Source organism: Coregonus lavaretus, assembly GCF_964263955.1.
Source record: "Coregonus lavaretus genome assembly, chromosome: 14".
Lineage (NCBI taxonomy): Eukaryota > Metazoa > Chordata > Actinopteri > Salmoniformes > Salmonidae > Coregonus > Coregonus lavaretus.
The window spans coordinates 22,260,007-22,332,095 of NC_140001.1; the positions used below are offsets into that span (position 1 = coordinate 22,260,007).

Genomic DNA, 72,089 nt, shown 5'->3' on the forward strand with positions numbered 1-72,089 from the left:
TCGTTCTCCGCTAACATCAAGGCGGTGACCCGATCCTGTAGGTTCATGCTCTACAACATTCGGAGAGTACGACCCTGCCTTACACAGGAAGCGGCACAGGTCCTAATCCAGGCACTTGTCATCTCCCGTCTGGATTACTGCAACTCGCTGTTGGCTGGGCTCCCTGCCTGTGCCATTAAACCCCTACAACTCATCCAGAATGCCGCAGCCCGTCTGGTGTTCAACCTTCCCAAGTTCTCTCACGTCACCCCGCTCCTCCGCACACTCCACTGGCTTCCAGTTGAAGCTTGCATCTGCTACAAGAGTGCTTGCCTACAGAGCTGTGAGGGGAACGGCACCTCCGTACCTTCAGGCTCTGATCATTCCCTACACCCAAATGAGGGCATTGCGTTCATCCACCTCTGGCCTGCTGGCCCCCCTACCTCTGCGGAAGCACAGTTCCCGCTCAGCCCAGTCAAAACTGTTCGCTGCTCTGGCACCCCAATTGTGGAACAAGCTCCCTCACGACGCCAGGACAGCGGAGTCACTCACCACCTTCCGGAGACATTTGAAACCCCACCTCTTTAAGCAATACCTGGGATAGGATAAAGTAATCCTTCTACCCCCCCTTACCCCACCCCCAAAAAACAAAACAAAAAACATATTGTGAAGTGGTTATCCCACTGGCTATAAGGTGAATGCACCAATTTGTAAGTCGCTCTGGATAAGAGCGTCTGCTAAATGACGTAAATGTAAATGTAAATGTAGTGTATATTATGTACAGTGTATAGTGTGAATACTGTATAGTGTGTATAGTGTATAGTGTTTATAGTTTGTATAGTGTGTATAGTCTGTATAGTGTATATAGTGTATATAGTGTATAGTGTGTATAGTGTGCATAGTGTATAGTGTGTATATTGTATAGTATGTACTATGTATATTGTGTATAGTGTTTATAGTGTGTATAGTGTATACTGTATTGTGTATATAGTGTATATTGTATAGTGTGTATAGTGCATAGTGTGTATAGTGTGTATAGTGTGAATAGTGTATAATTTGTAGTGTATATAGTCTATATTGTATAGTGTGTATAGTGTATAGTGTGTACAGTGTATAGTGTGTATAGTGTATAGTGTGAATACTGTTTTAGTGTTTATAGTGTATAGTGTGTATAGTGTTTAGTGTTTATAGTTTGTATAGTGTATATAGTGTATATAGTGTATAGTGTGTATAGTGTGTATAGTGTGTACAGTGTGTATAGTGTATTGTGTGTATAGTGTATATAGTGTATAGTGTGTATAGTGTGTATAGTGTGTACAGTGTGTATAGTGTTTTGTGTGTATAGTGTGTATAGTGTATAGTGTGTATAGTGTAAATTGTATTGTGTGTATAGTGTGTATAGTGTATCGTGTGTATAATGTGTATAGTGTACAGTGTGTATAGTGTATAGTGTAAAATGCATATAATGTGTATAGCAGTGGTGTAAAGTACTTAAGTAAAAAGTACTGTACGGTACTGTATCTGTACTTTAGAGTGTGGAGTTTACAGTGTGTATAGTGTAGAGTGTATAGTGTGTATAGTGTACTATGTACAGTGTGTATAGTGTTTATAGTGTTTAGAGTGTATTTTGTATAGTGTTTATAGTGTATAGTGTATAGTGTTTATAGTTTGTATAGTGTGTATAGTGTTTAGTGTATAAAGTGTATATTGTATAGTGTGTATAATGTATATAGTGTGTATAGTGTATATAGCGTATAGTGTGTATAGTGTATAGTGTGTATAGATGATAGTGTGTATAGTGTGTATAGTGTATAGTGTATAGTGTGTATACTGTATAGTGTATATTGTGTATAGTGTTTATAGTGTGTATAGTGTGTATAGTGTGTATAGTCTGTATAGTGTATAGTGTGTATAGTGTATAGTGTGTATAGTGTATAGTGTGTATAGTGTGTATAGTGTATAGTGTGTATAGTTTATAGTGTGTATAATGTATCTTGTGTATAGTGTATAGTGTGTAGAGTGTATAGTGTGTATAGTGTAGAGTGTATAGTGTGTATAGTGTACAGTGTATAGTGTGTATAGTGTATGTTGTGTATAGTGTATAGTGTATAGTGTATATAGTGTATATAGTGTATATTATATACTATGTATAGTGTATGGTGTATAGTGTGTATAGTGTATTGTGTGAATACTGTATAGTGTGTATAGTGTATAGTGTTTATAGTGTGTATAGTTTGTATAGTGTGTATAGTCTGTATAGTGTGTATAGTGTATAGTGTGTATATTGTATAGTATGTACTGTGTATATCGTGTACATTGTTTATAGTGTGTATAGTGTATACTGTATTGTGTATATCGTGTATATTGTATAGTGTGTATAGTGCATAGTGTGTATAGTGTGAATATTGTATAATTTGTAGTGTATATAGGGTATATTGTATAGTGTGTATAGTGTATAGTGTGTACAGTGTATAGTGTGTATAGTGTGTATAATGTGTACAGTGTATAGTGTGTATAGTGTGTATAGTGTATAGTGTGTATAGTTTATAGTGTGTATAGTGTATCTTGTGTATAGTGTATAGTGTGTAGAGTGTATAATGTGTATAATGTATAGTGTGTATAGTGTTTATAGTTTGTATAGTGTATATAGTGTATAGTGTGTATAGTGTGTATGGTGTATAGTGTGTACAGTGTGTATAGTGTACTGTGTCTGTAGTGTGTATAGTGTATAGTGTGTATAGTGTAAATTGTATTGTGTGTATAGTGTGTATAGTGTATCATGTGTATAATGTGTATAGTGTACAGTGTGTATAGTGTATAGTGTAAAATGCATATAATGTGTATAGCAGTGGTGTAAAGTACTTAAGTAAAAATACTTTAAAGTACTGTACTGTATCTGTACATTAAAGTGTGGAGTTTATAGTGTGTATAGTGTAGAGTGTATAGTGTGTATAGTGTACTATGTACAGTGTTTATAGTGTTTATAGTGTTTAGAGTGTATATTGTATAGTGTTTATAGTGTATAGTGTATAGTGTTTATAGTTTGTATAGTGTGTATAGTGTTTAGTGTATATAGTGTATATTGTATAGTGTGTATAGTGTGTATAGTGTGTATAGTGTATAGTGTATATAGTGTGTATATGGTGTGTATAGTATATAGTGTGTATAGTGTATATAGTGTATAGTGTGTATAGTGTGTATCGTTTATAGTGTGTATAGTGTGTATAGTGTGTATAGTGTATAGTGTGTATAGTGTATAGTGTGTATAGTGTACCGTGTATAGTGTGTATAATGTATAGTGTGTAGAGTGATTAGTTTGTATAGTGTGGAGTGAATAGTGTCTATAGTGTATAGTGTATAGTGTGTATAGTGTATAGAATGTATATTGTATAGTGTGTATAGTGTATAGTTAGTTTATTGTGTATAGTGTGAATAGTGTATATAGTGTATATAGGCCCCGTGTAGCTCAGTTGGTAGAGCATGGCGCTTGCAACGCCAGGGTTGTGGGTTTGATTCCCTCGGGGGGCCATTATGAAAAAAAAAAATGTGTGCACTCACTAACTATGAAGTCTTTCTACATTACTAAAAAAAAAAAACGTTTTACTCCATACATTTTTTTCCTGACACCCAAAAGTTCTCGTTACATTTTCAATGCTTAGCAGGACAGGAAAAGGGTCCGATTCACATGCTTATCAAGACAACATCCCTGGTCATCCCTACTGCCTCTGATCTGGCGGACTCACTAAACACACATGCTTCGTTTGTAAATTATGAGTGTTGGAGTGTACCCCTTGCTTCCTGTAAATAAATCAAACAATAATATGGCACCATCTGGTTTGCTTAATATAATGATTTGTACTTTTACTTTTACTTTTGAAACTTAAGTATATTTTAACAATTACATTTACTATTTATACTTAGGTATATACTTTTAGACTTTAACTCAAGTAGTATTTTACTGGGTGACTTTCACTTTTACTTGAGTCATTTTCTATTAAGGTATCTTTACCAGTGGCGGCTCCTGAAAAAATTCTCAGGAGGGGCAATTTTTCTGATGATTTAGGTGACCTACACACATTTTAAAAAAGATATGTCCAGCAACAACATGAAGACAGGGGCAGCATATAAGTCAATACCAGAAGCATTTATTGACTGATCTGGGGAGATGGATTCCAGTTTCTGTGACAGATTATAAATAATCTCTGATGCCTTTGTTATATTAGCTTTTGGTTGAATGTACTGTCGTAGTAAACATATAATGTTATAGCTTGGTCTGACTAAAATCTTGTGCATGACCCATTTTGTGTTGGGCGTTTGTTTTCAATCAATGCTGTTCCTATCCTATAACAATGGACAAAATAGTCCTATCTTGTCAGCCTTGTCAGCAGGTGGCCAAGGACAACACCCACGCCATAGGTCTCTCAGTTCTTCCAACTCACGAGTTCTTGCTCTGAGGACACACACACACACACACACACACACACACACACACATCATCACTGATAACACACACACACACACACATCATCACTGTTAAACACACACACACACACACACAAAAATCCCCTCTCTTTAGGCTGAACATTTGAAGACAGAGAACCCGACTCAGAGCCAATGCAACAGTGGAGGGGACCTCGCCCAACTCATCAGGACCAATCAGAAGATCAGAACTACTAGATTCAACCTACATCATTTATTGTATAAAATGTCTGCACACAATGTTTTCGGGGCTCTCTTCAGATAGCTCCCTAAGAGTTTGACGAACGAGTCCGTGCACGCGATTCCAGATATCTTTACCTCTGAATAAACTGCCTTTATTATACCATATCCACCCTGTCCAAAGTCTCTACTTGGTCTCAGTTCTCCAGTAAACTTGTGATTATCAACAGTACACAACGGTAACAAACAATTGGGGGAACTCACGGGGCAGATAGTAAGGTCGCAGTGACACAGAAAGCAGTTCAATGTCGGGGGTACAGAGTCGCTCTCTTACCAGGATCGCGGTCCGCTCTGACCAGGGTGAAGCCGGCCGGCTCCACTTCTCTGTCCGGGACTCTGTCATCCAGCCAAGTCTCCCAGCTGTATTGGATTCCGCTGCCAGCAGCGTTTTCATTATTTAGTCCGTTCGTAGCGGGTATGTACACGATCAACAAGATCAGTCCAAAACCCACCACTGGAAATCCATGGTTGGCAGAATGTTTGTAAACTAAGTCTACAAATTAAAAACATAAAATAACGCCACTAAGTGTACAAATTGAAAACATAAGATAACGCCACACTGCAGGTCGCAACAGAGACGCTGCTAGCCGCTATTTTCTTAGTTACGTTCATGGTTACGTCACGTATGACGAAAGCGCGTAAGTGCAAGCCCACAGACACCCATAGAGAATGTATTGAAAGCTTTGAAATTTGAAAAAAATAGATTTTACATGACAGGCTATGAGAGACTTCTGGGCGATTTTCAACCTGACTGAAATCGCCCCAAAAACGGGCGGGGCCATTTGAAGCACGACTTTAGCCTGATTTGACATTTAGTGGCAGTCATATCAGATTACAACACTGATAACTACTGTTGCCGTGATATAATTGATTAGAAAAAAAATCCCTTCCTTTTCCCGTTTGGCAGTGCGTCGCCCATATCGCCCTATTGAACAGGCCGTCCCTGATCTTTACTTTTAATCAAGTATGACAACTGGGTACTTTTTCCACCACTGGTGTATAGTGTGTATAGTGTGTAGAGTGTATAGTGTATAGTGTGTGTAGTGTATAGTGTGTATAATGTATATAGTGTATATTGTATAGTTGCTATAGTGTATAGCGTGGTGTGTTAATGCATGGTCAAAACTGAGCTTTAAAACACTGTACTTGTGTGTGTCTGTGTAAAGGTAAAGGTACATGTATGAAAAGTAATTGGAGAAAATATGAAAGGAGGAGAGGGGTGGTGCTTAATATGTATGTACTGTATGTGCAGTCCATCATCTTTCAAGTAAGCCCCGGAGACACCCATGATTCTGCCAACATTTCAATATGAAGGGCAAATACATGTATATAATTTATAATATCAATATTAATTATATGAAATCTTATACAATTGTCACCTGGAGAGGAACTTTTACCCCCAATTTGTCCTTGGCTGGGGCTGCTCCACTCTATGTTCTATTGGATGGGTTCTCCTGTCAGGTTGGCCATACCAAGTGTTTTAGAGTTTTCCTCCATAGGGCCGTGAGCCAACAGAGAAGAATGGTGTTGGTTCACATCAGCAGTCGCCACCATTGTTTCCTGTTGGCTGGCGCTATAACTCCTTTAAAGTGTTCAGAATGTTGGAGTGCAGGATGCACATGTGGTATGCGCTGGCTGTGAGAGAGAGAGAGCTGAACTTGTTGGACAGGTGCAGGCTCCTGTACGGCCAGCTCCCATGGTCAGGGGAGGTTGTGAAGTCAAGAGAGTGCTGGCTTGGTGTGAGTGCAGGAGGGCACAGTGTCTCTCTGATGGTGACTGACTCCTGTCAGGGGGGGCCTTCTGGGGCCCCGGGGCCACGATGCCTCGCTCCCTCTCTGATAGTATAATTACAGTGCAGCAGCCGCAGCAATCAGGTACAGCTACAGGTTCAGCCAGGTTGAGGCACAGACATGCCCCATGACCTGAGAGAGAGGAGCTGCTCCCTTCTGCTCTCCTGGCTGCTCCTCCTCAGTTTAAATAGCACTGCTGCAATTTTCCCCTCAGCCTAATCTCCCTGACATTTGCTCTCGGAACATATTTGTATGACAATGAAATGCATACATAAATATGATTTATTTAATTTAACTGTCATAGGAACTCACAACATTCGAGTAATAAGTGTAAGCATGCAATAAGAATGTTTGTGCTGACATTCAATGGGCTGTTTGGCACAGGACATAATCAGCACAGATATAATATTCCCTCCTCAAGTAATATGAGGAATTTGATTGGCTGGTATACTGTATGTGTGCACTTCTTGGCACCCTATCACTTGTCTTCTCATGCAACCCGTGTTGTTGGAGACTACCACCTAGATATCTCACCCACACACATCCTGTCCCTCTCTCCTGAAATATATATGATGTGTTAGTTGGCGTTTCAGAGAAATGGTTTTGTGTTACTGGGTTATTTTGGTAGAGTGGGTAAACTAGGAACTCTATGGCTGTAATGAATACTCAGGGCGAAAAAGGTGTAGATTCACGCGCAGTGCACGGCAGGTGTTTATTTAGCCTTCGCAGAAGGCAGGAATCGTGGTCACAGGCAGGCAATGGTCATACACAGGTAGGCAAACTGAGGAGCGATGGGGTGAGGTTGTGTTCCTCTAAGCGGGGAGGTAAGCAGAGAGGTAAGCTTGGCTTCTTCTTTATATGTGTCGAGTAAAGCTTAAACCATGCATTTAGATTGTAGGTAGGTATTGTAGGTAGTTTATCCAGGTAGTTATTGTAGGTAGTTATTGTAGGTAGGTATTGTAGTGTATTCGGCTGAGCCCGGTGAAGCACGAGGCTAGCTAGCTAACCCACTACCTGGACCATTAAAGCTAGCTAGCTAGCGGGTAGCAACACCGCAGCCACTGCTAGCTGGCCAACTATACCAGCTAGCAGTACTGTAGCAACTAAATACATTTCAACGGAATGATTTGATTAGTGTAAAGTTAGCTAGCTACATAGTTGTCTTGGTATCAAAGACAAAGGTGTAGTATAGAGAAAATATCGAGGTCAACACCGCAGCCACTGCTAGCTAGCCAACATTACCAGCTAGCAGTACTGTATCATTTTAGTCAATGAGAATTTTGCAACGTAAGCTTCACTTTCTGAACATTAGAGATGTGTAGTCCACTTGTGTAGCTAGCATGACTGACTTTGTGCTATCTAGCCAACATTTAATTACTTCCGCGTTATGAAAGGAACTAGACACGGACATGAATGATCCATTGGTAGTTTGTTGTAACCAAGTACTGGTGCTAAACCGTGTGTTATTGGATGCTAGCATGCTAGTTAGCTATGGCGTCATAGGATACGGTGCCCTGGGCAGTTTTCACAGAAGAATACTGTACCAAGTTAGCTAGCTGAATAAACTAAGTTAGTCTATTCCTGGAAACATTGAACTACTGTAGATTACAGCAATTATAATTTCTAAAGTGGAAGTTGGAAGAGTTGAATTTGAGTGTTTCAGTGAAAGGTTAGTGAGGGAGGCCTCGCTTCCCCAGATGTTTAGTTAATTTCATTCCGATCTCCTTTGAATTAGTGTAGCATTTTCTGTAGCCTGTTAACTATAACTACGTGTCTGTCTATCCCTGTTCTCTCCTCTACGCACAGGCCATACAAACGCCTCACACCGCGTGGCTGCTGCCTCTCTAACCTGGTGGTCCCTGCACGCACGACCAACGTGGAGTTCCAGGTCTCCGGCAGCCTCTGGAACTGCCGTTCTGCGGCCAACAAGGCAGAGTTCATCTCAGCCTATACTACCCTCCAGTCCCTCGACTTCTTGGCGGTGACGGAAACATGGATTACCACAGAAAACACTGCTACTCCTACTGCTCTCTCCTCGTCTGACCATGTGTTCTCGCATACCCCGGGAGCATCTGGTCAGCGGGGCGGTGGCACAGGAATCCTCATCTCTCCCAAGTGGACATTCTCTCTTTCTCCCCTGACCTATCCGTCTATCTCCTCATTTGAATTCCATGCTGTCACAGTCACTAGCCCATTCAAGCTTAACATCCTTATCATTTATCGCCCTCCAGGTTCCCTTGGAGAGAGTTCCTTTCCTGAGGATGGCTCACCCCTCACAGTTCTGGGTGACTTTAACCTCCCTACGTCTACCTTTGACTAATTTCTCTCTGCCTCCTTCTTTCCACTCCTCTCCTCTTTTGACCTCACCCTCTCACCGTTTCCCCCTACTCACAAGGCAGGCAATACGCTTGACCTCATCTTTACTAGATGCTGTTCTTCTACTAATCTCACTGCAACTCCCCTCCATGTCTCCGACCACTACTTTGTATCCTTTTCTCTCTCGCTCTCCTCCAACACTACTCACTCTGCCCCTACTCAGATGGTAATGTGCCGTCGCGACCTTCACTCTCTCTCTCCCGCTACTCTCTCCTCTTCCATCCTATCATCTCTTCCCTCTGCTCAATCCTTCTCCCTCCAATCTCCTGATTCTGCCTCCTCAACCCTCCTCTCCTCCCTTTCTGCATCTTTTGACTCTCTATGTCCCATATCCTCCCGGCCGGCTCGGTCCTCCTCTCCTGCTCCGTGGCTTGACGACTCATTGCGAGCTCACAGAACAGGGCTCCGGGCAGCCAAGTGGAAATGGAGGAAAACTAGACTCCCTGCCGACCTGCATATTTTCACTCCCTCCTCTCTACATTTTCTTCCTCTGTTTCTGCTGCTAAGCCACTTTCCACCACTCAAAATTTCAAGCCTCTGCCTCTAACCCTAGGAAGCTCTTTGCCACATTCTCCTCCCTGCTGAATCCTCCTCCTCCTCCCCCTCTCTCCTCCCTCTCTGTGAATGACTTCGTCAACCATTTTGAAAAGAAGGTTGACGACATCCGATCCTCATTTATTAAGTCAAATGACACCGCTGGTTCTGCTCACACTGCCCTACCCTATGCTTTGACTTCTTTCTCCCCTCTCTCTCAGATGAAATCTTGCGACTTGTGACGGCCGGCCGCCCAACAACCTGCCCGCTTGACCCTATCCCCTCCTCTCTTCTCCAGACCATTTCCGGAGACCTTCTCCCTTACCTCACCTCGCTCATCAACTCATCCTTGACCGCTGGCTATGTCCCTTCCCTCTTCAAGAGCGCGAGAGTTGCACCCCTTCTCAAAAAACCTACACTCGATCCCTCCGATGTCAACAACTACAGACCAGTATCCCTTCTTTCTTTTCTCTCCAAAACTCTTGAGCGTGCCGTCTTTAGCCAACTCTCTTGCTATCTCTCTCAGAATGACCTCTCATCCTTCTAGACCTATCTGCTGCCTTTGATACTGTGAACCATCAGATCCTCCTCTCCACCCTCTCCGAGTTGGGCATCTCCGGCGCGGCTCACTCTTGGATTGCGTCCTACCTCACAGGTCGCTCCTACCAAGTGACGTGGCGAGAATCTGTCTCCGCACCACGTGCTCTCACCACTGGTGTCCCCCAGGGCTCAGTTCTAGGCCCTCTCCTGTCCAAGCTCTGTCATATCCTCACATGGTCTCTCCTATCATTGCTACGCAGACGACACACACTTAATCTTCTCCTTTCCCCCTTCTGATAACCAGGTGGCGAATCGCATCTCTGCATGTCTGGCAGACATATCAGTTTGGATGACAGATCACCACCTCAAGCTGAAGCTCGGCAAGATGGAGCTGCTCTTCCTCCCGGGGAAGGACTGCCCGCTCCATGATCTCGCCATCACGGTTGACAACTCCGTTGTGTCCTCCTCCCAGAGTGCAAAGAACCTTGGTGTGACCCTGGACAACACCCTGTCGTTCTCCGCTAACATCAAAGCGGTGACCCGATCCTGTAGGTTCATGCTCTACAACATTCGCAGAATACGACCCTACCTTACACAGGAAGCGGCACAGGTCCTAATCCAGGCACTTGTCATCTCCCGTCTGGATTACTGCAACTCGCTGTTGGCTGGGCTCCCTGCCTGTGCCATTAAACCCCTACAACGCTGCAGCCCGTCTGGTGTTCAACCTTCCCAAGTTCTCTCACGTCACCCTGCTCCTCCGCACACTCCACTGGCTTCCAGTTGAAGCCCGCATCTGCTACACGACCATGGTGCTTGCCTACGGAGCTGTGAGGGGAACGGCACCTCTGTACCTTCAGGCTCTGATCAGTCCCTACACCCAAACGAGGGCATTGCGTTCATCCACCTCTGGCCTGCTGGCCCCCCTACCTGCGGAAGCACAGTTCCCGCTCAGCCCAGTCAAAACTGTTCGCTGCTCTGGCACCCCAATGGTGGAACAAGCTCCCTCATGACGCCAGGACAGCGGAGTCACTCACCACCTTCCGGAGACACTTGAAACCCTAACTCTTTAAGGAATACCTGGGATAGGATCAAATTAATCATTCTACCCTCCCCCTACCCTACCCCTAAAAAAATATATATTTTTAGATATATTGTAAAGTGGTTGTCCCACTGGCTATCATAAGGTGAATGCACCAATTTGTAAGTCGCTCTGGATAAGAGCGTCTGCTAAATGACGAAAATGTAAATGAAAATGCAAACAGGCAGGAGAATCAAAAACTAGGACTGAAGGCTATAACTGGTTCTCACAAACGAGCTAGGCTTAGTAGAGTCAAAACGAACAATACCTCACAAGGCACAAACAGAAAGAACTGAACTAAATAAGGAGCTGATGAGACCAGGTGAGTAACTAACACAGGTGAAATCAATGAACAAAAATGAAAGACAGGGCTACGTTCAAGAACACAAAGAAACAGGGCTACGTACAAGAACACAAGGTTGACTAAGAAAATAAATACAGAACCTTACAACGGCCTGTGTGTCTGTATACATACGTGGATGTCTGTGACTCAGTAAGCATTGTCAGTGGACAGAAATCTCCCTTTTCCAGGGCCTTGGTGAGGCAGCAGGAAAGAATGACAGCGGGAAAAGGAAGAAAGAGAGGAAGAAAGGGAGAATGTACCGACGTGACTATGACAAAGACTTGGAGACCCCTCTGCTTTTTGGCATAGGCACAATAAGGAGAAGTAAGGCTGTCTTACCCTTAGTGACATCCCTGTTGTCACCGGGTCAAATCCTTGAATATCCTCAAAAGTGTCTGGCTCTCATGGGAGCCCTTCAATATCCTCCCTGACCTCTGCTGACTTGCTCCAGCCACTTAGTTAATTCAGCTCCAAGGCCTATATTCTTAAGTAAAACAACACTTAATGAGAGCTCATCCATCTCTGCTTCCATCATTTCAATCCCCACCTTCAGATGAACAATTGAGAGGAGTTTGATTTAATTTCTCTGCACACTATTCTATCCTTTGAATAACTAAATCAGAGGCTGTTTGTCATGTTGTTTTGTGTCTAGCCTTGATTGAAAATGTTGCCCATGCCCTGATATAACGATCAAATGCTGAGAGCTATGTTTAGCACATCACTTCAATGTCGCTTGTATTTGTGAACCCACAAACACTAATATGCAAATGAAATATGTTGTAAACAAGTAGACATTGAGATTAAAGTTGAGCGTGCTGCATGCTTTCATGGAGCGTTTACAGTACACTGGGGTTCTAGAATGCAGTGGGCATGCCTGTGGGCCTCTCTCACTTAAGACAGCTGTCGCCCAGACAGACTTTAAGTGGGCCTGGATTTTCCACTAGGGGCAGATAAGTGGCTTCTGACCTCCTCACTCTGTAGATTACCCACTTGTCATCACTCTCATTACCACTATCAGGACCATGCAATCAGGGTCAACCTCAGTGTTTGGGAAACTGAGATCCCCTTCCCAGGCTTTAACTTGATTATTCAAAGGAACACATGTTCCTTTGAATGTATCTGGTATCAGATACAGTAAGAAACAAAACAATAAAGCCATTTATCAACTCCTTGGTCATTGTTCTGTGTTTGGCATACATTTCTTCCAGTCCTGTCACTGCCTAGAGTAAACTACGGAACCACTGAGGGGTAACACATGTTATGTGTTGTACATGCCAGTTTAAATTAACTACTTTCCCCAGAAAAAAAGGAACACTCCAGGGATACAGGCAGGTTCTGATTGCACCACTTAATACAATCCTTGTGGACAGAAACACATATGTTGCATGTACCAGACCTGGAAGGTGAAAATGAGAACAGACCAATTACAGTAAACTATACATTTGTTGTCATGGAGTAAAAATATAGATACTTCACATAGCGGGAAACAGGATTTGGCACACTTATGGTTATATACAATGACAAGAACACATTTATTCCTATATGTGTTATATGCTGTACATAATGTTGTTTTGGAACTGATACAGAATCTAGTTTTGTAAAATGTTGTAGAATATCTGTATATGTTCTGGTAGTGAGGCCGAGATGTTTTCCCCAAGTTTATGTGACAGTTGATTGTGTAGTTTCCTTTCATATGCTCCCCCTCTGAGACATCTTTCTTTGTTAAGTTTGTTGAGAGTGTCTTTGAACCACAGGCATTCTCTCTCAGCAGTGTTCCTGAGCGCTGCCAGTTCCACCATCATCCCTCTCGCTCTGTTCTCTCCCTATATATCTTTCTCACACAAAAACACTCCCAAATGTACACACACATACAAACACAAACACACAAACACTCCCAAATGTACACAAACATACTGACAGTCTCCTGGTGTGCTTGCTCCCTCCACCCCTGCATCTTTTGCCATCAATCCTCTCACTGCCTTGCCAACATCACGCACGCACGCACGCGTGCACACACACACACACACACACACACACACACACACACACACACACACACACACACACACACACACACACACACACACACACACACACACACACACACACAGACATTCCTTGAAAGTTTGCATGGGGAAGGATTTGTTCAGTAATCACAATAGGCATCATACAGTGACTACATTCCAATGCACCAATGCACTAAAGACAAAGGGAAGAAAATAGCACTCCCATTACATTCAATATGACTGTATGTGCATATGTGTGTATTTGTGTGAGAGGGAATGCGTTCAGAGAGAGGGAACCCATCCCCTCCACCGGGCAATGCTGGAATTCTGATGGTTTTATTATCTGAGCACTTTGCTGTGAAGATTAGGAAGGTGGCAGATTAGAGCGTCACAATCTGGCGCTGCTAAATCACCATGGCAAACACCCTGCTTCCAGCTGACACCAGACTAGCAACCTGGTCTCAGAGAATTTCATATTATTCTGTAAGTAAATCTGAGATGCTCCATTTAGTATGATATGTTACGTTCCGTATTCATTTGTGGATCTCCATTACAAACAAATGAGATGATCGTGGACTTCAGGAAACAGCAGAGGGAGTACCCCCCTATCCACATCGACGGGACAGCAGTGGAGAAGGTGGAAAGTTTTAAGATCCTCGGCGTACATATCATTGACAAACTGAAATGGTCCACCCACACAGACAGTGTGGTGAAGAAGGAGCAACAGCGTCTCTGCAACCTCAGGAGGCTGGAAAATTTGGCCTGTCACCTAAAACCCTCACAAACTTTTACAGATGCACAATTGAGAGCATCCTGTCTGTCACGACTCCCTCCGAAGCTGCCACCTCTCCTTGTTCGGGCAGGCTTCGGCGTTCGTCGTCACCGGCCTTCTAGCCACTGCCGCTCCTTATTTCATCATTCCATTGGTTTTGTCTTGTTCATTACACACACCCCTCATCAGTACCTGTATAAGTGTTCCCTCTGCCCCCTTGTCTTTGTGTGTGATTGTTTATTGTGAGGATAGTGAAGCTCAGTGGAGCTCCTTTTATTTTGTATCACCAGGTTATTTTCCCCGTGTACCTTGTTGGTTCCAGTGCGCCTGTTTTGCGCACTGGACTGTTTTGACGCATTACTGCGTAACTCTGTTTTCCGGAATAAATCCTGTTATTCTGTGATTTACCCTCCTGTGCCTGACTCCTTCAACTCACCCATCACACTGTCGGGCTGTATCACCACCAGGTACGGCAACTGCACCGCCCACAACCGCAGGGCTCTCCAGAGGGTGGTGCGGTCTGCACAATGCATCACCGGGGGCAAACTACCTGCCCTCCAGGACACCTACAGCACCCGATGTCACAGGAAGGCCAAAAAGATAATCAAGGACAACTACCACCCGAGCCACTGCCTGTTCACCCCGCTATCATCCAGAAGGTGAGGTAAGTACAGGTGCATGAAAGCTGGAACAGAGAGACTGAAAAACAGCTTATATCTCAAGGCCTTCAGACTGTTAAACAGCCATCACTAGCAAAGAGAGGATGCTGCCTACATACAGACTTGAAAATCACTGGCCACTTTAATAAAAGGAACACCAGTCACTTGAAGAATGCCACTTTAATAATGTTTACATATCTTACATTCCCATCTCATATGTATATACTGTATTCTGTACTATCTATTGCATCTTATTCCTATTCCATTCCTTTCCTTAGATTTGTGTGTATTAGGTTTTGTTATGGTACTGTTAGATATTACTTGCTAGATATTGCTGCACTGTAGGAACTAGAAGCACAAGCATTTCGCTACACTCGCAATAACATCTGCTAACCATGTGTATGTGACCAATACATTTTATTTGATTAGATTTATTTTATTTTAATTTGTGAAAAATTTACTACATGTTATACATTTGCTAAACGTATGATATGTTACAAAATCGAGCTAGGTGGCTAATGTTAGCTAGCTGGCTAATGTTAGCTAGGCTAGGGGTTAGAGGTTAGGATTAAGGTTAAGTTTAGGATTTGAGTGTCACATATTTACATGTACTATATTACGTCTAGTCTATGAGACCAGGCTGTCAACAGAGGTCTGTCTAAATTAACACTAATCTGCCTGATCTCTACCTCATTCGCTCCTAAACATGCAAATAAACATATTCAGCTCACTTTCTAACCAAAGCTACTATCAAACACATGTAATTACCCTCACCTTCAATAGTCAGGGGGAACATTGCCTCTCCTGCAGCCCAAATGCAAACGGAGGTATGTGTGTGTGTTTGCTATGGATGTGGAGAATGATAATAGGACTTTTTGCAAAAATATCCTTATCCTACTACCAGCCATTGTAGATATGTCTAGACCTTTATTAAGGTATTTTTTTATATATTTTTTTAACAAGATCACTTTTATTCTGTACACTGTTCCTTTTCTTTCCCACCAAAGCCAATGGAAGGGCAGCTCTACAAGTGGCAAATTATGTATATTTGTTGCTGTTGTTAAATAAGTGGAAGAAGTGCCAGGGTTCACTCCTCAAAGATAAAACAAACCTTTACATTTGTTTTAGTGCATCAGGAGCTTACATGTTGGGAGACCTCCCCCCTAGCTAGAGACAAATTCCTTTGTGTGTGTGTGTGTAATGGGTGCAAGACAGAGATACAGAGATACAGAGAGACAGACAGAGAGAGAGAGAGAGAGAGAGAGAGAGAGAGAGAGAGAGAGAGAGAGAGAGAGAGAGAGAGAGAGAGAGAGAGAGAGAGAGAGAGAAGAGCTGAGTACTGCACTCCCACAGACAGGCCTGGACTGGTAAACAGGTGCTGCTTGGGCAGCTGAGGATGAGGACATGGGGCGTCCTCAGAAAGCCTGATAAAAGGGAAGCTGCCTCACCGCCAGTCAACCAATCAACCAGACAGCCTGATTTATGTCACCGTGCCAGAGCACTTTATGACTACTAGCAGCAGCAGCAGCCAATGCACAGGTAGAGAGGCAGAATTCTGGTTCCACCTCACCTTCATATACAATGGGAGAAAAGCTACACAATATGCGTGGGGGCAAGGGAATAGGAATTTGGTCATCGTTTTTATAGGTGTATGACTATATCTTGACTTGATGTGCTGGTGTTAAGGGATCAGCTGAAGTGATGATGTTACCCTGCTGGTTTTCCCCTCCCTGAATGTGAGTCATTGATCGTCAGAGACTTGCTTCCAGAAGGCCTGTTCTGTCACATTAACTGTATATTTACAGCACCCGGCCACACAAAGACGCTTAACATCATCTCAATTACACAATGTGAAAATACTACCATCTGCCATCCCAACTTGTGGAAAACCAGTCAGTTTCAATTAAATTAAGTTAGTATCAAAGGTTTGATACTTTCAAGTACCCACTGGGCACACCACGTCATTTCAATGTGGATAATTGGGTAATATTTGATTGAGATGTTGATCAATGAGATTACAACCTACCGTATATTCACCCACTCAAAAAGAAAGCCAAAAGTTAGTTGAATTTCCAATATGTTATCACTATGCTTTCAACCATCTAAAAGCAAAACCAAATTTCAATGGAAAAACAATGTCTGATTTTTTGTTTAGTTGTCACACAAATGTCTATCGCTGCGCTTTCAACAATTTACAACAAACAGGAAAGTTAAAATGGGAATACAATGTCAGATGTTTTGTTTATTTATACAACAGATTAATGTATCACTGTGCTTCATCTAATAACAGCACCAAATGACCTGGATTGCAGTGGAGTTTAAATTAAAAGTCATGGTGCAAGTGATCAATGCCGCTCAAGATTCTGTGCAAATTATAACGCAGGTTAGCGTTTTTCGTTATGAATCTTGTTCTAGAGGCAGCTAGAATGGAGACGTGAATCAAACATATCAATTATTAATTTGTAGATAAATTGGAATTAAAGCCAGACTAAGTCAGTGGCACAGATGGAACTATCCAAGCAGAAGATGTTCTTCAAATGTTGATATTTGCTTGCAATGACAACCAAACACAATTCAATATCACTAAACATCATTACATTTCAAATCAACCAGAGCTTGAAACCCTAGGCCTGTTGTATTGTCTATTTATGTTGATTTTAAGCAAAAGCTGTTGATGACTGACTAAAGTATGGTAATATTTCATTTGCTCTGTTAAACCTACCTTTGGAATGACTTCAATAGCAACAGTGAATCAATTTAGTTTTTAAGTGGAGATCTCTCAACAATCATTCTCATGATAGCACATTGGTAATAGCAGCGCTTGGCTTGGTTAAAACCCTGGATGGGAGACCAAATGGTAGATTATCCAGTAGGAGGTGCTCTTTGAAGAGTATTCTTAAAGGAAAACTACCCCCAAACTATCTTTTGGTATTAGTCCATTGTTGACATAGTCCCAAAATGTTTTGAATGGCAGCAATCAACTTTTCAAGACATATAACTTTCAAAATACAGAAATACAGCCAGTATGATACATTTTGCATCATATGATGTTGCGTTTTGCATCATATGATACTTGATACGATTGTGATGTGTTGTCTCACCTAGCTATCTTAAGATGAATGCACTAATTGTAAGTTGCTAAATGACTTAAATGTAAAATGAATAAAGTTGAATATCTGAGGTTGTTTGTGGTCCTCTGTAGCTCAGCTGGTAGAGCACGGCGCTTGTAACGCCAAGGTAGTGGGTTCGATCCCCGGGACCACCCATACACAAAAATGTATGCACGCATGACTGTAAGTCGCTTTGGATAAAAGTGTCTGCTAAATGGCATATTATATTATAAAGGTACAAATTCAACATATTTTATAGAAGGTTTGTCTATGTTGAAATTTGGTTACCATGATGACATAATCCTGTGGTTGAAATTTCAACCACAAAACGACATTGATTACTTTTTTCAAATCCAATGTATTTTCCTGTAGATTTCAAGTCACAATACGTTGACATATTACGTTGAAACAACGTTGATTCAAACAGTTTGTGCCCAGTGGGTAAGCTGATCACAAGCAGAAACTCCAGTCTCTTTTGTCAAACACTTTTACACTTCCCCCAAAAGACTGCTGCTGTAGAGAACTACAGTATGTGAGTGTCATATTAGCAGGAGAGTTGTTGAGATGAAAAGTTGCGAGGAAGCAAAGGGTGAGAGAATGAGAGAGTGAGTGTGAGAGGGGCTGTGGGGGGTGAGTGAGGCCTTTCAGATTGGGGCCATGGTCTGCCTTTGAGATATGGTGATCTGAAGACCCTCAGCCACAGTCACATGCCGGCTGCCAGATTCCCCACTGGGACAAACAAAACATGCTGTCTACCAAACCATCACTAGGGACAACAACTGGGCTATGAGAGGGCCATGTGACACACACATTATCTAATGAGCCACTTGGCTGATTAAATCATAGCTCCAGACCCATAAAGCCTTTGCACTGCTAGGGGAAAACAATGGCAGCAATGAGGAATAGCAGGTCTAATAATCTGTGATATAGTGTCTTGAAAACAAGAAATCTACCTCAGAGAAACATGGTCTTCCATTTTCCTTTATCAAAATTCAGAAGCATGTGTAGTCTATTCCAAAACATTTTGGGCTGACACTACTGTGCCCTTGCTCACATACTTCAGAGTGTTTCTCTTTGAAAAGAAAAGAGTAACTTAGAAGCATACGCTCCAGAGGAAGAGGGTGGTAACTGTCATATTTACAGCTTTTCCAGACACCTTGGGGGCTGTTATCCAGGTGGCCTCCGTTGAAGCCCTCGAAAACACTCACTTTTTCCGTAACACAGAGTATCAATAGACACTGCTTTAATTTTGGGTTGGGCTGATGCTGGAACTTGAATGCCTTCAGGGGAGAGCACATATTTACACTCAACCTGCAACATTATTATACCTGGGTCTGGGAGTTCTTCTCATGCATATTAAAGCCACATAACCTTAAAGTTAAAATGAAGGTGCACAATGATCCTTGTTTTTTGGTGTTTTCTGAAATTGTCTATTATGGTATGACCTAATGGAATTGGGTAATTCAGTGCTGGTAGTTGAGTATTCAAGGCTAATAGGCTAAAACGTACCCTCACATTAGAATGACATTCTACCCATTTGGTCTTGTGCTGTAACCTCTCTAAATCCTAAAGACAAAACCCAGAGGGTAGCTGAGCTCATATTAGTGTGGCTTCCGCTCCAGAATGGATTTGTAGTTTGAAGGGGATGTGCCCTGAATGTTATTTAACCTTTATTTACCCAGGCAAGTCATTTAAGAACAAATTCTTATTTACAATGATGGTCTGTTTACATAATCGTTTACAGTGTGAGAGCATTTAACCCCCACCCAAATTAGTACGCTAACGGATATATTGTTTCAGTCAATAGCCTACCATGCTATTGAAAACTGGTCTCAGTCAATACGATAGCCTGAAATCCAGGCCAGATGTTTCTTTAAAGAAATATCACTATGCCTGGGTGATAAGAGGAGGGTAGATGACAGACAGTTTATTTTGTTTACAGTTATCCTCTTCTCAAAGCCAGACCCTTCAAACTGCCTAATCCTGTCCTGAATGACTGTAGGATTATTGCATAACCCCCATCCCTAAAACACACATGCATGAAAACACGTGACTGAATCAGTGGCCTGACAAAAAAGCACAAAAACTAAATAATTGTCTTTGTGTTATCTCAACTTAACTGCATAGATGTTCATCTATAGGCCTACAGAAGTGTGAGCATAACTGTAATTAGAGAAATCCCATTAAAGCAGTGGACTGATCATCTCAATAACATAATCAAAGCCTGACTTGAGTGAGTTCTTTGAGTGAGAGGTTATTTGTGAGAGGATCATATCAGACCAAACAAACATAAAAGCCTTTGTTTCCTTATAGATTATGTATGAAACATGGAAGTTAATAGATACATTTTAATAGGAGTGGAATATGAAAGCCTCACTCTCAAAAATGACTCTACACTAATATAAAAGTGCTTTGTTCATAATCTCTTTGATGTCATCAAACATTTTTCTATTAGTCAACTCTAATAAATGCGCTATGAGGGAGTGGGCTCTGGATTACCCATGATGCTTTCCTTCTCAACAATTAAAACAGACATGTACAGATATCATTGTTTCTACATCCTGTATGTACTTCACTGAGAGCTCACTCCATTCTATCAGGTATCAACAGAAGTCTGAGTATTCATAAGGCTAACTTCAAACACCAATGTAATTAAAAGCATAAACCTCTCAAAAGAGAGAGATACTGTAAGTCAAGTGTGTGCACGGCTGCACGGACTATCACACACACAAGTACACGCTCAGACCACAGTGGATGATTGAAATATCCCATACCTTCACATCAATGGTAAGTGATGACTATCTTCAAATGTCCAATGTAATAATTTGTCATACAAATTGAGAAATGTGCTTTTCGTAAAAACCCATGGTGAACTCATTCACATGACAGATAAAATCCACACAGTTATAATATACAATTCCAGATTTCAGGACATTTAAAACTGGAATGTTTTATTAATTTTTTTTTATAAAACATGAACTTTAAGAAATATATACAAATGCTCCCTTGTGCTATAAAACAGCAAAGATACAACAACAGGAAAACTGTCTGTACAAATATTAACTTTTGCGATGCCCAGTGCTTGTTGATGTATTTGTGGCATGAATTTGCTTTACAATAGGCAGTCCATGTAGTCCTGAGCCCCTTTCAACAGCTGCTTTCTCACTTCAGTCCAAACATGTATGACTGCCTTGATTTCCATTAAAAAGTCACACAACATAACACTAAAGGGTCTCGATCTCCCAGACCATTCACTCCCTTTGTCAGTGGAGTCTTTTCATTGTCTTTAATCTGTTTCTACAGTACTGTCTTTTTTGCCACTAAGGAAAACATTTATTGCACATTATTCAAGCAACTCCATGACACATCCAAATGGTTTATTCCACTTTCTTTGTCTTGGAAACAAAACATTTTTTCTATATCATGTTCTTAAATGGATAAGTGGTTCCAGGAGTAGCATATCTTTTAAACAAAGGCTGTCCTTGTAGCTTGAGATGGATCAAGATAAGAAAAAATATACTTAAAATAAATATGAACATTGTTGTCTCTTGTTGGCACTCTGATTATAATGTCTGTTGTAGGTAAGGGCTTTAGAAGGGTGTTGGTTTCGCAGACTGTCTGTGAGAGCGCCAGCTCATACGCATGTAGGAGGGGGCCTGGTAGGCTCATACTTCGTGCTGTGCCCTTTGAGTGCTGGGTGAGGCTTGACGTAAGGCCCACTGCTTGTGAACACACTGGCAGGCTTCCTCCTCGTCCTCTTCTTCAGCTTCCTGCTAAATACATTCTGCCACGACTGCAGTGTCTTTGAGGTCCAGATCCACATGCCACTTGTGATGCCCACCACTAACAGCATGAAGATCTTAACCATGAAGATCTCCACAGCCGGGATGGAGCTCTTCATACCACACTCCTCAGACTCTGCATTGTTCCTGCTGCTGTCAACACACTTCTGATCCACGGCCAGCCTCCTCCAGTAGTCCATGTTGAGCCTCTCATAGAAGTAGCAGGCGATAACGCAGGTGGCAGGTACAGTGTAGAGGACTGAGAACACTCCGATCCGCACCATCAGCTTCTCCAGTTTATCCGTGTTCTCCCCCTCCGTCTTCATGATCTTGCGGATGTGGAACAGGGCCACGAAGCCCGACAGCAGGAAGGAGGTGCCGATGATGAGGTAGCAGGAGAGTGGGATGAGCACGAAGCCTGTGAGAGCTTTCACGTCCATGCTGCCCACGTAGCACACCCCCGTCAGCTCATCCCCCGCCACCTTCCTCATCACCAGGATCATGATGGTCTTGATGGCCGGGATGGCCCAGGCCGCCAGGTGGAAGTAGCTGCTGTTGGCCTCGATGGCCTCGTGGCCCCACTTCTTCCCTGCAGCCAGGAACCAGGTGAGTGTGAGGATGACCCACCAGAGAGAGCTGGCCATGCCGAAGTAGTAGAGGATGAGGAAGACAATGGTGCAGCCCGTGCTTTCCAGTCCCTCCTGGATGATGTACTGGACCCCACTGTCCCGGTCACAGGCGATACTGTCTGCCCCCACAAACAGACGAATCAGGTAGCCCACAGAGTAGACACAGTAGGACATGGAGAGGAAAATTATGGGCCTCTCTGGGTATTTGAAGCGCTGGGGGTCGATAAGGAAGGTGAGGACAGTGAATGAGCTGGAGATGAAGCAAAGGATGGACCAGATAGCCATCCACACCAGAGAGAACTGCTTATCTCCCTGACTCCAGTACACATCCACTTTGGGGTAGCACTTGGGGGCGCAGGACTCACTCTTCTGTACATAGTGGAACTTGCCTGGGTTACTGCAGGCCTCCTTGCTCTCCGTCTCCTTCATGGGCCGATGAAGCCTGAAGTCAGGACGCTGGGTGTGGGAGCCTTTGGGGGGCTCGTCTGAACCGTTGTTGGGGGCCTCCATGCAGAGGTTGTTGGGGTCATTTTTGGTAGGTAGTCTGGAGCAGTCCAGGGAGTCAGGCCAGCGGAAGTTGAACTGCTCCATGATAGGGGAGCACTTTTGCCTGGCCTGCTCACACATCACTCTGCAGGCAGGGATGGGAGTGGATACCTGCTCTGTGCACATAGGTGCATACAGCGAACAGAGAAAAAACTTGAGGTGAGTGTGGCATCCAAACCCTATGAGCGGGGCAAACTCATGTAGCTTGATGGCTGCCTCATTCTGGTCCTCATGGCCCATCAGATTGGGCATCCTTGTCATGTTGTAGCCAATGTCCTTACAAAGGGGGATGACAATCTGTTGACATCTCCCCTCACCTGGCCGATCTGGGTCTATGGAGCTAATGGCTGAGCAGCCACCACTCAGACAGACCAGCAGCACATTGATAAGGCTCCTTTTAGCAGTGGAATGCATAGTCTGTCCTCTTGTAACCTTTTAGTGGCAAACAATTGAAGATAAAATGTCACTTCTTAGGATAAAGCAGAAGTTGTGTCTCCTACAGGAAAGGTCTACTAAAAAGCTTTCTGTAGCTTATGTTTTATGAATGTGCCAAACTGTGGATGAAAACTCACAATTGTCTATGAAAAGGCCATCGTTTCACCTTTTAACGTGTAGGCTAATTCCTTTGATTAGAATTTAACTCCAGAGACAATTCCAAAAAAAGTGAGAATAATTTCCCCTCAAAATAATGGTCGCTTACCATAATGTCCATGCTTTGAAGTGTATTAATTTGTTCCAGAATAATCCAACATATTAAGAGATTAAATGCATTTGTGGTAGTTGTGTCTAGTCCGTCGCACCATTTATTTTTCTGTCTGCCTTGGTTCTTTCTCTGATTGGATAAAAGTGTTCCGATCCTGAGAAACTTTCCAGCGCTTCTCAAAGTGCGTTTAGGGACAGTCCTCCTCGGTTTCAACAACGTCAGGACGGAATCCTCCTGCTTCTGTCCTGCACATAGACATTAAAATCAGGTCCTGCAGCACGAGTGGAAGCAGTCTGTCGTAACTTCAATATTTACCAACTCAACTAAATTGTTCTTCCTCTTGCACTGCGTTTGGGTAGGCTAACTGCGTACGATAAATCCACGCAAACGGTGTAGTAACCTTATAAACTAAAACAGAGTTGTGGTCTATTCCTAACGAAGCACTCTGCAGACAGACCTAATCAGTTTGGAGTGGTTGGTGGCATTTCTCGTTTGAGCTGATCGTCGCCACCGCCCTGGACTAACCTGCCAAAAGATCCGCCTTCAAAGACAGCTACTTTGCATAAGAAAGATGAAACTGACACGGTGATTATTTTCAAATCGTGCGGAACAGCCTGTAGAATAGACCAACCATCACAGCATTTTAGAGCTTGTTCGCAGCAAACTACTCATTGGCCATTTGCTCTATTTCCGACTAAAACTTTAGATACAAAAGTGTCAGAATTTAGCACGTTCCAGCGCAGGTATATGCAGACACCAAACGTAGCTAAAGACAACCCAACTGTCTTTCTGTCTCCTTCCAATCGAGATAGACATATGTTCTTTTCTTTGCCACAACTGACAATTTTCACGGTCCGTGCATTGTGGGAAAATAGAATGAGGTTGAGATAACACGAGTTTTTATCTCCCAATTCCCCTTATATCTTTTGTGAGTCGGGTAGTAAGTTAACGTGTAGACAAAAAGCAACAATTTAAAAACCACTAGAGCAACCACTAGCCTATACAATGTGAATAATGTTTTCCTTCCATTTCGAACATAATTATAGGCTATGACCTGATGTAGGCTATGGAGATCCCCATTTCATCACAGAATAGCCGATTCATAATTGTTTCAGGAATAGGTTACATTGTTTTGTGTGAAATTTGAACTACAGTAAAATCCATATTCAGTATATAAGGGAGTTATGCTCAGGAGGTACAGTGAAGGGAAAAAGTATTTGATCCCCTGCTGATTTTGTACGTTTGCCCACTGACAAATATATTATCAGTCTATAATTTTAATGGTAGGTTTATTTGAACAGTGAGAGACAGAATAACAACAACAAAATCCAGAAAAACGCATGTCAAAAATGTTATAAATTGATTTGCATTTTAATGAGGGAAATAAGTATTTGACCCCTCTGCAAAACATGACTGAGTACTTGGCAGCAAAACCCTTGTTGGCAATCATAGAGGTCAGACGTTTCTTGTAGTTGGCCACCAGGTTTGCACACATCTCAGGAGGGATTTTGTCCCACTCCTCTTTGCAGATCTTCTCCAAGTCATTAACGTTTCGAGGCTGACATTTGGCAATGTGCTTCTTCTTGAGCCACTCCTTTGTTGCCTTGGCCGTGTGTTTTGGATCATTGTCATGCTGGAATACCCATCCACGACCCATTTTCAATGCCCTGGCTGAGGGAAGGAGGTTCTCACCCAAGATTTGACGGTACATGGCCCCGTCCATCGTCCCTTTGATGCGGTAAAGTTGTCCTGTCCCCTTAGCAGAAAAACACCCCCAAAGCATAATGTTTCCACCTCCATGTTTGACGGTGGGGATGGTGTTCTTGGGGTCATAGGCAGCATTCCTCCTCCTCCAAACACGGCGAGTTAAGTTGATGCCAAAGAGCTTGATTTTGATCTCATCTGACCACAACACTTTCACCCAGTTCTCCTCTGAATCATTCAGATGTTCATTGGCAAACTTCCTGTAGCTCAGCTGGTAGAGCACGGCGCTTGTAACGCCAAGGTAGTGGGTTCGATCCCCGGGACCACCCATACACAAAAATGTATGCACGCATGACTGTAAGTCGCTTTGGATAAAAGCGTCTTCTAAATGGCATATTATTATTATTATTATTATTATTATTATTATTATTATTCAGACGGGCATGTTAATGTGCTTTCTTGAGCAGGGGGACCTTGTGGGCGCTGCAGGATTTCAGTCCTTCACGGCGTAGTGTGTTACCAATTGTTTTCTTGGTGACTATGGTCCCTGCTGCCTTGAGATCATTGACAAGATCCTCCCGTGTAGTTCTGGGCTGATTCCTCACCGTTCTCATGATCATTGCCACTCCACGAGGTGAGATCTTGCATGGAGCCCCAGGCCGAGGGAGATTGACAGTTCTTTTGTGTTTCTTCCATTTGCGAATAATCGCACCAACTGTTGTCACCTTCTCACCAAGCTGCTTGGCGATGGTCTTGTAGCCCATTCCAGCCTTGTGTAGGTCTACAATCTTGTCCCTGACATCCTTGGAGAGCTCTTTGGTCTTGGCCATGGTGGAGAGTTTGGAATCTGATTGATTGATTGCTTCTGTGGACAGGTGTCTTTTATACAGGTAACAAACTGAGATTAGGAGCACTCCCTTTAAGAGTGTGCTCCTAATCTCAACTCGTTACCTGTATAAAAGACACCTGGGAGCCAGAAATCTCTCTGATTGAGAGGGGGTCAAATACTTATTTCCCTCATTAAAATGCAAATCAATTTATAACATTTTTTACATGCGTTTTTCTGGATTTTTTTGTTGTTATTCTGTCTCTCACTGTTCCAATAAACGTACCATTAAAATTATAGACTGAACATTTCTTTGTCAGTGGGCAAACGTACAAAATCAGCAGGGGATCCAATATTTTTTTCCCTATCATGTTTAGCATAAAGTAGGTTTTTAGTGACTCAGACATCTATTTATAATTTCTCCATATAGCCACCATCAGGCATACATGTAAATATTCACAGTAGTCCTCAGGGATCTTTGCTGCCTTTAATGTCTGCACATGTATGTCCATCTAAAGAGGCAGACACACACAGTGGGGTAATATTTCCGCTTGACCAATCTAATCAAAAAGCTGCTCACTACCTTTCATTGAACACACCTGTTCCCTCCTAACCAAATAGGAACATTTTCACAATCTACCATTCAATCATTTACAACACTTAATTTCCAGCCCTCATACATTTTACCAGACACTTTTCACAATTCACCATAAAACATTTTATAAGATACTTCCAAACCCATTATCCTACAGTTGGACCTAGAGTGTTTCAAGCTTTTCTCCCGTGTTTATAATCAACATATATAGGCCTAGAGCTTTTACATCATGATTGATTTTAAATCAGTCTTCTTTCCGTAAGAACATACTAGCATAACAAATCTGATTGTTTGCACATTTATTTCACAAAATGATACTGTTTATTCTTTAAATAAAATAGGATGTCTGAAAATCGGTTATAACCATTCTATAATGACTTATGAGAACATCTTAGTTCTCAATTGTAAATGGGCGGATTATGACGAAAGGAAAGTGCCTGAAGGAGAAACACTGAGACAAAGCCATTTCAGTCTTGTTGGAGTTGATTCATCATCTGCGTCTGATCTTGGCACTGAGGAGTGGCCTGGGTTACCACTAGGAGCTGTCAGTGGATACCACAGTTCAGGCCTAACCCCAGCAGTCATCCTCTGGTAGTGTCATAGTGCCAATGAGTAGTGTAGGGTGGCTGTTATTAGTCTCTTTGTCTGTTTTAGTTTCAGACAGGCAGTGATGGGAAGAGTCTGTCTGGTGAGGCTTTAATGATGGCTCCCGTTAAAGTTATCTCAGAAGAGATTTGGTGGGGTTCAGTTCAGTGTGGATATGTCTCTTTTTTTAATTAACTGATTATGAAGTCAATGTAGGCTACTCATCTCTGTCTGTGGTAATAAAGAGGTGGTGCCGGGGACGGGGGGATTGGACGAGGGGGACTATTATGAGCCTTGATGGAACAGTATTAGCTTTGTATTATCTCAGCACCTGTTCTCACACCCACTACAATCACTACATGCATTCCCTTATGGCATGTAACTGTACATGACAGAGAAACCATGTCTGTTGGATATACCCTTGAAGACATTTTAGATGTCCTTAGTGTCTCTCACTGTTTATGACTATTCTACTATGACAGTGCTGCTAGTTTGGGAGAGTGGTTACTACTGCAGTGATATGGACCTCAAAGTGAACCACATGTAGTCTAGCGGCATGGCTCCATTGTTGAGGTGAGGGCCTCTGCAGCAGGGTGGCATGGCAGGGAGAGAAGGATATGGAGGACCCCTCCAGAGTGTCTGTGACACCAGATCCCTCACAGCTCAACTCACATTACCTTGTGAAAGTCTTTAGTTTGGAGATTTATACCCTCATCTGCCCATGGTTTCCACCTAGGGTGAAATCCAGATCACAAGTAAACAGTGCTTTATTTCAGAAATGTGTTCGGGCAAGATGAGAAACATGGCACCAGCGTGCCTAAATGGTTTAGCACTGCATATCTCACAGGTGGCATTTCAGCTGTTGGTGCACAATGTCTGGACGGAGCAGGAACATAAATACAGGTTATGAATACACTTCATTATGGACACATAATACCCTCTTTCTTATGTGCCACCTGCAGGTTAGCTGTTTCTACTCGTCTAACTACAGTTACTACATTTGCCTGTGTCTCAGATCTGGACACTTCCTCCTCTTCTTAACACATGTGAATCTATAATACTTTGATTGAATACCTCCTCAGTCACAATAACTCCTACAAGGACAACAGCTGACATGCCTGATCAGTCGCTCCCATTCAGAAGGACTTTTACTGTGTAACCGATGCTTAATAGTCTAAAAAGATGACAACTTTAATGTGGAGAGATAGCATTGCATTGCATTCACAGGGCCAAAACAATTGTGTTCTCCATTTACTGATCATCTGGGTTCAGGAAACACAGCCGGACATATTTTTAAAGCAGACATCCACCCTTATTATCCATCTGGGCTTGTTTATTGAAACATACAAGATAACATTGTCACATAGCCAAATAAGAATACACAGTCTACTGGTTTGTTGTAATTCTTTGTTCTTGCTCTCTTCCTTCTTCTCATGATTGTTTTGCTGGTCATGATGATATGTCTTTGAAAATGAGAAGCAAAATGGAGAAATCAGTGTTCAATCTATATCATCTGTATCTAGCTACTACTGTCTGTTTTCTGTATTTTTTTCTGTTTACTTCCCCCTCCTCCTTTTCATATATTCACCCCCGCCCCAGTATACACACACACGCACGCACACACACACACACACACACACACACACACACACACACACACACACACACACACACACACACACACACACACACACACACACACACACACACACACACACACACACACACACACACACACAGACACACACACACACACAGACACACAGACACACACACACACACACACACACACACACACACTCACACACAGACACACGCACAGACACATACACAAACACACACACACACACACACACACACACACACACACACACACACACACACACACACACACACACACACACACACACACACACACACACACACACACACACACACACACACAATCAACTTTAACTCAATCTTTCCAACCACAACAACTCTATAAAGCAAACAGTGCATTGCAGTTCCATCTCTGAGAAATCAGCAAATGTGAGATAATTCTGTAACTAATCAAGTGAAAGGGGCCCTTTGATGGCTGGAGCTGAAAATATATTTTATTTTTTTGTGTGTGGGATTTAAGATGTGTGATTCTATGGCGCGAGCTGGCACCCCTGCTGCTAGGCTCTGGCTAGAAGCTGGCCCCCCTCTGGCTAATGTTATGGAGAATTGGAGGAATTTTCTGGCTGTCTTTTCCCTCAGCTCCCTTTTTCCTTTTGTTCCCCTTTGAAGAATGACTTTAGACATTTTATTTACATATTTAACCATGGATGAAAGAAGCACATGGTGAAAAAAGAAAGCTCCTTGGGTCCTTGTGGGAATTTTGATAAATTTAAATGAACGGAAAACTTATTAGCTATTTTATAAATAATTGAAGTTAATGTTTTTTGTTAATGAAGTCTCAAATAGGAAGATGAGCACTGAATATGATGGCACAAATCGAACCAAACCATATAAAGCAAAATATCTGCCTTAATTATTTGTGGTTAAGTTGTAGCCCAGTCTGTTACAACATAAGAGAGGTATGCCATGGGAGCGAGAGGGGGACGTTTTAGACATGTTTTGTATTGTTGGCAGAGCTGAAAGGGCATGTTGATTAAACGAACGGGTGGGGTCGGGGTATAATCTTCTTAACCAAGGGCCTCCTCTCCTCATTCATGGCCCACAATAAGAAGAAACAACACTCTGTTGGAGGTGAGACTATTTATCAAGATTCCCTGCGCATTGTTCAGGGCTCCTGTTCTCCCTCACAATCACATGCATTTATTTACCATTCGATTTTAGTTCATTCTGCTCCAATTATATACAGTGGGGTCTGAAATTATTGACACCCTGATAAAGATTAGCAAAAATTACTGTATAAAATAAATAATAAAAATACTGAGCTATATTGTATGCACATTTTTTGGGAAATTTTATTATTTTATACTAATACAATTGCTCAGATAAAGAGATTTATTTTTCTCAAAAAGTTAGGGGTCAAAATAATTGACACCACTGTTTTTAATACCTTTCAATACCTACCATGACGAGTATAACGGCACTGAGCATTTTTCTTTTATGAGTTGGAGAACACATTTGGAGGGATCTTAGACCATTCCATCATACATAATCCTTCCAGATCTTTGATATCCTTTGTCTGCACTTATGGACTGCCCTCTTCAATTCAAAACCACAGGTTTTCAATGCGTTTCAAGTGTCGAGACTGAGATGGTCATTACAAAATTTGGATTTTGAGGCCAATTAACCTTTTCTTTGTGGATTTTGATGTGTGCTTGGGGTTGTAGTCTTGCTTGAAGATCCACTTGCGGCCAAGTTTCAGCCTTCTGGCAGAGGTAACCAGGTTCATCAAAGATCCACCACCATATTTTACAGTAGGTATGGGGTTATTTTCTGCTCATGCATTCTCATTTCGACGCCAAACCCACCACTGATGTGCATGGCCAAAGCAAAGTTTCCAATCCAAGTGCCAATGCTGTTTAGCAAACTCCAGGCGTTTACATTTGTTGGATGACATGAAAATAGAGCTCTTTGGCCATGCACACCAGGGTTTGGAGTCAAAATTAGAATGGAGTAGCAGAAAAGCACCCCATACCTAATGTAAAAGATGGTGGTGGATCTTTGATGTTATGGGGCTATTTTGCTTCCACTTGCCCTGGAGTTGTTGTTAAGGTCAATGGCATCATGAACTTTACCCAGTACCAGGATATTTGAGCCAAAAACCTGGTTGCCTCTGCCAGGAGCCTAAAACTTAGCCACAAGTGGATCTTCCAGCAAGACAACAACCACAAGCACACATCAAAACCCACAAAGAAATTGTTTATTGGCCACAAAATCAACATTTTACAATGGCCATCTCAGTCTGCATACTTGAAACCCATTGAAAACCTGTGGTTTGAATTGAAGAGGGCAGTCCATGAGCACATATCAAGGATCTGGCAGGATCTGGAGGAATGGTCTAAGATCCCTCCCAATGTGTTCTCCAACTCATAAAATGCTATAAAAAGGCTCAGTGCCGTTATCCTAGCAAGATGAGGTATTGAGTAGTATTGAAAGCTGGGGTGTCAATAATTTTGACTCTAACCTTTTTGAGAATAATTCTTTACTTGTTAAAAAAAATCTCTTGAAAAAAATAAAGTATAAAATAATATAATTTCCCAATTTCCCAATTTCTTTTAGCATACAATAAAGCTCAGTATTTGAATTATTTATTTTATACTGTCATTTTTGCTCATCTTTATCAAGGGTGTCAATCATTTCTGACCCCACTGTATGTTGTTAGTTAGTACAGGGGATATTTTACCAATAAGGCTCAGGTGTTTGTAATCGAAATGGCCGTTATTACTTTGTGTAATAATTAACTTATTTCAAAAAAAGTTTATTCCAAAAAGGTGGTAAGATATTGCTTCTGTCCGACCCAGAGTGTGTAATGTCAAAGAAATGAATGAATGAATGACAACAGAAAATGTAGAGGAATATACTTTAGATGGTAGAACAATGAGTGAGAAACCCTAGCCCAGTTTACTAAGAATATTCCATAAATGTCTGCAAGAATAATCCCCCCCCCAAAAAACTATTTCTTTCCCATTTGAAATACAAGCACTTTAATAAGAGCATCAGTTTTAGTAAAGGGTCAGACGTTTTGAGGAAATGCATATGAATCCGACAATTAATTATTTAAAAGCCCTGCAAAACATCAAAGCCCCCAGTATTCTTTGCACATATGGTTTTAATAGTTCAATAAAAATGACTTATTAATGAGGGCTAATTTTTCCACTATTCCGCTTCACTCAGCTCCATGAAAGTCTGCTTCATCTCATAATCTAGTCTACTGGTGCAGCGGTGTCATGAATACAGCGAGTCGAACAGCCCATAGTGGAAAACCAACCCACTGGTGGTATGTATCCACTGTGATGATTAAAGAGGTGGTGGAAAAGGAATCAATTTTCATACTTGAGTAAAAGTAAAGATACCTTAACAGAAAATGACTAAAGTAAAAGTGAAAGTCACCCAGTAGAATACTACTTGAGTAAAAATCTAAAAGTATTTGGTTTTAAATATACTTAAGTATCAAAAGTAATTGTAATCGCTAAAATATACTTAAGTATCAAAATTAAAAGTATAAATAATTTCAAGAATTCCTTATATTAAGCAAACCAGAATGCACCATTTTCTTGTTTTTTAAATTTACGGATAGCCAGGGGCACACAACAAAACTCAGACATAATTTACAAACGAAGCATTTGTGTTTAGTGAGTCCACCAGACCAGAGGCAATAGTGATGACCAGGGATGTTCTCTTGATAAGTGTGTGAATTGAACCATTTTCCTGTCCTGCTATAAGCATTAAAATGTAACAAGTACTTTTGGGTGTCAGGGAAAATATATGGAGTAAAAAATACATTATTCTCTTTAGGAATGTAATGAAGTAAAAGTAAAAGTAGACAAAAATATAAAAAGCAAAGTAAAGTACAGATGCTTAAAAAAAACTACTTAAGTGGTACTTCAAAGTATTTTGACTGAAGTACTTTACACCACTAGATTAAAGGCACCTCACTGCTAGTGTTTATAGTGTGGAGTAGTAGGGAGATGATGATGATGACGGATGCGTCCACACAACCGGGGAAAGTCTCACCCACCCGCTGACAGTCCTGCAATAAACACAGTGTTGTAATTCATTATGTTTGTTATGCATCAGATCCAATAATGTCTGAGGCTCCTTTTGAAAACGGCAATATTAGTTTAGAAGTTTGTTCTTACTTCATCCTCCTTTCAAGTGGTCGTCGTTTAACAGCTATAAGAAGAGGAGGAGGAGAAGGCGTCCCCTCTGAGTCTGCTCACCAGCTCCAGACTGAGCACTGAACCAAAACAGTTACAGTCAACTGCTTGCAAAACACATTTTTGTTGGGAAAGTCATTTTAGATCCGATGGGAATCTGTGGTGCTAGACTTGGTTTGCTATTTAACAAGGTTTCTCTGAACACAGAGCGTTTAACAGACATTTCAGTTTAGATGGAGCAACGAATGAGGAGGAAAATGGTTAAAAAGAGAGTAAACAACTAAAGGCTCCCATTGGAGACAAGAATTGATGGAAATATGACCCAGAGTCTTTGTGGGGGCACTTGAGTGTGAATTGCTAATCAGGAAGGCCTTCTCTTTTCTAATCCCTCTTTGAGTGACTGGCCTGGAATCAGTGCGTCTGGGGAGACTCCCCACTGCTTCTGGCTCTGGAGGTTCCATTCAGAGCCACAGTCCTCCAGCACCATTCCCACAGTATCCTCACACTGCGCAGCACAGCCGAGCATGCGTGCACACACACACACACACACACACACACACACACACACACACACACACACACACACACACACACACACACACACACACACACATCCTGCTCCAACCAAATTAGATTAGACCCTTCCCTTTCTCCCCAGCAAGGCACTGGTCTTTTCTCTGTCTAGACCTTTTTGTCTCTGCTCCAAAAAAGAGAAACAAATTCCCAAACAACTAGTGCAGAAACGGGTGAACGAAGGGCAGCCATCTTTAACCGACTTTGGGTGATTTATTTAAATCACTGCCCCATTCATTCCACTGCTCTAATGATGTGGATGTGGGAGTGTGGTGGAGGGAGGCCTGGTTGGCAGAGCAGAGAACAAGGCCAGCTTCCTGCTCCTGTTACTTCACAGGAGCAGGAAGCCCCCTTCTTTCAGCAACATTGAGGATCTCTTTATACCGGCCCCTTACTCACATTGTCTTACATTAGCTCTGCTTGCTCGTAAATCCTTCCATAGATAGATTTCAGCTCATTCATTAAAATCTGTCCACAATAGATAATCTACCGTTGACTGAGCTGTTTGTGATTGATGGACCTTTGTGATTGATGTACCTCTATAATTAAATTAAATCAAAGTTTATTGGTTGCGTACACAGATTTACAGATGTTATCACAGGTGCAGCAAAATGCTTATACACCCCTGGCCTGTGATGTGTTCCTCTTCTAGTTCATCAGTTTGGGACACTCACAAGTAAAATATACTTTTGGGTTTTAGAGATTATTTTATAGGAAAAGCCTCATGAAGGCTTCCTCACAGTACAGTGTGCAGCCAAAGCCATCCCAAAAGCAAATTGAGAGCAAAGCAAAATTAAAGCTGACTCATTCAAAACCAGATAAAAATGTGTGAGCCTGCAGCAATATTTTTGCTATTGATTTCCTCCTTTGCCTGGACTCCCTGGGACTGGGCTGGCTGTGTGCGGGGATAGGAGGCTCCTGTACTGCCTGGTGCAGAGAGAGGGGAAATTAGTATTGATAAAGACAAAGAGCCATAATGATGAGGACTGGATAGATATCATGTTCAGAGTGATTGAGATGCCTGTGCCTTTTATGGCACACATCTTTCCTTTGCCTTGCTATAATGGTGTATCAGTGGCCATATGTTGGATGTATGTCCCTATGGTCAGTGATACCGCTGTGCCAAAGATCCAGGATTTTGTTGATCTCAAAACGTTTTTCTTCTTCATTGCAGCAAATTGAATCATATTAAGTAAGAAGCAATTTTCTGAAAATGGCAAGTATTCAAACCACTTGACTTTTTCCACATTTTGTTACATTACAGCCTTATTCTAAAATTGATAAAAAAATATAATCCTCATCAATCTACAAACAATACCCCATAATGACAAAGCGAAAAATAGTTTTTAGAAATTGTGGCTAATTTATTTACATAAGTATTCAGACCCTTTGCTATGAGACTCGAAATTGAGCTCAGGTGCATCCTGTTTCCATTGATCATCCTTGAGGTGTTTCTACAACTTGATTGGAGTCCACCTGTGGTAAATTCAATTGATTGGACATGATTTGGAAAGGCACACACCTGTCTATATAAGGTGTATAGACAGGTGTCAGAGCAAAAACCAAGCCATGAGGTCGAAGGAATTGTCCATAGAGCTCCGAGACAGGATTGTGTCGAGGCACAGATCTGGGGAAGGGAACCAAAAAGGTTGAAGGTCCCCAAGAACACAGTGGCCTCCATTATTCTTAAATGGAAGAAGTTTGGAACCACCAAGACTCGTTCTAGAGCTGCCGCCCGGCCCAACTGAGCAATCGGGGGAGAAGGGCCTTGGTCAGTGTCAAGTGTCCATGTGCAGCGGTAGGACGGAGTCAGGCGCAGGACACAGAACTGAGTAAACAACGTACTATACTCGAAAAATAAACAACACTGATTTCCACGCAGGGAAAACACACCAGCTCACATAAGTCTTAGACACAAAACAAATAACAAACACGCACAAAACCATGTGGGAACCAGAGGGTTAAATAGGGAAATAATATAATGTAATGAGAACCAGGTGTGTACAATCAAGACAAAACAAATGGACAAAGAAACGTAGATCGGTGGCAGCTAGAAAGCCGGTGACGACGACCGCCGAACGCCGCCCGAACAAGGAGAGGCGGAAGTCATGACAGTACCCCCCCTTGACGCGCGGCTCCAGCAGCGCGCCGACACCGGCCTCGGGGAAGGCCCGGAGGACGAGGCGCAGGACGATCCGGGTGGAGACGGTGAAATTCCTGCAGTAAGGAAGGGTCCAGGATGTCCTCCACCGGCACCCAGCATCTCTCCTCCGGACCGTACCCCTCCCACTCCACGAGGTACTGAAGGCCCCTCGCCCGACGCCTTGAGTCCATGATGGCTCGTACAGTATACGCCGGGACCCCCTCGATGTCCAGAGGGGGCGGAGGAACCTCCCGCACCTCAGACTGCTGGAGCGGACCTGCCACCACCGGCCTGAGGAGAGACACATGGAACGAGGGGTTAATACGGTAATCAGGGGGGAGCTGTAACCTATAGCATACCTTGTTCAGTCTCCTTAGGACTTTAAATGGCCCCACAAACCGCGGATCCAGCTTCCGGCAGGGCAGGCGAAGGGGCAAGTTTCGGGTCGTGAGCCAGACCCGGTCCCCAGGTGCATACACCGGGGCCTCACTGAGGTGGCGGTTGGCACTCGCCTTTTGTCGCCTGATGGCCCGATGCGGGCGCACATGGGCAGCGTCCCATGTCTCCTCCAAGCGCCGAAACCATTCATCCACTGCAGGTGCCTCGATCTGGCTATGATTCCACGGTGCCAGGACTGGCTGATAACCTAGTACACACTGAAACGGAGACATGTTAGTGGAGGAGTGGCGGAGGGAGTTTTGGGCCATCTCTGCCCAGGGGATGAAAGCCGCCCACTCCCCCGGCCGGTCCTGGCAATAGGACCGCAGAAACCTACCCATATCCTGGTTAACTCTCTCCACCTGCCCATTACTCTCGGGGTGAAAACCTGAGGTCAGGCTGACCGAGACCCCCAGACATTCCATGAACGCCCTCCAGACCCTCGATGTGAACTGGGGACCCCGATCAGACACTATATCCTCAGGCACCCCGTAGTGCCAGAAGAAGTGGGTAAACAGGGCCTCCGCAGTCTGTAGGGCCGTAGGGAGACCGGGCAAAGGAAGGAGACGGCAGGACCTATCCACAACGACCAGGATCGTGGTGTTACCTTGTGACGGAGGAAGATCCATCACGAAGTCCACCAATAGGTGTGACCACGGCCGATGTGGAACGGGTAGGAGTTGTAATTTCCCTCTGGGCAGGTGTCTAGGTGCCTTGCACTGGGTGCACACCGAGCAGGAGGAAACATAAACCCTCATGTCCTTAGCTAAAGTGGGCCACCAGTACTTCCCACTAAGACAGCGCACTTTCCGACCGATGCCAGGATGACCAGAGGAGGGTGACGTGTGGGCCCAACAGATCAATCAATCACGGACATCAGACGGAATGTACAGACACCCAGCTGGACACTGGGTGGGGGTGGGCTCCGTACGTAACGCCCACTCGATGTCCGCGTCAACCTCCCATACCACCGGTGCCACCAGGCAAGAAGGCGGAAGTATGGGAGTGGGATCCGTGGACCGCTCCTCTGTGTCATACATCCGGGACAGTGCGTCTGCCTTAGCGTTCTGGGAACCTGGTCTGTAGGATAGGGTGAAAACAAAACGGGTGAAAAACATGGCCCACCTTGCCTGGCGAGGGTTCAGTCTCCTCGCCGCCCGGATGTACTCCAGATTGCGGTGGTCAGTCCAAATGAGGAAAGGGTGTTTAGCCCCCTCAAGCCAATGCCTCCACGCCTTCAGAGCCCTGACAACAGCTAACAGCTCCCGGTCCCCCACATCATAGTTTCGCTCCGCCGGGCTGAGCTTCTTCAAAAAGAAAGCACAGGGGCGGAGCTTTGGTGGCATACCTGAGCGCTGAGACAGCACAGCTCCTATCCCAGCCTCGGACGCATCCACCTCTACTATGAATGCCAAGGAGGGATCAGGATGAGCCAGCACGGGAGCCGAGGTAAACAGAGCCTTCAGGTGACCAAAAGCCATGTCCACCCCAGCTGACCACTGCAGTCGCACCGGTCCCCCCTTCAGCAAGGAGGTAATGGGAGCCGCTACCTGACCAAAGCCCCGGATAAACCTCCGGTAGTAGTTGGCAAATCCTAAGAACCGCTGCACCTCCTTTACCGTGGTTGGAGTCGGCCAATTACGCACGGCTGAAATGCGGTCATTCTCCATCTCCACCCCTGACGCCGACAGGCAGTACCCTAGGAAGGAGACGGACTGTTGGAAGAACAGACATTTCTCAGCCTTGACGTACAGGTCATGCTCCAACAGTCGACCAAGCACCTTGCGCACCAGGGACACATGCTCGGCAGGTGTAGCGGAGTATATTAGAATGTCATCTATATACACCACTACACCCTGCCCGTGCAGGTCCCTGAAAATCTCGTCTACAAAGGATTGGAAGAGTGATGGAGCATTCATCAACCCGTACGGCATGACAAGGTACTCATAGTGCCCAGAGGTGGTACTAAATGCCGTCTTCCACTCATCCCCCTCCCGGATACGCACCAGGTTGTAAGCGCTCCTGAGATCCAATTTGGTGAAGAAGCGCGCCTCGTGCAATGACTCTGTCACACTGGCTATGAGAGGCAGTGGGTATCTGTACTTCACAGTGATCTGATTTAGACCTTGATAGTCAATGCACAGGCGTAAACCTCCATCCTTCTTCTTCACAAAAAAGAAACTTGAGGAGGCAGGTGAAGTGGAAGGCCGAATGTATCCCTGTCCCAGAGATTCCGAGACATATGTTTCCATAGCCGACGTCTCCTCCTGAGACAGAGGATACACGTGACTCCTGGGAAGTGCTGCGCCTACCTGGAGACTTATCGCACAATCCCCCTGTCGATGGGGTGGTAGTTGAGTCGCCTTCTTTTTACAGAAGGCGAGAGACAAATCGGCATATTCGGGGGAATGTGCATAGTGGAGACCTGGTTTGGACTCTCCACAGTAGTTGCACCTATGGAAATACCTACACACCTCCCTGAGAACTGACGTGACCATCCCTTGAGAGCCCTCTGTTGCCACGAAATAGTGGGGTCATGAGAGGCCAACCAGGGAAGCCCCAACACTACAGGAAACGCAGGAGAATCGATCAAGAAGAGACTAATTCTCTCCTCATGACCCTCCTGCGTTTTCATCCATAGTGGAGCTGTGACCTCCCTAATCAGGCCCGACCCTAAAGGACGACTATCTAAGGCATGTACAGGGAAGGGCACATCAACAGGAACAATAGGGATCCCTAATCTATGTGCAAATGAACTGTCAATAAAGTTCCCAGCTGCGCCTGAATCTACTAGCGCCTTATGCTGGGAAGGCGGGGAAAACTCAGGAAATTCTATGCATACACACGTGCGCAACAGGGAGCTCTGGGTGAGTCGGGTGCCTACTCACCTGGGATGAACCACCAGTGCCCTGCCTGCTGTCTCGACTCCCTGGGGAACCTCCCCAGCACCGACCAGCAGTGTGCCCTCTGCGGCCACAGTTGGTTCAGGAAACGGCCCCCCCTCCGGTCACCCTTAGAGCAGCATCTCCGAGCTCCATAGGGGTAGGGTCAGAGGTGCTGGGGGATGGAATGGACGGACCCTGACCCGGATGTCCGTGGGTGGCCAACAGGTCATCCAGCCGTATAGATAAATCCACCAGCTGGTCGAGGGTAAGGGTGGTGTCCCTGCATGCCAGCTCCCGACGAACGTCCTCACGTAGACTACACCGGTAATGGTCGATCAGGGCCCTCTCATTCCATCCCGCACTGGCAGCCAAGGTCCTGAAGTCCAGTGCGAAGTCCTGTGCACTCCTCTTCCCCTGTCTGAGGTGGAACAAACGTTCCCCCGCCGCTCTCCCCTCAGGTGGATGGTCGAAGACCGCCCGGAAGCGGCGGGTGAAATCCTTATAGCGAACCAACGCTGCGTCTATTCCTCCCCATTCAGCGTTGGCCCACTCAAGCGCTCTCCCCGACAGACAGGAGATGAGGGCGGACATGCTCTCGTATCTCGAGGGAGCCGGGTGGATGGTCGCCAGGTAGAGTTCCATCTGGAGCAGGAACCCCTGGCACCCGGCAGCCGTCCCATCATATGCCCTCGGGAGCGAGAGCCGAATCCCACTGGGTCCAGGTGACGGAGGGGTGGACATCGGTGTGGGTTGATCTGAAGTTGTGGGTTGTGGGAAAACCCCCTCTCTCCTATCGCTCCATGGTCTGCAACACGCGATCCATGGCTGTGCCAAGATTCTGGAGCATCGTTGCGTGCTGCTGGACGCGCTCCTCCACTGGTACCGGAGGACTGGATGCACCTGCTGACTCCATGTGTGGTGCGTGTTTCTGTCAAGTGTCCATGTGCAGCGGTAGGACGGAGTCAGGCGCAGGACACAGAACTGAGTAAACAACGTACTTTACTCAAAAAATAAACAACACTGATTTCCACGCAGGGAAAACACACCAGCTCACATAAGTCTTAGACACAAAACAAATAACAAACACGCACAAAACCATGTGGGAGCCAGAGGGTTAAATAGGGAAATAATATAATGTAATGGGAACCAGGTGTGTACAATCAAGACAAAACAAATGGACAAAGAAACGTAGATCGTTGGCAGCTAGAAAGCCGGTGATGACGACTGCCGAACGCCGCCCGAACAAGGAGAGGCACCAACTTCGGCGGAAGTCGTGACAGTCAGGGAGTTTACTAAGAACCGATGGTCACTCTGACAGACCTCCAGAGTTCCTCTGTGTAGATGGGAGAACCTTCCAGAAGGATAACCATCTCTGCAGCACTCCACCAATCAGGCCTTTATGGTAGAGTGGCCAGACGGAAGCCACTCCTCAGTAAAAGGCACATGACAGCCCACTTGGAGTTTGCCAAAAGGCACCTAAAGACTCTCAGACCATGAGAAACAAGATTCTCTGGTCTGATGAAACCAAGATTGAACTCTTTGGTCTGAATGTCAAGCGTCACGTCTGGAAGAAACCTGGCACCATCCCTATGGTGAAGCATGGTGGTGGCATGCTGTGGGGATGTTTTTCAGCGGCAGGAACTGGGAGACTAGGCAGGATCGAGGGAAAGATGAACGGAGCAAAGTACAGAGAGATCCTTGATGAAAACCTGCTCCAGAGCGCTAAGTCCCTCAGACTGGGGTGAAGTTTCACCTTCCAACAGGACAATGACCCTAAGCACACAGCCAAGACAATGCAGGAGTGGCTTCGGAACAAGTCTCTGAATGTCCTTGAGTGGCCCAGCCAGAGCCCGGACTTGATTGTGTTTGACGTGTTTTTGCTTTGTCATTATGGCGTATTGTGTGTAGATTGATGAGGGAAAAAACTATTTAATCTATTTTAGAATAAGTCTGTAATGTAACAAAATGTGGAAAAAGTCAAGGGGTCTGAATACTTTCCGAATGCACTGTATATATCTGAATGCACTGTTTCCTGTTGATGATTCATTGTTTGCTGTTGAGATTTAAATAACTTAAGTAAACTGTTTATACAGTGTCTTCAGAAAGTATTCTCACCCCTTGACCTTTTCCACATTTTGTTGTGTTCTTACAGCCTGAATTTAAAATGGATTATATTGAGATATTTTGGTCACTGGCCTAGACACAATACTGTCAAATAATGTCAAAGTGGAATTATGTTTTTCGACATTACAAATTAATAAAAAATGAAAAGATTAAATGTCTTGAGTCAGTATTCAACTCCTTTGTTATGGAGGAAAATGTGCTTAACAAGTCACATAATAATAAATTGCATGTACTCACTCTGTGTGCAATAATAGTGTTTACCTTGATTTTTAAACGATTACCTCATCTCTGTGCCCCACACACACAAGGTCCCTCATTCGAGCAGTGAATTTCAAACACAGATTCAATCACAAATACCAAGGAGGTTTTCCAATGCCTCGCAAAGAAGGGCACCTATTGGGAGATGGGTAAAAAACTAAAAGCAGACATTGAATATTCCTTTGAGCATGGTAATTACACTTTGGATGGTGTATCAATACACCCAGTCACCACAAAGATACAGGCGTCCTTCCTAACTCAGTTGGGATTTCACCATGAGGCCAATGGTGACATTAAAACAGTTACAGAGTTTAACGGCTGTAATAGGAGATAACTGAAGATGGATCAACATTGTAGTTACTCCATAATACTAACCTAATTGACAGAGTGAAAAGAAGGAAGCCTGTATAGAATAAAAATATTCACAAAACATGCATCCTATTTGCAACAAGGCACTCAAGTAATACTGCAAAGAAATGTGGCAAAGCAATTAACTTTTTGTCCTGAATGCAAAGTGTTATGTTTGGGTCCAATCCAATCCAACACATTACTGAGTACCACTCTCCATATTTTCTAGCATAGTGGTGGCTGCATCATGTTATGGGTATGCTTGTAATCCTTAAGGACTGGAGAGTTTGTCAGAAAAAGAAACGGAATGGAGCTAAGCACAGACAAAATCCTAGGGGAAAACCTGGTACAGTCTGCTTTCCACCAGACACTGGGAGATGAATTCACCTTTTAGCAGGAAAATAACCTAAAACACAAGACCAAATCTACACTGCTTACCAAGAAGACAGTGAGTGTTACTGAGTAGCCGAGTTACAGTTTTGAATTAAATCTACTTTGAAATCTATGGCAAGACCTGAAAATGGTTGTCTAGAAATGATCAGCAACCAATTTGACAGAGCTTGAAGAATTTTGAAAATAATAATGGGCAAATTTAGCTCAATCCAGGTGTGGAAAGCTTTTAGAGATTTACCCAGAAACACTCACGACTGTAATCGCTGCCAAAGGTGAAGGTGCTTCTACAAAGTATTGGTAGTCCACTGTAGCTCAGTTGGTAGAGCATGGCACTTGCAACGCCAGGGTTGTGGGTTCATTTCCCACGGGGGGCCAGAATGAAAATGTATGCACTCACTAACTGTAAGTCGCTCTGGTTAAGAGCGTCTGCTAAATGACTGAAATGACTCATGGCTGTGAATACTTGTGCAAATTAGGTATTTTTTCATTTTCAATAAATTTGCTACAATTTCTAAAAACATGTTTTAACTGTCATTATGGGGTATTGTGTGTAGATGGGTGATATCTATTTTTTATTTAATCCATTTTGAATTCAGGCTGTAATACAACAAAATGTGGAATAAGTCAAGGGGTATGAATACTTTCTGAAGGCACTGTATGAGCTGGCAAGCAAAAGCATTGGGATAAAGTTGTCTTTTGCTGTTATTAGTTGTGATTTTGTAAAGTAAAGAAATAAGGGAACAAAGTTGTTTTCTCATGTTGTCTTTCCACCCAAGGCATGGTGCTCTCTTTTAAGGAACCACATGTAGAGCCTCTCTTTCTGAGGTTTGTTTAGATTTGTGAGGACATTGAAGTGCGCTTTCCCAGACATTTTCATTGGCAGTAGTTATTTGTTTAAACTGTGCCTTGGTACAAAAACCCCAGCTTGAATGAAACCCTCCCAATTGTGTGCTGTAGCAGATAATTTGAACTTGATGATCCAATAATAACACAACACTAAACAAAAACGCCTTGTTATGTGTGTGGATCGACTCAGGATAACTATGGGTAATTTTGTGCGTTGCTTCGCACTGCAGGTTGTTGGCGATGTGTGAATGAAGGGATGAGTGGAGGTGTAGGTGAACGAATCAAGCGGTGCCTTTCCACAGGCTCACAGCCCACTGTGTTTGTCTGGCTGTCTGCAGCACTGATTGGATGTATTGATGTTTGAAATGTTTTTTACATGTTTGAAAAGTACTTTACAGAGCTGAAAGAACCGTTCTTATTGGTGGAAATGTGGAAGCATATTAGCTGTGGGCTAACCATAGGCAGTAGCAAATCCAGCAAGCACAGTGTGAAGGAATACACAACAATACAGACCCAAACACACACACACACACACACATACACACACACAGACACCCTCTCTTGCCCTCTCACCCTTTCTCATGTAAGATATAGCACCTGGGAAAGCTGAAAGGAACATAAAACCACTGGGCACACACTGGTTGTATCAACATTGTTTCCATGTCATTTCAGTGAAATAACATTGAACCAACGTGGAATAGATGTTGAATTGCCCAGTGGGAATCAAGCAGAGGAAAAATCATTTTAATCTGTTTCAGATATTTTTTCATAGCTGTGAGCAGTCTTACCTCGTCTATGAAGCTTCCTCCTTACACAGAAGGATTACTGTATCTTTAGGCATTCCTCAAGCTCAAATATCAAAACAGCATTAAATAACTAATCTCACTATCCTTCCCAGAACATACTTTGTGCGTGATGAAGCTTGTGGTCAATTATTGAGGGGAGAAAATACCCTGCAACAATACTACCTCAAGACGCAAAGGCATTTAAACAATTTCCGAAAGCTGAGCTGTGCTACAACTTGAGAACTATGAACTGTCATTGTTCTGAGGCGTCATATTGGTACCGTGTAGCTCAGTTGGTAGAGCATGGTACTTGCAATGCCAGGGTTGTGGGTTTGATTCCCATGGGGGACCAGTATGAAAATGTATGCACTCACTACTGTAAGTTGCTTTGAATAAGAGCGTATGTTAAAATGTAAATATTTGAAACAAAATCAAAAGTGTTAATAATGTACTTGAAGAAACAAGGTTAGATATAAGTTATAAAAAAAACATTTAACAGAAATACATGGTCTCCACATATTTTTTCCCTTTGACAATGTGACAGCTATTGGCAATCCAGTAGTGGAACGTTCCTTCACTTCAGTACACTGTCAAATGAGTGCTATTATTACTTTTTTCCCCCTGTTCTGATAATATGCTAAAAGAGGTGTTGATTGTATATGTTGCATTTGTTGTTCCGTTTCTTAACCAGGGCAGAGGAAAAGCAGAGACATTTGACATTGTATCAAAAACAGTCCTATTGAAAACTGTTTGAAATGCACGTTTCATACATTATTTTTATCCCTGAAGTAAGGGCATCTTTGGGGAATGGCAGTTTTTCCCCCTCTGATTAAACAGCATAGGAAACGATATGCACTCCTCTTTCTGTTCCTGCTCTTTCATTTATCCTACTTCCTTTATGTTTGCTGCAGACATGATTATTGCTGCCTCTTCTCACAAGTTAGAGGATGTTGATATAGTGCACACACACTATACACACACACATCTTTTGTTGAGGGATTTGAAAGCAATTTTAAGGGTGGTAGCTCTCATATTAGGTTACTGACTGAGGCAAAGAAAAGAAAATGGGTGCATTGAATACCTAAATATCATGTGTGTGGAACACTGTGTCTGTGTCTTACTGTCTATGTCTATGTGTATGTCTGTGTATGTTAAATCCAAAGGCATGTCTGAGCTTTGAACATTCATCTTTAGTTTCCCACATTACCTAACTAAAATGTGAGCTACTAGCTCATTGTAAATGTGAGATACAGTTCATGATAAAGAAAAAAAGTGATCTTAGCTGATTATGGGCATTGTACAATATCTTGAGACCTAATTCCACCAGAGAAGATTAATTATTTATTAGCAAATATACAGTACCAGTCACAAGTTTGGACACACCTACTCATTCAAGGGTTTTTCATTATTTTTACTATTTTCTACATTGTAGAATAATAATGAAGACATCAAAACTATGAAATAACACATATGGAATAATTTTGTAACCAAAAAAGTGTTAAACAAATCAAAATATATTTTATATTTGAGATTCTTCTAAGTAGCCACCCTTTGCCTTGATGACAGCTTTGCACACTCTTGGCATTCTCTCAACCAGCTTCATGAGGTAGTCACCTGGAATGCATTTAAATTAACAGGTGAGCCTTGTTAGAAGTTAATTTGTGGAATTTCTTTCCTTCTTAATGCATTTGAGCCAATCAGTTGTGTTGTGACAAGGTAGGGGTGGTATACAGAAGATAGCCCTATTTGGTAAAAGACCAAGTCCATATTATGGCAAGAACAGCTCAAATAAGCAAAGAGAAACGACAGTCCATCATTACTTTAAGACATCAAGGTCAGTCAATCCGGAACATTTTAAGAACTGAAAGTTTCTTCAAGTGCAGTCCCAAAATCCATCAAGCGCTATGATGAAACTGGCTCTCATGAGGACCGCCACAGGAAAGGAAGACCCATAGTTACCTCTGCTGCAGAGGATAAGTTCATTAGAGTTAACTGCACCTCAGATTGCAGTCCAAATAAATGCTTCACAGAGTTCAAGTAACAGACACATCTCAACATCAACTGTTTAGAAGAGACTGCATGAATCAGGCCTTCATGGTCGAAATGCTGCAAAGAAACCACTACTAAAGGACACCAATAAGAAGAAGAGACTTGCTTGGGCTAAGAAACACGAGCAATGGACATTAGACCAGTGGAAATCTGTCCTTTGGTCTGATGAGTCCAAATTTGTGTCTTTGTGAGATGCAGAATAGGTGAACGGATGATCTCTGCATGTGTGGTTCCCACCGTGAAGTATGGAGGAGGAGGTGTTATGGTGTGGGGGTGCTTTGCTGGTGACACTGTCTGTGATTTATTTAGAATTCAAGGCACACTTAACCAGCATGGCTACCACATCATTCTGCAGCGATACGCCATCCCATCTGGTTTGCGCTTAGTGAGACTATCATTTGTCTTTCAACAGGACAACGACCCAAAACACACCTCCAGGCTGTGTAAGGGCTATTTGAGCAAGGAGAGTGATGGAGTGCTGCATCAGATGACCTGGCCTGCACAATCACCCGACCTCAACCCAATTGAGATGGTTTGGGATGAGTTGGACCACAGAGTGAAGGAAAAGCAGCCAACAAGTGCTCAGCATATGTGGGAACTCCTTCAAGACTGTTGGAAAAGCATTCCTCATGAAGCTGGTTGAGAGAATGCCAAGAGTGTGCAAAGCTGTCATCAAGGCAAAGGGTGGCTACTTTGAAATATATAAAATACATTTTGATTTGTTTAACACTTTTTTGGTTACTACATGATTCCATATGTGTTATTTCATAGTGTTGATGTCTTCACTATTATTCTACAATGTAGAAAATAGTAGAAATAAAGAAAAACCCTTGAATGAGTAGGTGTGTCCAAACTTTTGACTGGTACTGTATATATTTAGACAGTGGATATTGATAAATGTGAGATGTTGTGTCCTTGAAGCCACTGTCAGCATGCTTCAGTTCGGTTAGCCAAATCAAAAACAGTGGTCGCGCAAAACTGAAAGCGCGAATCACTGCATTTAACCATGGCAAGGTGACTGGGATTTATGGTCAAATACAAACAGTGTAATTATTCCCTCCGTAAGGCAATCAAACAGGCAAAACGCCAGTACAGAGACAAAGTGGAGTTGCAATTCAACGGCTCAGACACGAGACGTATGCGGCAGGGTCTACAGACAATCACAGATTACAAAGGGAAAACCAGCCACGTCGCAGACACCGACATCTTGCTCCCGGACAAACTAAACACCTTCTTTGCCCGCTTTGAGGATAACACAGTGCCACCAACGCGGTTCGCTCCCAAGGACTGTGGGCTCTCGTTCTCCATGGCCGACGTGAGTAAGACATTTAAGCGTGTTAACCCTCGCAAGGCAGCCGGCCCAGATGGTATCCCCAGCCGCGTCCTCAGAGCATGCGTAGACCAGCTGGCTGGATTGTTTACGGACATATTCAATCTCTCCCTATCCCAGTCTGCTTTCCCCACTTGCTTGAAGATGTCCACCATTGTTCCTGTACGCAAGAAAGCAAAGGTAACTGAACTAAATGACTATCGCCCCGTAGCACTCACTTCTGTCATCATGAAGTGCTTTGAGAGGCTAGTTAAGGATCATATCACTTCCACCTTACCTGATATCCTAGATATACCTGATATCCTAGACCCACTTTAATTTGCATACCGCCCTAATAGATCCACAGATGATTCAATCGCCATTGCACTGCACACTGCCCTATCCCATCTGGACAAGAGGAATACCTATGTAAGAATGCTGTTCATTGAATATAGCTCAGCATTCAACACCATAGTACCCTCCAAACTCATCATTAAGCTCAGGGCCCTGGGTCTGAACCCCGCCCTGTGCAACTGGGTCCTGGACTTCCTGACGGGCCGCCCCCCAGGTGGTGAAGGTAGTAAAATGGCTTCTTCCTTGCTGAGCGGCCTTTCAGGTTATACATTTACATTTTAGTCATTTAGCAGACGCTCTTATCCAGAGCGACTTACAGGAGCAATTAGGGTTAAGTGCCTTGCTCAAGGGCACATCGATAGATTTTTCACCTAGTCAGCTCGGGGATTAGAACCAGCGACCTTTCGGTTACTGGCACAATGCCCTTAACCACTAAGCTACCTGCCGCCAATATAGGACTTGTTTTACTGTGGATATAGATACTTTTGTACCTGTTTCCTCCAGCATCTTCACAAGGTCCTTTGCTATTGTTCTGGGATTGATTTGCACTTTTCGCACCAAAGTATGTTCATCTCTAGGAGACAGAACGCGTCTCCTTCCTGAGCGGTATGATGGCTGCGTAGTCCCATGGTGTTTATACTTGCGTACTATTGTTTGTACAGATGAACGTGGTGCCTTCAGGCGTTTGGAAATTGCTCCCAAGGATGAACCAGACTTGTGGAGGTCTACAATTTTTTTCTGAGGTCTTGGCTGATTTTTTGCGATTTTCCCATGATGTCAAGCAAAGAGGCACTGAGTTTGAAGGTAGGCCTTGAAATACATCCACAGATAGACCTCCAATTGACTCAAATGATGTCACTTAGCATATCAGAAGCTTCTAAAGCCATGACATCATTTTCTGGAATTTTCCAAGCTTTTTAAAGGCACAGTCAACTTAGTGTATGTAAACGTCTGACCCACTGAAATTGTGATACAGTGAATTATACAGTGGGGGAAAAAAGTATTTAGTCAGCCACCAATTGTGCAAGTTCTCCCACTTAAAAAGATGAGAGAGGCTTGTAATTTTCATCATAGGTACACGTCAACTATGACAGACAAAATGAGATTTTTTTTTCCAGAAAATCACATTGTAGGATTTTTTATGAATTTATTTGCAAATTATTGTGGAAAATAAGTATTTGGTCACCTACAAACAAGCAAGATTTCTGGCTCTCACAGACCTGTAACTTCTTCTTTAAGAGGCTCCTCTGTCCTCCACTCGTTACCTGTATTAATGGCACCTGTTTGAACTTGTTATCAGTATAAAAGACACCTGTCCACAACCTCAAACAGTCACACTCCAAACTCCACTATGGCCAAGACCAAAGAGCTGTCAAAGGACACCAGAAACAAAATTGTAGACCTGCACCAGGCTGGGAAGACTGAATCTGCAATAGGTAAGCAGCTTGGTTTGAAGAAATCAACTGTGGGAGCAATTATTAGGAAATGGAAGACATACAAGACCACTGATATTCTCCCTCGATCTGGGGCTCCACGCAAGATCTCACCCCGTGGGGTCAAAATGATCACAAGAACGGTGAGCAAAAATCCCAGAACCACACGGGGGGACCTAGTGAATGACCTGCAGAGAGCTGGGACCAAAGTAACAAAGCCTACCATCAGTAACACACTACGCCGCCAGGGACTCAAATCCTGCAGTGCCAGATGTGTCCCCCTGCTTAAGCCAGTACATTTACATTTTAGTCATTTAGCAGACGCTCTTATCCAGAGCGACTTACAGTTAGTGAATACATTTTTTTTATTTTTTTTTATTTTTTTATACTGGCCCCCCGTGGGAATCGAACCCACAACCCTGGCGTTGCAAACGCCATGCTCTATCAACTGAGCTATATCCCTGCCAGCCATTCCCTCCCCTACCCTGGGCCAATTGTGCGCCGCCCATGAGTCTCCCGGTCGCGGCCGGCTGCGACAGAGCCTGGATTCGAACCAGGATCTCTAGTGACACAGTTAGCACTGCGATGCAGTGCCTTAGACCACTGCGCCACTCAGTACATGTCCAGGCCCGTCTGAAGTTTGCTAGAGTGCATTTGGATGATCCAGAAGAGGATTGGGAGAATGTCATATGGTCAGATGAAACCAAAATATAACTTTTTGGTAAAAACTCAACTCGTCGTGTTTGGAGGACAAAGAATGCTGAGTTGCATCCAAAGAACACCATACCTGCTGTGAAGCATGGGGGTGGAAACATCATGCTTTGGGGCTGTTTTTCTGCAAAGGGACCAGGACGACTGATCTGTGTAAAGGAAAGAATGAATGGGGCCATGTATCGTGAGATTTTGAGTGAAAACCTCCTTCCATCAGCAAGGGCATTGAAGATGAAACGTGGCTGGGTCTTTCAGCATGACAATGATCCCAAACACACCGCCCGGGCAACGAAGGAGTGGCTTCGTAAGAAGCATTTCAAGGTCCTGGAGTGGCCTAGCCAGTCTCCAGATCTCAACCCCATAGAAAATCTTTGGAGGGAGTTGAAAGTCCGTGTTGCCCAGTGACAGCCCCAAAACGTCACTGCTCTAGAGGAGATCTGCATGGAGGAATGGGCCAAAATACCAGCAACAGTGTGTGAAAACCTTATGAAGACTTACAGAAAACGTTTGACCTGTGTCATTGCCAACAAAGGGTATATAAGAAAGTATTGAGAAACTTTTGTTATTGACCAAATACTGACTAAATACTTTTTTTCCCCACTGTAAGTGAAATAATCTGTCTGTAAACAATTGTTGTAAAAATCACCTGTGTCATGCACAAAGTAGATGTCCTAACCGACTTGCCAAAACTATAGTTTGTTAAAAATAAATTTGTGGAGTGGTTGAAAAACAAGTTTTAATGACTCCAACCTAAGTGTATGTAAACTTCCGACTTCAACTGTACATAGACATGGAATCACCGGTCACTTTAAATGGAACACTAGTCACTTTAATAATGTTTACGTACTGTTTTACTCATTTCATATGTATATACTGTATTCTACTGTATTTGAGTCAATGCCACTCAGACATTGCTCATCTTAATATTTATATATTTCTTAATTCAATTTTTTTACTTTTAGATTTGTGTGTATTGTTGTGAATTGTTAGATATTACTGCACTGTTGGAGCTAGGAACACAAGCATTTTGCTACACCCGCAATAACATCTGCTAAATATGTGTATATGACCAATAAAATTTGATTTGATTTTGCCTGTTCTTTCTTCTTTATCTCGTTTGATGCCAAACTACAATTGCATTCAGGCGTGAATGTGCCTCACAAGAAGGACTGCAGACTTTCATATGATTGCATCCAATTATTATTCTGTTTCATCTCTGCTACAGATGTTGAGTAAATTTATGTTTTCCATTTCCGGGGACGGAGAGAGACCAAAAGGAGTAAACACAACTTCTGTTGTCTCCTTTGAACAGTGTCAAGTGCTGTTGATGGTCCAGGTATGAATGGATTGAGCAGACTGTTAGCTGTCTAAACAAGGTGACAGTGGGTGGCCCACTGCAGTTCAAACAGGCTGGCAAAGTGAGGAGTGAAAGACATCACTAGCCTTGTTTCCTCTGCGAGATGACACAGCTTTGTTGGCGGCTCCCCTCACCTCTGACGAGTGACCCCATGGTCTCCTACCCTCCAGCCTTCACTACAAAGGACAGGGCATGTTTTCACCACGACCCTCTGCTCTGTGTCTGGGCAAACCCCTCTCCCCCTGTGCCAGTCTTTTTCCCCCTCCTCACTCACCCCCCCCCCCCCCCCCCCCCCCCCCCCCCCCCTCAATTTAAGGGGCTTTATTGGCATGGGAAACATGTCTACATTGCCAAATCAAGTGAACTAGATAATAAACAAAAGTGAAATAAACAATATAAAAATGAACAGTATACATTACACTCACAAAGTTCCAAAAGAATAAAGACATTTCAAATGTCATATTATGTGCAAATAGTTAAAGTACAAAAGGGAAAATAAATAAACATAAATATGTGATTAGAATGGCGCCGGAGGAGATGGCTGTCGTTTTACGGCCACCTAACCAATTGTGCTATTATGTGTGTTTTTTTGCGTTATTTGTAATTTATTCTGTACATAATGTTTCTACCACTGTCTCTTATGACCAAAAAGAGCTTCTGGATATCAGGACAGCGATTACTCACCTCGTATTGGACGAAGATTTTTTCTTCAACGAGTCGGACGCGAAGGATATTCTACAGATACCTGACAAGGCCCAAATCCCTGTCATTCGCATTAAGAAAGAGACGGAGATATCGTGGACATCGGTCAGGGTGCCTTGTAAGGATCCGACGGCGAGCGAATAATCTGCCTCTTCCATCAGTCCTATTAGCCAACATACAATCATTGGAAAACAAAATGGACAACCTAAGATCAAGGATTCCTATCAACAGGACATTAAAAACTGTAATATCTTATGTTTCACAGAGTCGTGGCTGAACGACGACATGGATAACATACAGCTGGCGGGGATATACGCTACATCGGCAGGATAGAATGGCTGACTCCGGTAAGACAAGGGGTAAATAACAGCTGGTGCACGTAATCTAATATTAAGGAAGTCCCTAAGTTTTGCTCGCCTGAGGTAGAGTATCTCATTACAAGCTGTAGACCACACTATTTACCAAGAGAGTTTTCTTCTATATTTTTCGTAGCTGTCTATTTACCACCACAAACCGATGCTGGCACTAAGATTGCACTCAATGAGCTGTATAAGGCCATAAGGAAACCACTCATCCAGAGACATTTACATTTTAGCAGACACTCTTATCCAGAGCAACTTACAGTTAGTGAATACATATATTTTTTTAATACTGCCCCCCCCGTGGGAATCAAACCCACAACCCTGGCGTTTCAAACGCCATGCTCTATCAACTGAGCTACATCCCTGCCGGCCATTCCCTCCCCTACCCTGGGCCAATTGTGCGCCGCCCATGAGTCTCCCGGTCACGGCCTGCTGCGACAGAGCCTGGATTCGAACCAGGATCTCTAGTGGCACAGTTAGCACTGCGATGCAGTGCCTTAGACCACTGCGCCACTCAGAGACAACACTCCTAGTAGCCGGGGACTTTAACCTCTTAAGGATCTGACCCTTTTTTTTCCCATTTTCACCTAAAATGACATACCTAAATCTAACTGCCTGTAGCTCAGGACCTGAAGCAAGGATATGCATACTCTTGATACCATTTGAAAGGAAAAACTTTTAAGTTTGTGGAAATGTGAAATGAATGTAGGAGAATATAACACATTAGATCTGGTAAAAGATAATACAAACAAAAAAACATGCGTTGAAATGCAAGAGAAAGGCTACAATATAATATTGCAGTTTAGGCGCAATTTAGATTTTGGCCACTAGATGGAAGCAGTGTGTGTGTGCAAAGTTTCAGATTGATCCAGTGAAGCGTTGCAATACCGGATTATTTGGTATCAAGTCTGTCCAAATGTGCCAAATTGGTCAATTGATACATTTTCAAGTACATAACTATAGAGAACATACAAAAATGAAATGGTAATACAAAATGTAAGTTTACACACTCCCAGGAATGTCACACACGATGGATCATTAGCTTATACACTAACTTTCACACATCTAGATGGCCGGGCGGGGTGGGTGTGGAGCCAGAGACAGCAGGGGTTCAAACTGTAGAACCCAGTTCCTACATTTGAATACAAAAATTGATTTTATCAAACAAAACTATGCTACATTTTATCTCTGGGACCCTTAGGATGACAAATCAGAGCAAGATTACTGAATGTACATTCAGAGGTGAATGTATCAAACCAGTTGCCGTGATAAGTGTTTTGTTGTTGTGCACTCTCCTCACTGTAATAGCTACTGTAAATTGGACAGTGCAGTTAGATTAACAATAATTTAAACTTTCTGCCCATATAAGACATGTCTATGTCCTGGAAAGTTTGCTGTTACTTACAACATTCATGCTAATCACATTAGCGCACGTTAGCTCAACCGTCCCGTTTATGGGACACTGATCCCGTAGAGGTTAATGCAGGGAAACTTAAATCCGTTCTACCTAATTTCTACCAGCATGTTAAATGTGCAACCAGAGGAAAAAAACTCTAGACCACTTTTACTCCGCACGCAGAGTCGCGTACAAAGCTCTCCCTAGCCCTCCATTTGGCAAATCTGACCATAATTCTATCCTCCTAATTCCTACTTATAAGCAAAAACTAAGATTGAATCGTACTACACCAGCTCCGACGCTCGTCGGATGTGGCAGGGCTTGCAAACTATTACAAACTACAAAGGGAATGCACAGCCGTGAGCTGCCCAGTGACACAAGCCTACCAGATGAGCTAAATCATTTACATTTACATTTTAGTCATTTAGCAGACGCTCTTAACCAGAGCGACTTACAGGAGCAATTAGGGTTAAGTGCCTTGCTCAAGGGCACATTAACGTCATTTAGCAGACGCTCTTAGCCAGAGCGACTCACAAATTGGTGCGTTCACCCTATAGCCAGTGGGATAACCACTTTACAATTTGGGGGGGGGGGGGGGGGGGGGGTTAGAAGGAATACTTTAGCCTATCCCAGGTATTCCTTAAAGAGGTGGGGTTTCAAATGTCTCCGGAAGGTGGTGAGTGACTCCGCTGTCCTGGCGTCGTGAGGGAGCTTGTTCCACCATTGGGGTGCCAGAGCAGCGAACAGTTTTGACTGGGCTGAGCGGGAGCTGTGCTTCCGCAGAGGAAGGGGAGCCAGCAGGCCAGAGGTGGATGAACGCAATGTCCTCGTTTGGGTGTAGGGACTGATCAGAGCCTGAAGGTACAGGGGTGCCGTTCCCCTCACTGCTCCAAAGGCAAGCACCATGGTCTTGTAGCGGATGCGAGCTTCAATTGGAAGCCAGTGGAGTGTGCGGAGGAGGGGGGTGACGTGAGAAAACTTGGGAAGGTTGAACACCAGACGGGCTGCGGCATTCTGGATGAGTTGTAGGGGTTTAATGGCACAGGCAGGGAGCCCAGCCAACAGCGAGTTGCAGTAGTCCAGACGGGAGATGACAAGTGCCTGGACCAGGACCTGCGCCGCTTCCTGTGTAAGGCAGGGTCGCACTCTCCGAATGTTGTAGAGCATGAACCTGCAGGAGCGGGTCACCGCCTTGATGTTGGCGGAGAACGACAGGGTGTTGTCCAGGGTCACGCCTAGGCTCTTCGCACTCTGGGAGGAGGACACAGCGGAGTTGTCTACCGTGATGGCGAGATCATGGAACGGGCAGTCCTTCCCCGGGAGGAAGAGCAGCTCCGTCTTGCCAGGGTTCAGCTTGAGGTGGTGATCCGTCATCCATACTGATATGTCTGCCAGACATGCAGAGATATTACAGACTCAGATATTACAGATATTAAATCACTTCTATGCTCGCATCGAGGCAAGCAACACTGAAGCATGCATGAGAGCATCAGCTGTTCCGGATGACTATGTGATCACGCTCTCCGTAGCCAATGTAAGACTTTTAAACAGATCAACATTCACAAGTCCGCAGGGCCAGATGGATTACCAGGACGTGTACGGGCAATCTTCAACATGTCCCTGACTGAGTCTGTAATATCAACATGTTTCAAGCAGACCACCATAGTTCCTGTGCACAAGAACACTAAGATAACCTGCCTAAATTACTACCGACCCGTAGCACTCACGTCTGTAGCCATGAAGTGCTTTGAAAGGCTGGTCATGGCTCACATCAACACCATTATCCCAGAAACCCTAGACCCACTCCAATTTGCATACCGCCCCAACAGATCCACAGATGATGCAATCTCTATTGCACTCCACACTACCCTTCCCCACCTGGACAAGAGGAACACCTACGTGAGAATGCTATTCATTGACTACAGCTCAGCGTTCAACACCATAGTGCCCTCAAAGCTCATCACAAAGCTAAGGACCCTGGGACTAAACACCTCCCTCTGCAACTGGATCCTGGACTTCCTGACGGGCCACCCCCAGGTGGTAAGGGTAGGTAATAACACATCTGCCACACTGATCCTCAACACGGGGGCCCCTCAGGGGTAAGTGCTCAGTCCTCTCCTGTACTCCCTGTTCACCCATGACTGCATGGTCAGGCACGACTCCAACACCATCGTTAAGTTTGCTGACGACACAACAGTGGTAGGCCCGATCACCGACAACGATGAGACAGCCTATAGGGAGGAGGTCAGAGACCTGGCCGTGTAGTGCCAGGATAACAACAACCTCTCCCTCAACGTGATCAAGACAAAGGAGGTGATTGTGGACTACAGGAAAAAAAATAGGACTGAGCACGCCCCCATTCTCATCGACGGGGCTGTAGTGGAACAGGTTGAGAGCTTCAAGTTCCTTGGTGTCCACATCACCAACAAACTATCATGGTCCAAACACACCAAGACAGTCGTGAAGAGGGCACGACAAAACCTATTCCCCCTCAGGAGACTGAAAAGATTTGGCATGGGTCCTCAGATCCTCAAAAAGTTCTACAGCTGCACCATCGAGAGCATCTTGACTGGTTGCATCACCGCTGGGTATGGCAGCTGCTCGGCCTCCGACCGCAAGGCACTACAGAGGGTAGTGCGTACGGCCCAGTACATCACTGGGGCCAAGCTTCCTGCCGTCCAGGACCTGTATACCAGGCGGTGTCAGAGGAAGGCCCTCAAAATTGTCAAAGACTCCAGCCACCCTAGTCATAGACTGTTCTCTCTGCTACCGCACGGCAAGCGGGAACCGGAGCGCCAAGTCTATGTCCAAAAGGCTTCTTAACAGCTTCTACCCCCAAGCCATAAGACTCCTGAACAGCTAATCATGGCTACCCAGACTATTTGTATTGTCCCCCCCACCCCACGCCCTCTTTTACGCTGCTGCTACTCTGTTTATTATCTATGCATGGTCACTTTAATTCTACCCACATGTACATATTACCTCAATTACCTCGACTAACCGGTGCCTACGCACATTGACTCTGTACCAGTACCCCCTGTATATAGCCTCTCTACTGTTATTTTATTTTACTGCTGCTCTTTAATTAGTAGTTAATTTTATTTTTTACTTATCTACACCTCTCGTATTCGGCGCATGAGGCAAATAACATTTGATTTGATTTGATTTATTTACAATGGTGTTTGTTCTTCACTGGTTGCCCTTTTCTTGTGGCAACAGGTCACAAATCTTGCTGCTGTGATGGCACACTGTGGTATTTCACCCAATAGATATGGGAGTTTTTCCAAATTGGGTTTGTTTTCGAATTCTTTGTGGGTCTGTGTAATCTGAGGGAAATATGTGTCTCGTACATGGTCATACATTTGGCAGAAGATTAGGAAGTGCAGCTCAGTTTCCACCTCATTTTGTGGGCAGTGTGCACATAGCCTGTCTTCATTTGAGAGCCAGTTCTGCCTACGGCAGCCTTTCTCAATTGCAATGCTCACTGAGTCTGTACATAGTCAAAGCTTTCCTTAAGGTTGGGTCAGTCACAGCGGTCAGTTAATCTGCCACTGTGTACGAATGTAGTCCCGTGTAGCTCAGTTGGTAGAGCATGGCGCTTGCAACGCCAGGGTTGTGGGTTCGATTCCCACGGGGGATCAGTATGGAAATGTATGCACTCACTAACTGTAAGTTGCTCTGGATATGAGAGTCTACAAAAATGTGTACTCTCTGTTTAGGGCCAAATAGCAGTCTAGTTTGCTCTGTTTTTTAAAAATTCCTTCCAATGTGTCAAGTAATTATCTTTTTGTTTTCTCATGATTTGGTTGGGTCTAATTGTGTTGCTGTCCTGGGGCTCTTTGGGGTCTGTTTGTGTTTGTGAACAGAGCCCCAGGACCAGCTTGCTTAGGGGACTCTTCTCCAGGTTCATCTCTCTGTAGGTGATGGCTTTGTTTTGGAAGGTTTGGGAATCGCTTCGTTTTAGGTGGTTGTAGAATTGAACAGCTCTTTTCTGGTGTCACGCCCTGACTCTGGGGACTCGTATTTGTTGAGTCAGGGTGTGTATTTTCTGTGTTGTGTTTTGCTATGTTGATTTTCTATGTTTAGATCTAGTATGTGTAGATCTCTGTTGGCCAGTGTGGTTCCCAATCAGAGGCAGCTGTAGCTCGTTGTCTCTGATTGGGGACCATACTTAGGCAGCCTATTGGCACTAGTGGGTGGTGGGATCTTGTTCCGTGTTAAGGTATGTTGTGTTGCCTTGGACGTCACGTATCGTTTGTTTATTGTTTTGTCGTTGTGTTTATTCATTAATAAACATGTATGCATATCACGCTGCGCCTTGGTCCGTCACGTCTATAAACGAGCGTGACATCTGGATTTTGATCATTAACGGGTATCGGCCTAATTCAGCTCTGCATGCATTATTTGGTGTTTTACGTTGTACACAAATGATATTTTTGCACAATTCTGCATGCGGAGTCTCAATTTGGGGTTTGTCCCATTTTGTGAATTCTTGGTTGGTGAGCGGACCCCAGACCTCACAACCATGAAGGGCAATGGGTTCTATAACTGATTCAAGTATTTTTAAACAGATCCTAATTGGTATGTTGAATTTGATGTTCCTTTTGATGGCATAAAGGCCCTTCTTCCCTTGTCTATCAGATCGTTCACAGCTTTGTGGAAGTTACCTGTGGCACTGATGTTTAGGCCGAGGTATGTATAGTTTTTTGTGTGCTCTAGGGTAACGGTGTCTATATTGAATTTGTGCTCCTGGCAATTTGACCTTTTTTGGAACACCATTATTTTTGTCTTACTGAAATTTACTGTCAGGGCCCAGGTCTGACAGAATCTGTGCAGAAAAAAAAAATAAAAAAATATGCCATTTAGCAGACACTTTTATCCAAAGCGACTTACAGTCATGTGTGCATACATTTTTGTGTATGGGTGGTCCCGGGGATCGAACCCACTACCTTGGCGTTACAAGCGCCATGCTCTACCAGTTGAGCTACAGAGGACCACAGATCTAGGTGCTGCTGTAGGCCCTCCTTGGTTGGGGACAGAAGCACCAGATCATCAGCAAACAGTAGACATTTGACTTCAGATTCTAGTAGGATGAGGCCGGGTGCTGCAGACTGTTCTAGTGCCCTCGCCAATTCGTTGATATATATGTTGAAGAGGGTGGGGCTTAAGCTGCATCCCTGTCTCACCCCACGGCACTGTGGAAAGAAATGTGTGTTTTCTGAAAATTTTAACCTCACACTTGTTGTCCTTCTAATCAGGGGCTAATTCAGACCTGGGACAGCAGGTGAGTGCAATTAACTACCAGGTAGAAATAAAAAACAGAAGTGTTTCGGCCCTCCAGGACCGGAATTGAAGAACCCTGGTGTACATGGATTTTATAATGTTGTATGTTTTTCCCCCAACACCACTTTCCATCAATTTATATAGCAGACCCTCATTCCAAATTGAGTCAAAAGCTTTTTTGAAAGCAACAAAGCATGAGAAACTTTGCCTTTGCCTTTGTTTTGGTTTGTTTGTTTGTTTGTCAATTAGGGTGTGCAGGGTGAATACGTGGTCTGTCGTACGGTAATTTGGTAAAAAGCCAATTTGATATTTGCTCAGTACATTGTTTTCACTGAGGAGTCTGCTGTTAATGATAATGCAGAGGATTTTCCTAAGGTTGCTGTTGACGCCTATCCCACGGTAGTTATTGGGATCAAATTTGTCTCCACTTTTGTGAATTGGGGTGATCAGTCCTTTGTTCCAAATATTGGGGAAGAGCTATGGATCATATTAAAGAGTTTAAGTATAGCCAATTGGAATTTATGGTCTGTATATTTTATCATTTCATTTAGGATACCATCAACACCACAGGCCTTTTTGGGTTGGAGGGTTTGTATTTTGTCCTGTAGTTCATTCAATGTAATTGGATTATCCAGGGTTCTGGTAGTCTTTAAAAGTATTTGATCATGTATATGTTTTTGCTGTTTGTTCTTTGTTATAGGGCCAAAAAGATTGGAGAAGTGGTTTATCCATACATCTCCATTTTGGATAGATAACTCTTTGTGCTGTTTGTTTAGTGTTTTCCAATTTCCCAGAAGTGGTTAGATTCTATGGATTCTTCAATTACATTGAGCTAATTTCTGAAGTGCTGTTCCTCCTTTTTCCGTAGTTATTTCTGTATTGTTTTAGTGATTCACCATAGTGAATACATAGGCTCAGGTTTTCTGGGTCTCCATGTTATTGGTTGGATAGGTTTCTCAATTACTTTCTTATGTTTTTGCATTCTTCATCAAACCATTTGACATTGCTGTTAATTTTCTTAGGTTATCTGCTTGACATTTTTTTATTTGATAGGGAAGCTGAGGTCAAATATACTGTTTAGGTTTTCTACTGCCAAGTTTACACCTTCATTATTACAGTTAAACATTTTGTCCTGGAAGTTGTCTAAAAGGGATTTATTTTGTTGCCTATCTATAGCATTTCTTAATATTATTCAGTTCTGTTGGCATTGATGCCTCATGATTGAGTATTGCTCTGTTCAAGTAGACTGTGATTTTACTGTGATCTGATAGGGGTGTCAGTGGGCTGACTGTGAACGCTCTGAGAGACTGGGTTGAGCTCAGTGATAAAGTTGTCTACAGTACTACTGCCAAGAGATGAGCTATAGGTGTACCTACCATGGGAGTACCCTCGAAGCCTACCATTGACTATGTACATACCCAGCGTGCGACAGAGCTTGTGACCCGTTTTCGTTGGTTATGTTGTCGTAGTTGTGCCTAGGGGGGGCTTATGGGGGAGGGAATGCTGTCACCTCCAGGTAGGTGTTTGTTCCCCTGTGTGCTGAGGGTGACAGGTTATTGTCCAGTTCTGGCATTTAGGTCGCCACAGACTAGTACATGTCCCTGGGCCTGGAAATGATTGATTTCCCCCTCCAGGATGGAGAAGCTGTCTTCATTAAAGTATGGGGATTCTAGTGGGGGGATATAGGTAGCACACAGGAGGACATTTTTTCTTTGTTGAGATAATTTCCTTTTGTATTTCTAGCCAAATGTAAAATGTGAGTTAGGTCTGCTCTATATCAAATTAGCATACCCCCTGAGTCCCTTCCGTGTTTCACACCTGGTAGTTTGGTGGATGGGACTACCAGCTCTCTGTAACCTAGAGGGCAGCCAGTGGGTCCATCTCCTCTGTACAGTTGAAGTCAGAATTTTACATACACCTTAGCCAAATACATTTAAACTCAGTTTTTCACAATTCCTGACATTTAATCCTAGAAATTCCCTGTCTTAGGTCAGTTAGGATCACCACTTTATTTTAAGAATGTGAAATGTTAGAATAATAGTAGAGAGAATGATTTATTTCTTTCATCACATTCCCAGTGGGTCAGAAGTTTACATACACTCAATTAGTATTTGGTAGCATTGCCTTTAAGTTGTTTAACTTGGGTCAAATGTTTTGGGTAGCCTTCCACAAGCTTCCCACAATAAGTTGGGTTAATTTTGGCCCATTCCTCCTGACAGAGCTGGTGTAATTGAGTAAGGTTTGTAGGCCTCCTTGCTCGCACACGCTTTTTCAGTTCTGCCCACAAATTTTCTATAGGATTGAGGTCAGGACTTTGTGATGGCCACTCCAATACCTTCACTTTGTTGTCCTTCAGCCATTTTGCCACAACTTTGGAAGTATGCTTGGGGTCGTTGTCCATTTGACAGACCCATTTGCGACCAAGCTTTAACTTCCTGACTGATGTCTTGAGATGTTGCTTCAATATATCCACATAATTTTCCTTCCTTATGAAGCCAACTATTTTGTGAAGTGCACCAGACCCTCCTGCAGTAAAGCACCCCCACAGTATGATGCTGCCACCCCCGTGCTTCACGGTTGGGATGCTGTTCTTTGGCTTGCAAGCTCCCCCTTTTTCCAAACATAACAATGGTCATTATGGCCAAACAGTTCTAGTTTCATCAGACCAGAGGACATTTCTCCAAAAAGTACGATCTTTGTCCCCATGTGCAGTTGCAAACCGTAGTCTGGCTTTTTTATGGCGGTTTTGGAGCAGTGGATTCTTCCTTGCTGAGCGGCCTTTCAGGTTATGTCGATATAGGACTTGTTTTACTGTGGATATAGATACTTTTGTACCTGTTTCCTCCAGCATCTTCACAAGGTCCTTTGCTGTTGTTCTGGGATTGATTTGCAGTTTTCGCACCAAAGTACGTTCATCTCTAGGAGACAGAACGCGTTTCCTTCCTGAGCGGTATGATGGCTGCGTAGTCCCATGGTGTTTATACTTGCATACTATTGTTTGTACAGATGAACGTGGTGCCTTCAGGCGTTTGGAAATTGCTCCCAAGGATTTGTTAACAAGACATTTGTGGAGTGGTTGCAAAACAAGTTTTAATGACTCCAACCTAAGTGTATGTAAACTTCCGACTTCAACTGTAGGTCTAATCTGAGGGGGCCTATATGGGGTGTGGGCATGGTTGATTTGTGGTGGGGGTGTTGATGTGGCTGGTGGTGCTGTGGTCTGGATGTAGGTCCTCTCGGCGTGGGTCCTCTATGTGTAGGTCCTGGGGAGGGGAGGGGAGGGGAGGGGAGGGGGGGGGGGGGTCCCGCAGGTCTGGGAGAGTGTCTCGCTGGTCTGGGCGGGGTGTCTGTTGATCTGTTGCTCCTGTTTGAAGTGTTGGGGCTGCGGTTGACGGCGATGTCCTTTAGGGTCCTGGCGAAGGTGGGCAATGCTGCCTTGTATAGGTGGACCTGGTCGTAAAGGCTGTTCAAGTCCAGGGTGGAGTGGTGGGCCAGGTAAACATTTGGTTTTGAGGCACAGTCACAGGAAATACTTACATTTACCCGCTGTATGGTAGCAGGTGAAAGTATTTCCGTGGTAGCAGGGTTGAGATGTCTACTTTCCCCAACGCACAAGTGGTTAAAGCTTTTTCAATCACTCCCTTGAGTGCTGTTGCCAACATTTCCTGCTGTGCTCTCAGGTCGTTTGTGCCTGTGTGTATTATTATGTGTCTGGGTGACCCTAGTTGGTCCTCAGCCAAATATCTAGGGCACGCTGGGTGTTTGGGCACCAGAGATTAGACACTGTGTTTGGAAAAGTTTATTTTCTTGTATATATTTCAAGTTCGAGTCCATAAGGAGTGCAATCTGTGGCTTGTGTATGTCCTGTCGTGGAAATTCTAATCAAGTGAGAGAGACTTTGTCATTTCGTCAAACAATCAATCTTTATTTGATATCGATTAATTATTGCAATAATGGAGCTGGTCAACGATCACCCGTAGGTGATTCATTGAGAGCCCAATGATTTTGAGTTAGGGCTTGCCTTATATAGCCCAACCTTGTTACATTTCCTTAATCCACCACAACCGTCTCCATGTGTCGAACCAACATATCTACTGAATGAGGTGGCCAAATACTTGGAGTCCTCTGTGTTCTCATGCGAGTACTAAGAACTGTTTGTTCTTAGAATAGAGGATAAGGATAGACTTCGTTCGGAACAGAGTCACCTCGTTCCGAACATGCAAGTTTCAGAGTACAGAGGGTGGGGGTAAGAACACGAGATGTGCACAGCCGTGGTGAATTAGGTACAGAGTTACGTGAAAACAGCAACTTATACAACCAGAGTAACAGGATTGTACACACCTATCATGTATATAAACCTTATAGTAATGCTAATACAATCTTTTCTCTCAGTGCTCACTGGGTGGGGTGGGGTGGGGTGGGGGGGGGGTTGTCAGGAGGGCTATCAGAGGGGCTGACAGGGGGGTGCTCAGAGGGGGTGGGATACCTTTTCTCACTCTCTCACACTCACACACAAACACCTTCTTCCCCTCTCCCCATCTCTCACCTTCTCTGACAGTGGTTTTGACAGGGCGGAATGTTTCTCAGAGTCAGGAGGTTTTTCCATTAACACATTTTGGTGAGGGCCTTTCATGCAGCGCTGCAAGCCACTGCAATATACTGAGGGAGGCTGGTAAACTGCCACTGTGGCAACGTCAAAGAAAACAGACTCAATAACACCAAGGGGAAGGCCCCAGGGAGCAAAGACTCCCAGCTATAATTGTTATGCTTGCTGTTTACTGGTGTTTGTTTACACAAAGTTGACATTTGGCTTTGGTTAGCATGTGGCTTGGGATGCAGGCTTCACTCTGTAGTCAAGGTGTATAGGATCGCCTTACATTGGGCTCTCTATAATGTAATAAATAGGTTGTTTACTTTATGAGAAACAGTGCGCATTTCATTTTATACTTATACTTAGTCTATCCAGCACACAGGAGGTTGTCCTGATGGTAAATGGATGCTTCTACCGTACTCTGTTATGGTATTCAATAAGCTTGTGCTCTGATAAGTTGTATTCCTTGCAACCAGTAATTTGAGCACTGCCAGACTATTCATCTGTCTTCATTGGCACCCATTTAGTCAAACCCTTAAATTTATTAATTTAATTCTCCATGAATATCCAGGAACATACTTAAATTGATGGTGCCAACAATTATTGCCATCCTATCTATTTGAACAGATTATATTTATTTTGTTCCTTGGCCTATCCCATGGGAGGAAGCAGAGTCCCTGTTGCAGATGCTGTTTGTCAGAAGTAAGAACGGTTCTGGAAAGAGCCAACACACAACAGAAGAGACTCAAACAAACAGAAATAGAACAATAGCGCTCCCAAGCCTGCTCTGATTTCATAAGGAACAATGCTCCGTTTGTGGCACTTTTCAATCCAAATGAAAGACTTGGCATGCTCCTATAGGGCCACACACTTCACACGTTTGTTGTGATATTTTGGGCTTTTTTTCTTTGAACTATATTGGGGAAATTCTCATATGTAAGGACAAAGTATCAGATATTTCAATTTATTGGATGACATTGTGTGATGTACTGGTACAGTGGGAAAAAAAAGTATTTAGTCAGCCACCAATTGTGCAAGTTCTCCCACTTAAAAAGATGAGAGAGGCCTGTAATTTTCATCATAGGTACACGTCAACATTGACAGACAAAATGAGAAAAAATAATCCAGAAAATCACATTGTAGGATTTTTAATGAATTTATTTGCAAATTATGGTGGAAAATAAGTATTTGGTCAATAACAAAAGTTTCAATACTTTGTCATATACCCTTTGTTGGCAATGACACAGGTCAAACGTTTTCTGTAAGTCTTCACAGGATTTCTTCAAACCAAGCTGCTTACCTATTGCAGATTCAGTCTTCCCAGCCTGGTGCAGGTCTACAATTTTGTTTCTGGTGTCCTTTGACAGCTCTTTGGTCTTGGCCATAGTGGAGTTTGGAGTGTGACTGTTTGAGGTTGTGGACAGGTGTATTTTATACTGATAACAAGTTCAAACAGGTGCCATTAATACAGGAAACGAGTGGAGGACAGAGGAGCCTCTTAAAGAAGAAGTTACAGGTCTGTGAGAGCCAGAAATCTTGCTTGTTTGTAGGTGACCAAATACTTATTTTCCACCATAATTTGCAAATAAATTCATTAAAAATCCTACAATGTGATTTTCTGGATTTTATTTTCTCAATTTGTCTGTCATAGCTGACGTGTACCTATGATGAAAATGACAGGCCTCTCTCATCTTTTTAAGTGAGAACTTGCACAATTGGTGGCTGACTAAATACTTTTTTCCCCCACTGTATATCAGGGTGGTATATCAGTTAGCTCAAGATGATGATACAATCTGAAATACATGAGTTTGTCTCCTGAACATTTTCATTCAGTTCAACTAGGGAGTGTAAGTAAACACATGCTGTTGGGACTCTCATACAAAAGTTATTATTTTTATTTCATTACAAGCAAATACTTCAATCTTCTAGATTACTCCTTTGAGCTTCTGTAATGTTAGTTGTCTTCAATATAAAGCCTTACAGTTACACAAAGAGGTGGTTATTGCAATCTTATCTAGAGATGGAAGGCATCTCCTAACCGGTCAAACTACGACTGGAGGGAACTCTTGTCTATTGGAGGTAATTGTTTGTTGTCATTATTGTGCTGTATTCATTGTCACTGTTCGATCTTCAATGTGTTTTATGGCCCCAGATGTTTGGAGAGTGATGTTATTCCTCAGTAGAGCCATCTCTCTGTGATGTTCCCTGTGGTGTATGGCTCCTCACACAGTAAACAACATGGCCCCTGTTCTGTTCTGTTCCCACAACACCCACCCAGCAGCTATGAGCCCAGACATGACAGAGAAATGTGGCCTCTACCTGTGTCAACACGTTTTACACTCACATCACTTTTGTTCTCTTTTTTGGGGACGTAAACATCCAATTGTTTACTCAGATCTCAAGACCCTGAATGATTTCACAGGTTGTTTTTAGATAAGTAAAAGGTGTTTCTTACACAGACATAAGAGGACCTTAGGTTAGTGGTGCGGGGGCACAGGTTAGTCGAGGTAACACCTGTCTTTGTTCAAGGAGGTCGTCGGGTAAGCTTGGCTTTATACATAGCTTGGGCTTTGTCGAGTAAGGCTTAAACTATGTATTTAGATTGTAGTTAGGTATTGTAGGTAGTTATCGTGGGTTGTTGTATGTAATTATTGTAGGTTAGTATTGTATTCGGCTGAGCCCGCTGTAGCACGAAGCTAGCTAGCTAACCCACCACCTGGACTAGCTGGCGAGTAGCTATTAGCAACGGTATAGTTGTTTCACACCTGAGAGTGCCTGTAATTGCGCCAGCTGGCTGCCTACAATAATTGCCTACCATTCAGCTGTTTTCTAACCTCATTGTCTGAACCGTTAACGTTAGGTAGCAAGTGGCTACTGTGCTTGAAATTTAGCTAGCTTGTTGCTACCTGGATAGCTACTAGTAAACAATAGCTGGAACGACCTAGCGAACAGACGCGAACTGGCTGAGTCAATTCAGTGGCTAGCTTTGCACTTGGCTAGCTAACAGTAGCTGCTAGGGGTAAGTCATAACCTACATTTGTGTTTTGTTTTTTACATATTGGTAGCCCGAGTCGTTCAAGGAATTCGGGACATGGGTGACTAGTTAACGTTAGTTTGGCTCTCTCTGTGTGTTCGTGCCGTGAAAGGAGGGGTTTCTTCTTTGTCTGAAAGCAATGGCTAGCTAGTTTGCTAACTATTCTAGCTAACTAACTGGCTGAATAAGTTGACGACGGACTCGCTCAAGCTGTCGGGACTAACCCACAACGTTAGACACGGACACGAACGATCTGCTTGCGTGTTGACACACTGGTGGTTTGTTGTGGCCGAGTATTGCCGCTAAACCGTGTTGTTGGAGTCCGGCATGCTAGCTGGCTGTGGCGTCTTATGACTAGGTGCCTGGACGATTTTCACGGAATAATACTGCACCTAGTTAGCTAGCTGAATAAACTAAGTTAGTCTATTCCTAGAAAACATTGAACCGCTGTAGTTTACAACAATTATAGTTTCTGAGGTGGAAGTTGGGAGAATTATATTTCTCTCTCCTTTCCCTCTCTCCTTTCCCAGATGTTTAGTTCATTTCATTCCGATCTCCTCTGCATTATTGTAGCCATTTGCTGCAGCCTGTCAACTATGCCTCTGCCTATCCCTGTTCTCTCCTCTCCGCACAGGCTATACAAATGCCTCACACCGCGTGGCTGCTGCCTCTCTAACCTGGTGGTCCCTGCACGCACCACCCACGTTGAGTTCCAGGTCTCAGGCAGCCTCTGGAACTGCCGTTCTGCTGCCAACAAGGCAGAGTTAATCTCAGCCTATGCTACCCTCCAGTCCCTCGACTTCTTGGCGCTGACGGAAACATGGATTACCACTGAAAACACTGCTACTCCTACTGCTCTCTCCTCGTCTGACCATGTGTTCTCGCATACCCCGAGAGCATCTGGTCAGCGGGGTGGTGGCACAGGAATCCTCATCTCTCCCAAGTGGACATTCTACATTTTTCCCCTGACCCATCTGTCTATCTCCTCATTTGAATTCCATGCTGTCACAGTCACTAGCCCATTTAAGCTTAATATCCATGTCATCTATTGCCCTCCAGGTTCCCTTGGAGAGTCCATCAATGAGCTTGACGCCTTGATAAGTTCCTTTCCTGAGGATGGCTCACCCCTCACAGTTCTGGGGGATTTCAACCTCCCTATGTCTACATTTGACTCATTGCTCTCTGCCTCCTTCTTTCCACTCCTCTCCTCTTTTGACCTCAGCCTCTCACCGTCCCCCCCTACTCACAAGGCAGGCAATACGCTTGACCTCATCTTTACTAGATACTGTTGTTCTACTAATCTAACTGCAACTCCCCTCCATGTCTCCGACCACTACTTTGTAGCCTTTTCTCTCTCGCTCTCCTCCAACACTACTCACTCTGCCCCTACACAGATGGTAATGCGCCGTCGCAACCTTCGCTCTCTCTCCCGCTACTCTCTCCTCTTCCATCCTATCATCTCTTCCCTCTGCTCAATCCTTCTCCCGCCAATCTCCTGATTCTGCCTCCTCAACCCTCCTCTCCTCCCTTTCTGCATCCTTTGACTCTCTATGTCCCCTATCCTCCCGGCCGGCTCGGTCCTCCCCTCCAGCTCCGTGGCTTGATGACTCATTGCGAGCTCACAGAACAGGGCTCCGGGCAGCTGAGCGGAAATGGAAGAAAACTAGACTCCCTGCGGACCTGGCATCTTTTCACTCCCTCCTCTCTACATTTTCTTAATCTGTTTCTGCTGCTAAGGCCACTTTCTACCACTCTAAATTCCAAGCATCTGCCTCTAACCCTAGGAAGCTCTTTGCCACATTCTCCTCCCTGCTGAATCCGGTGCGGCTCACTCTTGGATTGCGTCCTACCTGACCGGTCGCTCCTACCAAGTGTCGTGGCGAGAAGCTGTCTCCGCACCATGTGCTCTCACCACTGGTGTCCCCCAGGGCTCAGTTCTAGGCCCTCTCCTATTCTCGCTATACACCAAGTCACTTGGCTCTGTCATATCCTCACATGGCCTCTCCTATCATTGCTACGCAGACGACACACAACTGATCTTCTCCTTTCCCCCTTCTGATAACCAGGTGGCGAATCGCATCTCTGCATGTCTGGCAGACATATATATGGATGACGGATCACTACCTCAAGCTGAACCTTGGCAAGACGGAGCTGCTCTTCCTACCGGGGAAGGACTGCCTGTTCCATGATCTCGCCATCACGGTTGACAACTCCGTTGTGTCCTCCTTCCAGAGTGCGAAGAGCCTTGGCGTGACCCTGGACAACACCCTGTCGTTCTCCGCTAACATCAAGGCGGTGACCCGATCCTGTAGGTTCATGCTCTACAACATTCGGAGAGTACGACCCTGCCTTACACAGGAAGCGGCACAGGTCCTAATCCAGGCACTTGTCATCTCCCGTCTGGATTACTGCAACTCGCTGTTGACTGGGCTCCCTGCCTGTGCCATTAAACCCCTACAACTCATCCAGAATGCCGCAGCCCATCTGGTGTTCAACCTTCCCAAGTTCTCTCACGTCACCCCGCTCCTCCGCACACTCCACTGGCTTCCAGTTGAAGCTCGCATCTGCTACAAGACCATGGTGCTTGCCTACGGAGCTGTGAGGGGAACGGCACCTCCGTACCTTCAGGCTCTGATCAGTCCCTACACCCAAACGAGGGCATTGCGTTCATCCACCTCTGGCCTGCTGGCTCCCCTACCTCTGCGGAAGCATAGTTCCCGCTCAGCCCAGTCAAAACTGTTCGCTGCTCTGGCACCCCAATGGTGGAACAAGCTCCCTCACGACGCCAGGACAGCGGAGTCACTCACCACCTTCCGGAGACATTTGAAACCCCACCTCTTTAAGGAATACCTGGGATAGGATAAAGTAATCCTTCTACCCCCCCCTTACCCCAACCCCCCCCTCCCCCCCAAAAAAAAAATAATATATACATTGTAAAATGGTTATCCCACTGGCTATAAGGTGAATGCACCAATTTGTAAGTTGTTCTGGATAAGAGCGTCTGCTAAATGATGTAAATGTAGTAGCTTCTTCTGCTAGGTCCGCAGAGCTACCACCTCAGCTCCTGTAAAGCTCCAGCCTGAGGGTCTCCAGTGGCCACCCTGTCTGTCCCCGTCCTCCTCTGGTTCTGTAAAGGTTAGTCCATGTGAATGAATCAGCTCTGTGTGTACAGAGCAGAGGGAACAGCATATCTTCCTACCACCAATCAGGAGTGATAAAAAAGAGGAGAGTAATCCAAAGGCAGCAGGGGGATGAGGGCTCCTCTGTAATTGCAGCATGGTCTTAAAAACCAAATACCAAGCCCTAGCAACCCCAACCAGGGGCCAGACGGAGAGAAAAGAGGAGAAGAAATGGAGAGGAGGGGGAGAGAAAGTCCACGGGAGTTATAAAGATCCACAGAGAGCGACCCCGCAGTGACCTAGGCTCCCCAACAATCGTCCCCTGCCAGCTGGAGCCAGGGTTAGGGGGTGAGAGAGTGGGGCCGGGCAGCATCCCCTCCGATTTATGACTGACTACAAGGCCTCTGAAAGAAACCCAATCACCCAGGATTCCTGCGCAGCATGGTTCTCGCTAGAGAGAATAGATAGCCGGAGAGAGTGTGGGACTGAGGCTTTCTGTGGCAATACTAACAGCTCAGACACAGTGTCTCTGGGACTGAGGGCCACTTTACTGAGGGGAGGGGTGGTGGGCACTGACTGACTCCATTATCTCCAGCTCTCTGTGATGTAGCGTGATATCATTACTCTACGGCAGGCCTGAGCCACAGAACCTTTTACCAAGTCCCAAACCTCTCTACCGCACTCTTTATGTCCAACATATTTAAAAACCTAGCTTTACATGCACCGAGCTAATTACTCTCGCTATCTAATTAGTAGAAATTAAATGCTTATAAAATGTCAACCTGCTATTAATATAGAGTGGGAATGAGTGAGGGAGGGTGAGAGGGGGGCATGAAAAGAAAGGGAGAAGGCAGCTGTCTATTTAAAGCGCGGTAAGCCGTGCTCGGAGCTACCCTGCTGAGCTATTAGCATATCTGAATTATCATGCTCCTGCGCCACCACCACGCTGCAAGGTGGCACATCTGAAGAAGCCCTTTGAATACGCTCACAAGCTGAGGAAGCTCTTATTTTTGAACCCGTTTGAAAATCTGTAGACAACTTGATGTTAGAGAAGCAAACGAAAACGAGAGAAAAGGAGAGACAGAGAGAGTCAGAGAGAAAGAAAAAAGTATACGTTTTTTTGAGGAGGGCAGAATTTTACAAGCTATTTGAAGCCAGATGTTTAATAATTCACTTCATTCTACAAGCTGGCAGTATGGGAACACGGTCATGCATGGTGTGATCTAATGCCTGCCCTACACTCAAAGCTCCCACAAACCACCATTGTTTAAAACTTGAGTATATGTCCTTATAAACGTTTCTATCAATCAAAAAAGATTGGAATATATAAATCAGAAACTTTATATGTGCCTTTCAGACCGTTAATCAAACTAAATCTCAAGTAGTGGATTATCCACTCCATTTACGGTGCGCACATTACTACATGATCGCCAATGCATGATGGTGAAATTGAATGAATAGTTCACTTTAACATGGTACAGTGGATTATGAAAATGTATAATGCTATTATGTGTAATTAGCTCAAACAAACAAATGATTTGAACAAATTAGAGCTGCAACTCTATTCCTCACATCATACTGTAACTCTTTACTTCTTCTTCACAATCTAGACTCCTCAGTCGTAAGAGTATTCACTAGGATGTTTTGAATCTGACAAACTCTCTTCCACATTTGCGGGTCCCTAAACCACAACAAAGTACCACATTTCCCCCTCTTAAAGTACAGCATTTTGTATTTATTTATTTTTGACATATTTTCATATATGTAACTCAGTTTTATTTCTACCTATTTTATTTCACAATATATTTAAGATCCGGATCTTATGTGTCAGGACTTTTTTTTCTCCAGATTAGCCTTGAAGTTGGTCTCCCCTCAGCCACAAAGTGTGCTTCTATTGACTGGTTCCAGGGAGAGTATTGATGGTTCCATAATTTGGACACGGGAACACAAAAAGGCTGACCCCCGCTGGGTTCAGCACGACAGCCGAGTCAGCAGGGAGGCTTGCATTTATTAGCCTGGGAGAGGAGCTCCTGTAGAATTAAAGCACATTCACCCATCTACTGATCTCTGTCACAAAAACAATACCCGCCTCCCTCTCTGGCAGTGAGCTAGGGACCACTATGCACCGCACGGCTCTGAGATAATGCAACGGCCATTGAAAATGAGATGCCTAGTACCCTCAGGCTCCAAGTAAACTCTGAAAAATGTGGAATAGGATGACAATAACTAAGATATATTGAATTATCAATCCACCAGTCCAATTGTGTTTTGCAGTGAATGGTGAATAAACGGTGGATGGATGTGAATACAGGCCCTTTGCTTTGTGTGCTTACTGAGAGAAGAGAACGGTCTTTGGGTTTTTGCTGTGTTGTGAAAGCATGCCTGTGGATGATATAATGGACATAACTGGCTGTTTGTCGACCTTTCTCTAGGGCTTAGGGAGAGTGGCATACAGTAGAAGAGGTGAAGGAGGTGGTAGCGTGTCAGCCTGGCCACACCATCTG

General features: G+C 43.9%; 1 protein-coding gene across 1 annotated transcript; it reads right to left on the reverse strand.

Moving 5' to 3' along the window:
- Positions 1–20,248: 20,248 nt before the first annotated feature.
- On the reverse strand, positions 20,249–24,062 carry LOC311140972 (frizzled-10-like). Its single transcript, XM_084176234.1, has 2 exons — positions 23,564–24,062; positions 20,249–23,295 (listed from the first exon to the last, which is right to left on the reverse strand). The coding sequence occupies exons 1-2, from the start codon at positions 23,573–23,575 to the stop codon at positions 21,541–21,543; spliced, it is 1,767 nt and encodes a 588-aa protein (XP_084032360.1). The 5' UTR covers positions 23,576–24,062; the 3' UTR covers positions 20,249–21,540.
- Positions 24,063–72,089: the final 48,027 nt, after the last annotated feature.